General features: G+C 38.8%; 1 protein-coding gene across 2 annotated transcripts; it reads right to left on the reverse strand.

Moving 5' to 3' along the window:
* Positions 1 to 744: 744 nt before the first annotated feature.
* Positions 745 to 51,834, reverse strand: olfm2a (olfactomedin 2a). Of its 2 annotated transcripts, none has more exons than XM_044099602.1 (6): positions 51,351 to 51,834; positions 12,201 to 12,350; positions 7,214 to 7,369; positions 4,441 to 4,660; positions 3,401 to 3,507; positions 745 to 1,739 (listed from the first exon to the last, which is right to left on the reverse strand). In XM_044099602.1, the coding sequence occupies exons 1-6, from the start codon at positions 51,405 to 51,407 to the stop codon at positions 1,065 to 1,067; spliced, it is 1,365 nt and encodes a 454-aa protein (XP_043955537.1). In that variant the 5' UTR covers positions 51,408 to 51,834; the 3' UTR covers positions 745 to 1,064. The 2 variants fall into 2 exon arrangements, with proteins under 2 accessions (XP_043955537.1, XP_043955536.1); XM_044099601.1 differs by lacking the exon at positions 51,351 to 51,834 and adding an exon at positions 21,629 to 22,076.
* Between the last annotated feature and the right edge of the window lie 212 nt (positions 51,835 to 52,046).

A 52,046-nucleotide genomic window follows, 5' to 3' on the forward strand; every position in this document is an offset into this window, starting at 1 on the left:
CTTTGTGCCTAACAAGATTAAAGCAGATTGGAGCTTGACAAGGAACACTAACTGTGATGTGTCATTTCTCAGCTCTGCTGTAAACACCTTTTACATTTTGCCTCTTAACTCCCGGTGTTCTTCTCAGCCCATCGCACCGCCACCTGCACCTGCACCTGCACCTTTTACCAGATGTTCAGCTTTCACTTTGAGTTCACCTTGGTGAAATGAGATGTAAGTGGTGGCTGTTGCTGTTAAATTTAACAACATTTGTCAGTGGAACAGCACTTATACCCACAATTCCTGAAAAGCTTTGCCAAGGCTTTTTCAAATAAATTGTTATTGCTATGGTTCATGCTTATCTAGAGATAATCTTATCATTCATTAGCATAAAACATAAAAATTAGCATAGCTGCTGTTCAAGTGGAAACCATATTTTAGTCTTGTTAGTTTCTTTAGTCCTTCCATGAAATGTCCTACTTCCTTCTTTGTGACCTTGCTATCTTGTCTCCTTCCTACCCTTTTTTCTTAATGCTCTCACCATCCTTCTTTTCTTCCTATATGTGTTAACATTTTAAAAATCAGTTTTTATTTGTCACTAATCAACAAAATATGACATATCCCCTCAGTATACACAACATTTACCATAAGCTGAATGAATCTGCTAGTTAGCTGTTGTCTGATTTTTTTATGTCTTAGTTTGTTCATTTTGATCTTTAAAGTTTTCAGTCCTGCTTTGACACAAAGCAATAATAAAAATTCCACGTCATTAATGTTAAAGTGGATGTTTATTTGTCATCACAGATAAAAAGAACCATGCTTACTCATCACATAAAGAAAAACAGAAAGCCGCTCAGTCTTTAGGTCTTTACGAACCTTTTGTTGGACATTTTTTTTTGGAGAATGTGAATAATAGCACTCTATGAAGATTGAAATTCTTAAAAAAACACCCAAGCCTGTACCCACAGATTAAAACCTTATCCCCCAAACCCCCTTCTTCAGACAGTACCCATCTCTACCCTGCTCCTTTGTCCTTTTAGAACAATGATCACAGCATTTTTTGAGTGGGTCTTTTCTTTGAGCCCTCAGTCTCCAGAAGTCTTAATGACCTGGAAAAGTGTGACGTTATAGAGGACCTGGTGTCCATTGTTCCAGGTGTACAAGACCCTCTCTCTGGGGTTATAGTCCATCATGGAGATGTGGGAATACTGATTGTGGAAGGGGATATCTGTGTACTCATAACTTGATGTGTTGGTATAGTAGGCAAAGTAGATCTTGGCACCAGCGAGGTGAGAGTTTGTGACGTAGAGTGTGCCACAGATCATAAAAGACTCTCCAGCACTGCGTTTTGGGAAGCCTGTGTCCCAGGTTTGAAGAATCTCTAGACTCTGGGGCTCCAGGCGGCTGATGACAATGTTCCCAGCATTGTTTATGGTGGTGTAAACAGCCCAGAGACCATTCTCATCCGCCATGAGGTCAATATCAGAGGAGCCACCCCAGGAGTATGGGAAGGTGTTGTTATAGCCAGCTCCGCTGAGGCTACGTTGCACCAGCACGCTTCGAGACCGGAAATGGTATTTGATGATGATGTTGCTCTGGTATTTGTTGTAGTACAGCGAGCCGTTATAGACCACATGGCCAGTGCCGGCCCAAGGATGCGGCAGCAGGTGCTGAACAAAGTTTTGCCCCTTCATGAAATCGCTCATTGTGCGGTATTCTAGGACACGCCTTCCCTTGAAGTATCCATCCATGGACCACACCTGTCCAAAACAAAGAGCAAATCAAATAGAAAACATTGAACAAAAGTATCCCACTCTGAGGAGCTATTGAGTAAAGACACCCAAATGTAAATATCTAAGGGTTATCAGAGATTATTGATATGTTTTACCTGATGCACCTATCTGCAGGAACTCTCTTATGTTTCATTAGAGCTTGAGGCAATGCCTCAGGTAAAGTAAGAATGAGTGTGTGCTGTGGATCTACTTGTATGAGAGTAAGTGTATTTCTCCATGCAGTTGTGCATACAGAAATGTGTCTGTTCAAAACTATTGATCTTGCCTGCATGTGGGGGGGAGATGTTGCCTGTGCTTTGCAGGGAACCACTGCTGGCACTCTCTGCCCTTTCCAGTCCACATTTACAGAAAATCAATGCATTTAGCAGCTCTATTTTTTGCCTAAGCATCCTCAGCGGATCTCTCCACTGACACTGTGCTTCTGTGGTAGAATCCCCCTTTTCTTTCCCTCAAGAAGGAGCAACAGTCAAGTATATGATTGATCTAATTAAGTTATTACTGGATTAAATATTTTTTAATTATTCATTTTGTCCCTGATGGAACTAAGACACCTCTGGAAAGATGGAGCTATGTTCTGGTTGTATTCTCTGATTTTCTCTGGTCCTATTCTCCGTCTTTCTTATGTGCAGAATAGCCACATTTACTCTGCAGTAAAGGAGAGATGAATAGGAAGTAGCTGAGTTCGAGTGGTACATCAGATGAATTATGAAGCAGAGTTTATTATAAACCATTAAGCTTGGTTTCGTCTGTGTTTACTGAATATGTCCCTCGAGCTGAACAGCAGAAAGAGGCTGAGCCAGGCAAAAACTCTGGCACATTCTAACTACCGTTATACTTTTTGTTTATTTGCCTGCCTAACAAAATTTTTGCATAAGAGTAAAATTATTCCTATGAATGTTGATGCTTTTAATACACCAGACTGACTCATAGACACAGTGGGGTAACATCATCTCAGCAAATTAGGAGATTAAACACAAAGATAATCAACACATTCCATGTTGAAAATTGCCCTTTTCTGAAAGCATAACCTATTTATCCTGTTATGATTTATTGCAGTTAGCAGAAAGGCCAACATAATCTTCCCTATTAAATTTGATCAGTTTCTGTTTCCTGCTAAAAATAGCTAATAATCCACTGTTCCTGCTTTCATTTATTTTCTTTCTATCTTTTGCCTTGCTGCAAACATACCAGCTTTCCTAGTCATATATAACAACATGAAACACCATGACTTTTGGCTTACATTCCCAGCAGCCCTCTGAAAACGAGCTAGGTGATTTTCGAAAACTTTATCCCAAACAGATTTTGTGTTTGTTTTTTTGATTAATAAGCTGCAGTTTGAAATGAATGTGGAGGATGGGGGAGAGAGGAAAAATAGATGCACTTCATCAGTGGCTCAGCTTTGAATTCTCAATTCTCTTTGTGTTTGTCATATTGTGGTATTCATGAGAAGTGCAACTTGGACAAAACGATCAATCACTCACTGACAAACAACGACAGCGCCGCTGTGATGGATACTCTTTTATTCTGAGCAGCTGAAAGAGCTCAGATGACTCTGTTTATCCTCCGGGTTTGAGTATATCATCATGTGTTTCTTGAGCCTCAAACTAGAGGAGATCTGAGAGACTCACTCTGTTGTCTGAACTGGGTATCATGGTGTCTGTCATCCAGGAGCCGAATCTTGATCCAGATGCACGCACTGTGATTGGATTGCTGACACCGGTGAGCTTTCCACAACCTGAGTCCAAAAAAAGCAAAGGAAGTAAAAGCACAATCATTTATGAACTAAGACAGAGCACAGCAGCTCAAGAAAACCTTATACTAAAGAAAGTAGCAAATAACTAAACAAAACATTGTTCATTTTTAGTAATCGACTAATTTAGTAAATGTATTGATCAGTAAAATGATCAGGTTAATTTGTTACATAAAAACACAATCAATTATTCAGTTAGTCTCTTAAGAAAACTGTTTCCTCTCTTTAGGTTGATTATTGGAGCTCAACAGGAACAAAAATAAACTGTTGGCAGAATGCATAATGTAAACAACCTCAAGGCTTGAACCACTACTTTTAAAAATATTGTTTTCACACCGATGGAAGCTAAGAGCATTCATTAAAATATCAATATTTTTCAAAGGCTTGTTATAACTGAAAAATATCTAAAGCAGAAGAAGAAGAAAATGGCTTTTCCTTTCAGTATGTAAAGTGATAAAGTTTAAAATTTTAGAGATTTTGTGTTTTATTCAGTTTAATTCTTCAGTTTCTTTGTGTTTTATTGCCCCGGCAGAGCTGCCTGCAGCCGATGGAGCAGAATTCAAGTACCACTCATAAACTACATAATTCATACAAAATTGGGTTCAACAAAGTAATATTGTGTTATTACCTGGAAATGTTACTCTTGCCTTGCCGACAAACTCTCAACCGTTCCCAGTTGTTATTTTATGGTGAATTAATTGCTGGTAAAAATGATCGATAGTCAAATTGCACGTTGTTATTATGAGTAAACAACACAGTGTTTTTCTATGCAAGCAAATTGGGAAGAAAGCCCAGCACTTTTCTGGAAATGTAGCTTTCTTTTTCAGTATCGGACTTTATTTTGACAACTGCAATTAAGGTTTGTTTTATTTTGTAAAAGACACTTAATTAAAATTATGTAATGAGCATGTTTCATACCTAGTTTCTGCATGCAAGAGTGTAGTCTGGTCTCCAGTAGCAGGACTCTCTGTCTCAGCTCCTCATAGTCGTAGGCTCCCATCTCCTCCTGGATGGCCATAAGCACCAAGGAAAGGTTTCTCACCTCCTCTCGGAGACGCAGGATCATCTTAGCATCTGCCTTGTACTGTTCCAACACTGGCAGCAGGGGGAGCAGTTGGTTTACCTTGTCTTTTACCTCCTAAAAAAAAAAAACAAACAAGGAAGATGCGAAGGAAAATATTTGTCAAAGTTCAGTTTCTGGAAAACAACAGGAACTTGAGATTATACAGGGGAATTTCTTATTATTGGGAAACTTTGATGCATCCTGTGAAAGGAGGGAATAAAGTAGATGGAGCCTCATCAACAATCAAAGAGGAAACATTTGACAATTCAGCAACCTCATCAGACTTCCACAGATGAAATAAGACATTGGAGAAGCGAATGTTGCTTTATTGACTTTTGGTTCACAATGACTTGGTTAAATGGTTAGTACAAAGTAGTGCTAGAATGTAGTTTTATTATGGTTAAGTTAGGTTTAAAATTAGATTTAAAAAGTTAATGTATTATAGGAAATAAGATGAGAATCTTGATAAACATAATTTAATAATGTTATAGAAATATAATTTTTGGCAATGGAACAGAAATTGCTTTTTTTTGTTGTTCATTTTTCACTTGGCAGTTTTAAGAGTATCTCTTGTTTTATTGTTCACTTGTCTGGTTGTTTTTTGTTTCTTTTCACCCCTGTTGTAAGGCCTCTGTTTTTGTCCCAATATGTAAAAATTTGATTATGCGGATGGTCTTCTCTGATTGATGGATTCAGAAGATGTAGAATATGAATTAATGGCCTAAGCAGAAATGACACATAAGAAGATGCTGCTGCAGACTCCGTCATTCATCCTCTGCTTATCCCAACCAGCTTCAGCTTTGCTTCTGCTGTCTCTTATCAACACCTGCAAAGCTTATGAGATTGAGAAGTTTGTAGAGCTGAATTGCCTTTATTGTTTTATCCCACTTTTCTCCTTTTTATCTTTAATTAGGGATGTACGTTTTCATCATTTGGTTTATTTATTTTTAATAGTTAAGCTTGGCTAATATTCAGATTGTTTCTTTTTTGTTTATTGTTTTAGGCACAATGTTCACTCAGATGTTACAGCCAACTCTTCTTTCCGTGTTAAAATCTCATGTAAATTAAGGTCTTATCAAGAAGGAAACTGCATATTGTGGCTGCTTGAAGTCTGATGAGGATGAATCATCTTTATGTTATAGTGAGGTTATACCTAGTCAGGTCAAAACACCCTAATATTAGATTAATATTTATTGCAGACAGTTTTCGATTCCATTTTGCTCTTTTCTAATTGAACACTTTACTTAGTCAGCCAACATTCCTCTATCTCATGGAAACTCTCTAAAGCCCCTTTTATGTAAATTGTCAGGCTGACCTTATCTTTGAAGAGGATTTTTAATGATTGTTAACAATGGAGTCATTGTGTTTTATATATAAATGTATAAATTGGAAAGCTATTGCTTTTACTGTGTTAAAAATAGTTACACCCTGATTTATTTGCAGCTTACCTGAGTCTAGGAGCATGCACCGCTAGTGCTATAATAGGGTTTATAATTTTAGAAGTGAAAAGAAACAACTTGTCCTTAGGCAGGGGAGTAGAAAGCAGCAGGAGAGTCAGGCTGAATTCACACAAGGTGGATGGCTCAAGAGGGAAAAAGGCCTATCAATAAAGTGTGGCCACCACAGGAGGGGCTGTTTCCTCCTTGTTAGAGTTTATCGTAAATCTGGTGATGGAGCAGCTCTCAGCCTCATGGCGCCACATCATAAATCTAATTTTCACTTTTTCAAGCTGAGAAAATTCACTCTCGTTAATCTCCCATGCTCTGCCATTGGCAACTTTAAACTGCGCACATTTATCAGCCAACCCTTTTTGGTCAAAGCCCGTAATTTTTTTTTCTGTCTTTTAAGAATGAAAACATTGGGTTTGCATTTAGACAAACGCATATCTGAGTGGCAATCTCAAGCTTTCCTGATGAACAAATTAATTTCGTAAGCATCTTCATTTCCTTTGTTGGAATGGCTTTCAGAAAGCACACTGAAAGCTAAACACAGCCATTCATGCTTGCCTCTGTGCTAAGCCATCAACCCAGAGGCAAAATGCAGTTAGTGTTTATCAGAGCATCTTTTAATCAAACAATTTTATGGCCCATCTAATATCTGTAAGAGTGTGGGAAATATGGAGAATTCTGCTGGGCAAGACAACGTGCTGACAGAAAAATAAAAAGGCCTGCTGATAATGGTAGTTAACTTATCTTTGAGCAAGATATAGTGGAGACAAATGTGAATACATCTGCCTCAGATGCCAGAAAGTTAACTATATGGAGGCATAAGGGAGGTTGAGCTCAAAAATAGTGGAAGGGATGTTCAGTGAGTAAGATAGGAAAAAAAACTCCCCTAGTGGTTCACAAATTTAATCATCCTGGAGCATGTGATGCTCACGATGCACAGTAGATTAGCCTACCTTAGCCCATGACCCGATAACTCATTTAACACACTGTAATGGAATTACCATTTCCAATGTTTATATGCCACTCCACCAGAAGGCACATAAAAGTTTATTGTCTGTGAAGAGCTTCAAAGATTGCAATGGATCTTTCAATGTTTATCAAGCAATTTCATATCAAGTACATTCACATGATATATAATAAATCCAACTCTAGTCACAGAGGGTGACAAAAAGCCAATTACCTGAAAGCCCTTTGGATTGAGGCTCCGGGGATTTTCAGAGGCCACCTTCAGCTTTCCATCGACGACTTTCATTAGACCCTCAGTGTTCTTTACATACTGGAGATCTCGGAAGGTTCTCAGATCTAGCACCTCCATTGACTGGCTAATATTCTGAACCTGCAGAGCAAAAACAATCATTTATGGAGTTTGTAATGTGGACTTAAAATTTGATCATGATATATTATGGCATTTATTGGAATAATGGTATAATTGACAGTCACAGCCCTACAAACACATTATCAAATGGGCTACTCCTGCACACGAGTCACATTTGATATTCTAAATGTACTGCTAAAAGGCACACAAAGATCATTCTCACTTAAATTTTGAGCTATACAGATTTCTAATGATGCTGTCAATAAACCCACAGTGGTGAAATAATAAAGTAAGTCATTTTGGGCTTTGTAAAAATAATTATTTAAAGTTTATCATTATCTTGATAAATCATGGGAAAAAAAGACTATAAATCAACAAAATAACTGCTCATCACTAGTTGATATCATAATTTCAAATAAGGCAGTTAATTAGAGTTTGTGTGTACCTTCACACCATCAAATCGGCAGCCAGTGTTTGCAAATGTTTGCAAAACGTTCCCCATCACACATGGCTACCAGTCAACAGGAAATGCCAAGCACTTCAGAAATATCTCACAAGAGGTTATACAGTATGACACCCTTACAGAAAAACCATAGGTCACACCAATTATCAACTAACAACCAATATGATTGTTTAAAATGGTGAAGCATGCTGGGAGGAAATTATAATTTATCACCTATTCATGAGAATGATGCCTTCCTGCTTACATTTTACCAGAATGTTTTTCTGGTCAGATCACTTCAACAGCAGTAGGAATTCCTGTAGTAAAAATTATACATTATGGTTACTCTCAGATTTGCGTAACCAAGATAAAGTTTGGTTCAATTGATTACAGTAAGTTTCAGTTGCTTTTTATTTTGTAAGGCTGAAGTACAGTTTATCAAACAAAACCTGGCAAACACTGCATATTCAAAAATTGCATGGGGGGGGAAATGCCTGCATGGGATGAATACGACTGTAACTCTTATTAATAAACTAAAAATATACCCAACTGGACAACTTAATATCCACATTTATGGAGTTGGCAATTAAAGTAGTGTCAGACGGATTTGATCATCCATAAGTCCAATAATAAATGCACAACAAGTTATGGCTGTTGATGGGTTTAGAAATTTATCACACAGTTCTTAAGGTCTAAATGCAATATTTTTAAAATGACTGAAGCACAAGAAAAATTTTTTATGATGTTAGTGTTGAAATTAAAGAGTTAGTATTTTAAGTATATTCATGTCAAGCCATTAAAACAGATATTATGAAAACAGCACAGTTTATTTTGTAGAAGTTAATGGTTACATCCTAATTATAACTGAAAGCACCTTACACTGATGTAAACACTGCTAAGAAGGCATGTATTGACTCTAAGTTCTCAGAGGATTCGGTTTTGCACTAGGTTAATTTTTTTGCAAAGTACTGAGCTTATTCATACTTTGACAGCCCACTCTGCTTCTGCATAACCAGCCTACTGCTTCACGCACACCCCCTCATCTCCTGTACATTGCACAAAGTGGGCCAGAAATCATCCAAACACCACCAAATGTTGCAGGGTTGTCGTGCCTATAGGAGACTATCGTGTGCATATGTCCAGCAGCCCACTTGAACAGACGCACGCCCACGCAGACAGCCAGCAGCAAAAATCAAAATGAATTTCAGAAAAGCAAAATAGACCCAACATTCAAAGGTCGCAGTTTGGCATGAAAGTCTGTTTTGCACCACACTGCCTCGCCTGCCTGATCCATGACAGCCTACTCGATTACTTCATGTCCAGCCCACGGTTTCCTGCACCGTGTTGCTCCCACGTGCATTGTGAACTGGCTGAGGAGTATTTGGTTACACATTATTTCCCATAGCAATTAAACTTTTTTTTTTCTCCAATGTGGTACACAGGCCCTGTAATATTAAGGAACGAAATGTTCCAGCAACCTGGAGACTAAGCAAATTCTCTGTCAACTTCCTGCTGTAGCATTCGGGACTCCTCCATCCTCGCTCATAAAAAGACGAGCCTCATCGTCAGTGCCCCAGATTTACAGTCGCAGGTGTGTATGCTTCATGCCCAGTGTGATGACTCATTCTGCATCGGCTTGTTTGTGTGTATGTCTAACCACAGCTTCATATTTCTTCTGATTTAATCTCAATTCAGCCAGCCAGACAGTGAGGTCAAAAGGAGATGAGATGTTCAAAGATTTGCGGTGAGTATTGCCTTGCCGCCATCGTTCAGGGTCAGGCTCTTTATCTGGCTTTACTGAGAGCTGAATAAAGATTTTCAACAAGCCTACTTTACATTCTTTGAACAGAGGGCAGTTTTGACATTGCTAACATACCCTTGGCTCTCCATGTCAGGAAAAGCTTTTGGTGGATCTGAACTCAAACAATTCCCACTCATGCGCTGGGTTCAAATGAGGGTGTGTTGGTGGACGTTGCTCTGTTGGGACTGCACATTTGCGCAGACTCGCACAGAGCCTTTTAATTTGCAGCTTTCATTTGGGTGAAGCTGAAATAGTGCTGACCCTAGGTGTCCTCATTAAGTCTGCTTCAGGCAGCAGGGAACAGGGAAAGCATACAGACCCACACAGTAATAACACCTACATTTTATAACAAAATTTAATACAGTGATAAATAATACATCATAGAGCATATCATATCCTATATATAGCTGTGAAGGTTTTTTTTCTGAAGTTGCTTAAAATGGTTTATGGCGCAGTATTCAGAAGGGAGGCATTGCAGTAATTCTACATGTTGAGTAAATTTAAAACCTAATAACAAATAACATTCCATACACTCATAGAACGGGTAACAAACATAAGCAGAATGTACAGTCATGTTCAAAAAGTTAGAATATTATTAAAAGTTTCCTAAATACATAAAAATAGGTACAGTAAAAAAAAAAGATAGCAGTTTTAATGACCTGCACAGTATTTGAAAAGCATCTTCTATGGCAATTGTGCCATCCACCAACACTTTTGTTCCTCTTTAAAGGGACGTTGTGTATTTTTCTGAATCAATACTGCTATATTCCTTAGCTTTTCTCAACTAGGTTTACAGAAATTTACATTTTCCTGAGACTTTCACAAGCTGCAATGAGATTGGTTTCTCTAGTCAGTCTGTCTGTGCTATGATATGCTTTTTCAGTTTGAATATGTTGCTTGTGAAGTGTATTAGCGAGTGGATTTTGTCTCTGTAAACATGCTTCCAACATCAGCACATAGAGACAGTCAGAGGGGAAGAGGCAAACTTCACTGAGGATGAATGCATTATGTGAACGCACACACCTCATTGATCCATCAGGGAGCCTTGGGAACCTTTTCCGTGTCTCAGTTTACCTCCATCTTTTCTCACAGGATGGTATCAATGTCACTGGCAGCCCCTCACCTCCTCCTCCACTTCTCTGCTCTCTTTCTAGTTGTAAGTAACCTGTGGAGCCTCTCTTTTACAGGCGCACCTGTTGTAATTGTCCAAAATACCTGCACTCAGCGACAGGCAGAGTGAATCACGTCTTACCAATCCATTTGGATATATTTGGCATCTCAGGTTTCTATTATTTAGCTTCTAAAGAATGAAAAGACGTAGGTGTACAGCCTCCAGGTCTGGAGACGCAACAGTTCATGGCTGGATCTGTCAGTTTGTGAATGAGTGGATTCCTAACAGGCTGTTATATTTGCATACTCTGTTGTGTAGGTCAGAATGCATATATTAAACCACTCAGGCCTGCATAAATATATACACAAATATTTTTTGCAAAATTTATCATGCTGACTAATTTGTAAATTGCTGTTGTTAAATTGTGTCAAAATTAATTAACATTTATGAAAACAAAAATGCATACAAATTAGGGTCTTTGTTCCACATTGCATGTAAACATTCTGACATGCAATTTCTTTCAAAAGTATTCACTCTGAATTTCTTTCCTGTTTGTGGCATTTTAACTACATGCCTTAGGTATTTTATTTGAATTTTATGTGAAAGATCAATTTAAAATAGCAAAGAGTTGTGTAGGGAAATAACAATATTGGGTTTTCATTTTGTTTCTCTACAAAAAATTTAAATATACAGTCATTCCCCTTTATACTGACATTTGTCAATAAAGTGTAGTATAACCATTTGCCTCCAGAAATGATCTATTGAAGTCCACATGTGTTTAATTCTGTTCTAAAATATTTACAGCTGTTCTGTGAAGGAACATTTATGGACAATCAACATCATGAAGACCAAGAAACCTGGCTGACAGACAGGAAGCTGTGGAGACTTCAAAAGCAGACTTAAATAAAACAATATCTCAAGCTTTGAAGTCCTCAAAACACCATTCTACACATCATTCTAAAATGGAAAGAGTATGACACAACTTTTCAAACAAAATAAGACTGTGCTTGTACAGTATTTCTAAGAATATGAGGAACTATATATAATTTTCTTTTCACTTCACAATAATGTGAAGTGAGTTTCAATGACGTGAAACTCTAAGAAAATAAACCGAGATTTGTGGTGATAAAATGCGATAAAATTCAAGAGATGTTAAGATTTTTGTAAGACTTTATATCAGAACTTGCCTATGCAATTACATATAATGACCCTAAGTCTGAGGTTGTAATTAAAAGAACAAAACCGTTAAAAAGGGTATGAGAATCTTAGGAAGGCAATTTATATATTTCAGTGAAGTTATTCATTTGTCTTTCACTTGGAAAAGTTCTGTCTTCCAAATAATGGCTAATGAGTTACATGGTGAAGGAGGTGGCACAATCCAGCAGTCTGCATGTGACAGATGGCGTCAGATATTAAGTGCAGAGTGTCAGTTTGTGTGTCTGTGTCTTTGTGGGCAACAGTTGGGTCTTGGAGTGAGTGTGTTATTGACAGCTGTCACCTTCTCCATGAGCTGGCGGAGCTGCCGGCTGCGTGGGTCGCGGTTACACATGTTCTGGGCTGGTGCGACAACGGTGCAGATACACTTCCCATCTGCGTCCTGTGCTGAGCTGTAGATCTGCCAGCCTTCCTCTAGGCTGGGGTAAAGAGCCTGCAGAAACACACACATAAACATGAGACCAAGCAGAAGCAGACTGCAAAAAAGATTGCTTCTGTTGGTTTTTTTTTTCCTTTTTTTTTTTTTAAATCTATGCTGGCAGACATTTCAAAATGTATAAGGGTAGGCGAGATGATTTAATTCTGCCAGCATTGTTCAAAAGAAATCTGAAGTGTGCCCCCCTTATAAAATATTTCCAAGGCAATGGGTTTATTCATTACTTGAAAGTCTTGTAGAAGTCTTATGGGAAAAAAGAATACCTTTGATATGCATCATTTGTGCTCAATCTGTCACCATCTAAGCTGAGGTTCCATCTTGCCAGATGTGTTTTTTTCTTTGTAAAAATCAATAAAACAAACAATTTTTCCGAACATAAAATGAGCGAATAGCAATCGACTCTTCCTAAATATTTAAATTCACCTGGTATCAAATGTTAGTTTTTATCAAAAAGCAACAGAGAAGAAATGAATAAAGAAATTGACCGAGGTGCTGCTCACAGCAGTGAAACACCAGAGGAGAGTACTGGGGCCTGGACAAGTTACAAAGAAGATAAGAGAGAGAAAGAAAAGAGATTTGTGTGTAGATCAAGATAAGACAAGCAGATTCATAGAAAATGCCCAAAGGGATAAGAAAAACAGAAAAATATGGTAAGACTGAAACACAGGAATAAGAAAGAAGGATTAGGCCAGGCTGCTAAAGGCTGAGCATCTAATAGGTTTGGACAGAGAAGGGAAATGGAGCTGTTCAGGATCAATAATGCAGCCCCTTACCATGGGAGGAGGGTTGAGACTAAAAGGATGGATGTCTCTTTCAAACTAATCCAATCAAAAGTAGTGCATTGCGGTCACAAGCACACCAGCACATACATACAAGCTCGGCTCTGTCAATTGTTCATTCACAGTAAATTCCAACTCCATGACATGAAGTCAGCACATAGCTAAATGTAATAACAGAAAGCACAATGCGTTTTTTTTTTTTTTTTTTTTTGTAGGAAAATTAAAAACCTATCTGAATAAGTAAAACTAAAAGCCATTCTGTGGTTGTAGGCCACACTCTTCAAGCAGGATTGGACTGTTTTGGTCGGGCAGGTTCAGATTGAAATGTATTGGAGAACAGCTGTTGTGCGTGTGTGTGTGTGTGGGTGGGCGTGTGTGTGCGTGTGTGATTGGAGTTTAAAGTACCAACCACCCTGGAAGCAAATGTGCTGACTGACACATTGTGTCATTCCTACTAATCCCCTGACACCTCACCTTCTCTACCCGCCTTCTCCCTTCTTTGTTCTCGAAGAACTTAAATTTAACAAGCTCTAAAGTGAGCCATGGCTGCAGATATCAGAGTTACCTTTATCTTCTCCAAACCATGTAGCGATGGCATTTTGCTTGTACGTCCTTTCATTCTTTATTACTTTCAGAATACCCGGTGCATACTAAGTAGACTTATGACATTTCCAGATGAATGTTTCTAGTTTTAATCAATCAGGGAAAACATTCCATTCATATATCATTACAAATATATGCTGGTAATATTTGAGAGTGATTGAATGTCTAATTCCATGAGGGAAAACTCAATGTGAGACTTTTGGACCATAGGCTTAAATAAACCAATGCAATATTTTTCGGTATTGTTGCAGATTTGTGTCATCAGACGGACAATGAGTTATACAGATTTCTTTTCCCCCCATCAGTTCCAAATTTTCTTATTTCCTCTTCTTTGTTGTAAACAATGGGATGTCGCATGTAGAGGAAAATGGAGGCCTACAGAAGCCAGAGCTGAAGGGCAGCCAAGACAAAAGAGGCTGAATCTCACCCAGTTTGTTTCCTCTGGGTCTGATAGTCTATTTCATTCAGCTATTGTCAAGGGGATGGGATACAGTGTTTTCTCTTGTACCAGACTCCCTCTCCACATCATACTCAATCTGTCAGACATTTGGAAACATACACATTTGTTTCACTATATTTCTTGGGTCTGGAAAACAAATTAAACCAGAGTATAAGGTGGGAAGTGGTGGACATGTTAAAGCCCTCCTTTCTCTTCAGGTTATAGAGGTTACACTTCTTGATCTTTTTAAGAAATTATTAAAATATTATTACTTAATGCTTATCATGATCATAAGACCTTCTAGAAGATCCATTTCATATTGGTGTGAAAAAATAACTTGTAATCCATAAAAAAAATACTAATAAAATAGATATTACCATGCAATAAACGTTTTTCATGTTTGATCACAATAATAATAATTTATTAAGGTGACTGAGGTTTAAAATTTGGTGATATGGTAAAATCTTAGGTCAAAGGAGTAACTTTGGGTTATATTTTGAAAATGAAACTTATTGGATGATGGGGTTAAGATTCAAATATGTGTCAAAAGTCAATAAACTCAATGAGCACTTGGGAACATTTTTGAAACTTTTGATTTAAAATTTATTTCTGTAACAATTCCTGTTAGTGTCTGTGTGTAGATACACAGTAGATATCAATTTACATGCATTCCTGATTGGAGAGTAACACATATATTAAGAGATGCAGATGGAATTGCAGCTACATTAACAATCAAAACCCAGGAGCATTTGTTAGTAAATTCCTGCAGTTGTAATACGTTCCATTGCAGCTGCAGTCTGCCATTAATGGCTGCTAGACTGCTGTTCATGTGCCGCTGATTGTGAGGTGCAGTGAGCACAATGGCCTCTCATTATAGACTGTATCCTGCAGTGTTAACAGGTGGAGGCTAACCATACTCAAATTGCAGAAACCACTAAGGCAACTCATTCTGTCCACCTGTGCAGTCGTTAAGCAAACAATCCTATATCCAAACATGTAAAGGCCACCTATTCAAATATTCAGTTTCACTTCAAAAGAACCTGAATGGATGCAAAGGTGTACGCCACATTTTAATTTCTTTAAATCCCAGAGTGAAGAGACGTTTGTGTCAAAATGGCTTTGCTTTTAAAAATTGCACAACATAAATGGTTTGTAGTACTAATATCAACAGGAGGGATTTCAGCTTAAATTGTGATACTCTGCTTGCCAACATGTTTCTGCTCTTCTTACTTAAGGGAGATTTCACTGTAACTCATCTTTCCCCCCCTCATTATTAATATTTCATAAATGCTGGGCTGAAATTAAGAGCCTATTTGAATCACTTCCAATTTCATTACCACCCACCTATCCATTCTGCTCCGACTTTCTCATTCTCATTGCGGTTAGAAAGCAGGATGGAAGAGGTAATTCTAAAATGCAAATGTCCCTATATGCTTTGTATTTCATATAGTGATTTATATTTGAAAGTAGATCACTATATGAAATCTTATAAGCAGAAGATTTCTCAGGGTACAAATGAACTTGATTTTCAACACTCGCTTTGCATTTATGTAAATTTGATTAAGTTCTCTCTTTGCAACAGTGAATGGCTCATTGGCGTTTGTTCATTTAGGAGATTCATGCTCCCTACAGCCAGCAACATACCTCATTAATGTTGCAAAAGTAAATTTCCGATATCCACTGGCATTAGAAATATTTTCAGGATATGCAGAGTAAACTGGCGTGAAAATAATGTTACGAACCAAATGTTGAATACAATGATACCATTTAACTTGCCATTAAGTTGTAAATAGTTTGGTGGATAATCTCCTCATCAAAAAAAGACAATTTCAGCAGAGAATTGTCATCTAGTTCATTGTCCCAGAAATTCAACCACTACCTCTGAGAGATGATAAAGAACCTCTCACAGGTATAGGCAGTCTCTGTTATAGAGACTTTGTGACAACACATTAAAGAAGACAAGGAATGAAAACAAAATTTCAAAAATCACACAAGAAAAATAAATTAAAATGGCTCCTAAAATTTATGGCTTGGGATTCCCTTTTTGGACTTCAAATTAGACACGCTCTGGGATGAAGCCTTATCATCCATGGCTAGCAAACCTCAAACTCCCAAGAGAAAAACGAGTAAAGTAGGAGATACTGATCTAGTCAGAAAAGGAGGAGCTGGCAGGGAAGACAAAAAAGAGATCATATTTCGCCAGCTTTATTTAAGTGTTGCCAAGTTAAGATGCTGAGTGACAATTTAAGGGGAATTTCAGCTGACTTAGGTTAAAATGATGTCATGCATTTCGCCCTTGTTTTTCTTATGATCCAGAAAGAAGGCTCTAATTCCACATTGTCATTTGCTTTGGTAACAATCTAGTTTTAGAAGAAAACATCGAGAAATTCAGTTCCCATGTTACTTCCTAACCTGAGAAATAATTCCAGACAGAAATTTAAAAATCCCTATTTTGTTGCTGACTACAAAAGTTCAGAGAGATTATCCAATTAGACATTCAAGCCGCTGGTATCGCTGTCGACTTGCAATATAGACTTCCTCTGGCATTTCATTAAACCGACCCAGGAGCTAGCTGCTGCAAAGCCAGAGTTAAATGAGATCATAAATCTGTAGATACTGACTTTATGAGCATGACGGCAAGTCTATTATAACTTTCATGAGCACTAGGCTGAAGGGGCAAATGTTAGAAGCAAGTTCTGAGATATGAGAGAGAGCTGACCGTGATACTGAATGCATCACATCTGAAGAACTGCCGCAACAGAGAGGAGGGACATTGTTAGGAAAAGGGCGTTGGATCAGATGTTCAGCATGGAGAGGGACCGGAATAATGAGAATGCAAGAAGAATCAAAGAGACACTCTAAAGGCTAGGATACTCAGAAATACTAACAGGAGTGTGTAATCTCACTCCTTCTTTCATTTGCATTTTTCATTGCCAACATTTTTTTATCCGCGCTCTGCAGCTTCTATGTCTTTTACTCTTTACAAATTTCAGAAGCATTAACTTCTCTCAGCCCTTGTTGACAACAAAGCTGACTCATCTGTCTTTGCCACACACAGCTCAATTGCGTCTGTGCTGCAGCCAAGCAATCACATCTCATTTTTCTAATTTGCAGCTCACTGCTGAAACCACTATATATAAATAAACATGAAAATACACAGCCCCACTTGAAGCAAACAATATGCCAGTCTTCCGCGCACCAGCCAGCTGCCGGCCTTCAAATAAAACTCAATGAAGTTTCTCTTTGGAGTCCCTAGTCTCCTCTGCTTCCAAGGAAAACCGATTACCACAATCAGCGCAGCGTGGTTGCCAGTCAATAATATAACTCATAAACTCATCGTGCCCCCGCCTGCCTTACATTTACACCCACTCCATCAAGCCTGCGACTGCCATCCCTCTGAATGGCGTCCTGCTTTCTTCCCATCTGCTGAATCTGACTTGTTCCAGTCCAGATCACACCTGAAACGCAGCAGTGCTGGGCATCAAGTCCACCAAGTGTTTTGTTCTCCTAAGTTGGCAGCAGAGCTGGAGAGGTAGGAGAAAATGACACCGACAACTGCTCTGAAATTTCCAAAGAGTCGTAGCAACTTCAGCGTAGCATTCATGCTGGCATGCTCGATCCCAGCATGCCAGGTGTCCCGGTGAAAAGCGTTTGGCATCTGCTATGGTGTTACACGGGAACAAGACAGCTTTATCACATCTTTTGCTGAACTGGATGACAGAGGCGAGGGTTTGTGATAAAACACTGAATAAGCTGTTAAATTACAGTCACTGCTGTAAATATGGATTGCAGGATTGTGTAAACTGATAAATGGCTGCTCAATGGAGCAATAATCTTCATAGCTAATTTTAGAACGTTTTAATGATGTTAAATATTGATAATTAAATATTAACATAATGTTGCCATTACCCTAGTTGTTTCCACATAGTTAACATAGCCAATGTATTTAGAATGCTATCATACACATTGGCTTTAACCAATGTTCTGGCTCTACAACCTGCTTCCCAATAAATAGACATAAAATAAACATCTGTCAGAACCTGGACTTAAAAAAATACATGGCTAAAAGCATTAACATAAAAGTAATGTGCACAAATAAAACCCTTCAACCAGTGTTTAATCTTTAATCCATACCCAAGGATTACTCCTAACTATCTGCTTGATGAGACTGCTTGGTGGGTGTGATAAAGTTTATAGCTTTAACATGCAGGCAGACACTGTCTGACTGACCACAATCAGATTCAGAGTCCTGGCTCTTTATAAACTGACATTATTTGTTGCCTTCTCCCAGTTCATGGTGAGAATACTTAAGACAACCTTGTGTCTCAAAGAATTTTTACCCTGGATAGAAACAAACAAAGATGTACTGCTCCTCTGTCTGTCGTTACAGTGCTCTGGGGATCCAACCACAGCACAATGATGATTTATTCATCACTGCATTGCACACACATTCCTGAAGTTAGTTGAAAACAAACTATAATTGAGTGTTAAACATAGTCAGACCTAACTTTCTTCTCTGCTGAATATGTTTAGAGTATCAGTTGCTTGATTCTTGATCCTTAATGATGCAAAACTTTAACCCACATTTCTTAAGCTGGGTGACTGAGATCAAACAAAAATATATTTCTCTTCATTTGAGTCAATCATTCAATACTTGTAGCAATATTTAAACCCAAAACAGGAAAACAGGATGTAGGGAAGAATAGGGATAAAGTGAAAAGTCTAAAGATGAATGAGGGTGGAGTAGCAAAAACCAGAAGCATGGGTGAACTAGGTATAAATAAGCTGCTTGAGAAATTAGAGGTGTGATTTATGGTATGACCCTACCTCGGATTCTAAGTTAACATGTAAACTTCATTTCATGAGGAATTTAATATGATTTTTGAAGAGGTATCTACCCACACTCTGTTCTTACATTTTGTCAGACATGTTTCAGATCATCAGATTAAGTTAAGGTAATATGAGTAAATGTAAAAAATATGTTTAAAGTAAAGGTTTAATTTAAAGAGAAAAAAGCTAGCCAAATTAACCTGGTGAACTGAAAAAAGTAATTGCTCCTTAAACCTCGTAACTGCTTGAGTCACTGTAGATGGCAATAAGTGCAACCAAACATTTACAATAACTGGCAAGGTGTCTATTTAAAGTTCAAATTAATTTCTGAACTATGACTAGAGCCTCCATTTTGTGCTAGTTTTTTTTTTTTTTCAGTGATTCAAAGGTGTGCTTTGGTCACTTTGGGTCATTGGCTTGCTGCATATCTCTACCTATCACAAAGCATGTGCATAAGGTCACACGGACTGATTGCTGGGCCTTCTGATTCAGGATTGTCTAGTGGAGAGCAGACTTCATGGATCCATCAATTATAACAGGTTATTCACATTCGGAAGCAGAAAATTGGCCCAAGGTCATCATGCTACCACCACCATAATTGTGGTGGTGTGAGTGTGGATAATTACTTTCTCGTATAGAGCAGTATTAATTCAAATAGTCTTTATCTTAATGATTGAAACTTTTTTTTGGTTATCTTTATGCTCTCTTTGAAGAGAACAGAAGACATCTGAGGGCTTACACGATCCAAATGTGCATCTGGGCATCCAGACATTTGCTGCTCTCAGTGCCATTGCAGAAAGGCAAATAAATAATCAGTCAGCTGTGTTCTTGAATCAGCTGGTTCAAACACAGGCACAGCAAACAAGTGAAGCAGACTTTGAAAATAGCTCTTAGCAGGAATAGTGCAGAAAGACGTGAGCATGTGTGCCAGGGTGGGGAGTAGCCATGTAACAGCCACTGGCATGCCACGAAGAGAGCGTCATATGAAAGCAGCCCGATTATCTTTGATTGTAGCTCTACACATTTTGTGATTCATCCTGCTTCTTAGATCATCCCAGCCAAATGTCTCACTAATAGTAATGGAAATTTGAAACAACACTTTAAATTAATGTTTCATACAATGCCGTTGTATAGTGTCACAAAGCCAATACCATTTTCAGTCACAGCAATATTTTGCAATGCAATTGCATCAAACTAATGAAACTTTGAACTGCGTAGGAGCAATTTTATTCTGCTATTGGTTGTGTTGTGGATATCCTCCAAAGCAAAACTATGCATTGGTAATGATGTATGATAATTAATTCTATGTCTTTTGAAATGCAAATGGTAAGGCTTTTGAGCCTTGGTTGCAAAGCCTACATTATTTGCATTCTGTACGGAATATTATGCATAAAAAAAACCCTTAAATGATAGTTTGACTATAAAGATGCTGCAAGGAAAGGTGTGGGCTTAGCACCATTGTGGAAGATTTTTCCTTTTTTATTTTTTGCTAAAAAAAAACAACAACATCTGAGCTATGTCTACAACTAAGAAAAAATATGTCTGAGATTAACTTTTGTTTTCCAAAGATAGAAGGGAGATGTCAGATTTTTGGGGATGAAACCGTTCCACCTAATATTTCACGGCTGAATAAGGAGATATGAAAGTAGCAGATGGGTGTTTGGATAAAAATAAAAATCTCCTCAAACAGACGGACTTTCACCCTTGAGACACAAATGCCTCATCACAGAGATTATATATCTGAACACATACACATACACAAATGCACACTCTTCTACAAATGTGCACAATTGCCTGCATAGACATATATCCAGATGGTCATACACCTCTTGGGATGTTCAATTTCTGTCATTTCAACAGATCGGGGCATTTGCCTAATGGCTAAGATGCCATAAAAACTCACTCAGCATAGAGGAAAAAACATTCATTAACACCAGATGAGCCCTGGAATATTGTAGTCGTGAATTAGCAAAAACAGACATTTGGATGTTAAACCTGTGAGTAGAATCCTGAGAGACAAATCATATTTGTAAAAGTTCCTAAATTACTTGTAGGTCACAGATGCATTTACAAAAAGAGACAAAGTACAAAGTGAGGGAAGGCAGCACATTCAAATCTGTAAAATTGTCTCAAGTCTTTGCCACCCAACCCCTGAATATGAGCACCCTCTTTCCCACCCTGGAGCTGACTGACACACAGGATCAGCCTGAACATCAGTCAGGAGAGCTCTCCACCTCCCATCAGCCACACATAGCCATATGATTTACCACATGGTTGCATCCTAAATCACTCACAAGTACAAACCGAATTCAACCTCATGATATTTGTATATCGGTTGATCGCTCGGTTGAAACAATGCTCTAAAATTTTACGTCTAACTGCATCCTGTCTTACCTTTTAAATGACACACCTCTTTGAGTCAGACTCTTGATCTAAGCTCAGTCTGGAAAGTTCACCTCTAAAACCCTTCTTTAATTTCCTTCAGTTTAACATGCAAGTCTCTTTTTAACTTCTTTATCTGTTTGTTGTGTCACTCATTTATTTGTATAATCCTATCAATATTTTTTTTGGATTTCTCAGTGCATGCATATGCAGCTGCATGAAGGAATTTAAATCGTACTCACACTAACAATCCTTTCTGAAGTGCCCCCTCTGGAGACGGTTGTACCATTGAGTCCCACAAGAGAAGGCAGAGTCTGAGACATCCAGTTGGTCACCATGGCCATAGTGCTGAGCACCGCTCCGATCTTGAGCATGGGAACAGTCATTTTTTTCTTCCTGTGGGGCCCGGCACAAACAGCCTGACAGCCTGCCCTGCCCTAGCCTAGACCTCAGATCCAGTCAACCCACCCCCCCTCCACCTCTGCTGCAAACAGCTTGAGGACGGTAACAAGCCAGTCAGCCTCTGCCCAGGCTAATCGGCAGCACGTCCCTCAGAATAAGTTCAGCACTACTATCTTATTTACACATCCCGGCTCATTGAGGTGGATGAGGCAGACACCGGTCAGAGAAGAGCAGTTTACATCCAACACCATCACATTGAGAGCCTTTCCTCTCAGAGTGACTGCCTCAGCTTCCCTCCCACTTTCTCTCTCTCCACCCTCTCTCTTCCTCAAGATGCAGAGCTGCGCATTGGCTGCCTCTCCATCTCATCCCCTCCCAATCAGCCTCTGCTCTGTTTTGCATGCATGTATCCAGTCTTTCTCTTTATTCTCTTTTTCTCTGACATTTGGCTGTTGTTTTATGACTCACGTCTTGGTGTGTGCGTGTGCGCGTGTTTTTATGTGCATGCTTGCATATGCGTGTCTGTAGATTGGAGAGAGACTGATTTCAGAGCGCTGATCTGTTCTCTATGCTATGTGACATGTGGGCGCCCAGGGCATCTAAGTGCCATCCTTTTCACAGTAGACTGTCCTGCAGTCTAATTACCCTGTCTGTGCAGAATGAAGGATACAGAGTGATAGATATGAAAGTTGAACAGCTGGTTTGGCATGGTATTAAAAATGAGAGAGATCCAGGTGCTTCTGCCTACTGCTGCCTGTGACAGCTCATCTATCTTTTGTGCTTCATGACAGTCTAGAAGAGCCTGCAGTTCGCAAAATGACTGCCTGAACCATAATCATATTCTATCCATTCACTTTACGCCCTCTACGCCTATGTCATGAGAAAATTACATTGCCTTATTCACTCACTCACAGTATTTTTGGTGTGAAAGTGTACTTAAAGAATATTGATTTTCTTTTTTTTAATCAATGAAAAGGAATCAGATTGAAGTGTAAAATCTACCATAAAACCAAACTTATGGGTTGGGTTCAAAATGATATATGCACTCTGTTTTGACATCCAATTTAGTTTTTTATGGCAAAAAACAAACTTAGCATGACTTTGTTACAACCAGTTTCTCAGTTCTTGTGTTTAACGGTATAGATACAGTTTAGGCACATTATAAGTTATGTGATTACTTTGTATATGGTAAAGGCCACTTCTGAGGCTGACACTTAAAAGCTCCTTTTGGCTTATATAAGGAAAGAAATCAGATTTGTTTTGAAGTTCACACTGAGAGGAAATTTGAAATAAGAAGGCAAATGGGAAATGTGTGTTTCGAATATCTTGAGGTCTTTTCCTAACTAAGAAATTTGGACAGGAATCTTTCCCCTGGCTGTGTCATTTTATGCTACCAAGACATTGGCACATCATGATGACAAAATGCTAAGACAAAAGCAACAGGTCAGCTTGTTCTCTTGCTTTCTGCAGGGTCTGCTGACTTATTCACTTTGTCAGTGATGGGTGGGCAAAGGGCGTTGTGGAGTGACTGACATGGGTTCCTTTGAGCAGAGCAACGTTTTGGTGCTCAAACTGGAAACTTCAGCTCACTTGCTTGCTCCCACTGAATGCTTTTCTATTTTTGCTTCAACACTGCCCCCTAGTGGTTACCAGCAGTATTGCAAATAAAAACTCCACATTTGAGATGACTACTGCCTTTAGTTGAGCGAGAAATAATCTTTTTCAAGAGACATATCTGTGACTTTACAAAAATACTGCAGAAAAACTTGAAGGCGGAATATTTAGAGACTGTAAAAAATTCTAATAGAACTTCAAGTGAGAACAGAAGAGTTATAATTGTGTTGAAAATCACAACAAAATATCAAATTCATGCCAATTTGCACAAATTCCCAGTGAGTTGTTATTGTAACTGCACAGTTGTAACATTTTTGATGGGATTTGTTGAATTAAACCCATTTTCTGTATACACTGAGGTACAACCTCGCGACTTTGCATTTTTTCATCCTATATAGTTTTTCAGACTATCAGACAAGATTTCATATCAGACTAGGACAACATGTGGAAGTATTAACTCTTTTCTTTTTTTCTTTTCTTTTTTTTTTACCCCTCTACGGGATCCTCCGTGGGCTTCCGTGTCCCATACTTAAAAGCAGGCGGACAGGAAAGGGGGAAAGAGAAGTCCGGGAGTCGAACCCACGACAGCTGCGCCGAGGACCCAAGACCCCCAAACATGGCCACCACGACACACCTGAAATATTAACTCTTTTCAACTGAAGATTTTATTTATTAAGGTAAAAAACATCCTGACCAATGACAAAGTATAAACCTAAATCTAATCCTTGTTAAATCTGGAATTATATGTGATTACCTACAGTATTTATTTCAGTATCACTAACTGTACCCCAGTTTGATTGATACTTAAACAGCATTAAAAATTAGCTTAACCAGAACCTCTCTGACAGCAAGAGATAGCCTAAAAGATTTTAAAAACACCATGTTGTGGTCTAAATAAACTTAAATAGGCAAGAAATGTGTGTATGTGCGTTCCTTTTTGTCTGCCATAAAACTTGCATAGAATTTCAGTAAAGGTCAAATATAATCAAGCATAGGTCAGAACATAACTGATGGAACAATTAGTTCTGCTGTTTATCAGAAAATGCAGAAGGAAAAATATTCTGCAACCAGTTTGGGATCTAAAGCTCAGTTCAGTGTACCCAGAACAGTGTTGTTCCTGTCAATCCTCACAAAAGTCTTGAAGACCTAGCTTTTCAGAGAGTGTCTCCCACTGAATCCTACTGCCACCTCCTCTGCACTTCTGTCAATGCCAGCATGCTGGTTCATCTTTAAGAAATCAACAAGAAAATATTGCTAGATTTCAAGAAAAATAGCCTAAAAGTGTTGCAGGTCCTCACTGGTAGTCTTCCTGCTTTGTAGTTTATTTTTATTTGATTTGATTTTCAACTGCATTCCTATGCCGTCTTGAAAGTTGCTTTGGATAAAATATTCTACCAAATGCATAAACATAAACATAAGCTTGAAAGCAGATGTTGCAGCCAAGGGTCTCAAGGCCAACAATTAGATTTAAGGGGGGGGAAATAACTTTTTCACATAGATCAGGCTATGAGAAGTGAAGTCAGGATTTACTCAGGTTATCTAGGTCTAAGATGTAATTATCTGAATCATTTAAGGTTGATTTAAAAAAAAAAAAAGAAGAAGCAAAAATAGAAAGAAAACCTCTAGATTAATACTGTTTTCACTGCACTATATTTAAATTTACATTTAAGATGTCCTTGTATGTGGGGGAGGAGACGGGGGATTGGTTGTGAATATGTACAATAGTTACATTAAAAACATTTTTTTATTTTTTTATTACAACCTGCTATTGAGTGTTTTGGTTTACAAGGCTTGACTTCAATTACTTTTCCTAGCCCAGCACATAAAAAGAATGTAGTACCGTAATAGTCTTTTAATTTCACTGGGTGGCAGCAAAGATTTAAATATGGATGAAAACTTCCTTAAACATCAAACTGGTGTTTTGACAAACTTGGTTGGCTTTGACCATAGAAACTCAGTCTGATTGCTGCTCACTATTGATCAGTGACCTTCAACAGTGTCTAGACTTATGCTTATATTCATTGATTTACAGCAGGAAATTTCTTTTTATAGTTACCATTTAGTAGAATCTTAAACAGTAATCTGTTCTTTACATAAAAAAGGAAAGTACTGAAATTAATTATTCATCAGTTTTCAGACAATTTGCTGTTTGACGTAAGCAGAGGAGCTTTCCCAATTTCTTAGTAAAAAGTTAGTACTGAGATTTTCATAGTCAGAATAAACCAAATTGCATGATTACATTCAGACTTTAAAACAAATTAATCATATTTGAACGTTCTTGATATTTAGACAAATGGGGCAAAAGGGAAAAAGAAAAGAAACTTCATTATAAGGGATGCTTTCACAAGTAATACTTTATTGTCATTTTAATGTCAACGACTCTTTTCTTTCTGTCTAGGGCTGCTGGACTCTTTAAAATTCCCTTCACACAGTGCAGGTCAGATGTCATCTCCTTCAGACTGATAGACAAAAGAAAGGATGAGCGTAATGAAAGTATGATGAGGACAATCTGTCATAACTCAAGGAAGTCAAGGCTCTGCCCATCGACTGACTAATCACTGAGTCTGCTGGCAGAACACACCATCATTAGATACCAGCCATAGAAGGAGCTAGCCATTTAACCTGAATTCAGTTAATACATTTTGATTAATCTTCCCAGCCAATCCATTTTTCAGTCTCACTTTAATAACCGGCCATCTAAATTTTCTCTGCTACATTGCATTTTCTATGAGCTCCATCTTTACTTTTTTGCTTTGTTCTCCTCAATTATTATTATTTTTTTTACATTACTTTCCCTTTCTGCGTACATAAAAAATTTTTTGACATGGTTCCTGTAGAAATGACTATATCACCAGCATTTTGCATTCTTTCTATTAGCATCTTTGTTGATAATTTTTGCTCATATTTCTCTATACCTTACTTAACTTTATAGCCTCATGCTTATACAGGAATTTGCATCACACATAATTTTACATACATCTTTATATTTCCGTGTAACACAGCTGCTTAGTGCTTCGACGCTCTGCAAGCAAGCATTGTTGTTTCACTATACATAAATCTAAAAATGTGTGATTTGCTCATTGCCTGGGGTGTGCTCTGTAAAGGACATTTTTAATCAGTTCAAATGGTGAAAATGCCCACCAACCACAGAAAAGGCAGCATTTGTGCACACCCATGGATGGCAGTAGAGCACTGCAGAGCCCTGAGGCCACAGGAACTAGCTCTGGGTGAGAAAGCAATACTCTGTATCAGATAATACCAAGCACTCACCACATTGTCACTGGACACAGAGGCACAACCATCTACAAATTTAAAGCTATAATAAAGAAACAAATTACACCTCAGCTAATAACACAAGTTAGCCTGACACTGATTTTATTACAATAGATGAAGCAATGCCATAAAAATACAAGGAGTGTGTCGGTGCTGAAAGAAGCTGCAGTCGTCTTGTTGAAGGAACACCGGCTATTTTTCTGAGTCATGATTAATTAATTAGCTGATGGACAAGGAAGCCCACGGCCTTCTAAATGCATTAAGATCAAAACAGTCCTAAACAAAGTGTGACCTCATTTCCATGGCAACTATTTAAATGGCATAAATAAACTGCGTTCTCAGGTTCAGATCAGAAGACACAATGGCGCTTTGAACATTGAGTGTTGAATCTATTAATGGCTCCTGTGGGCCTTATACTGAAGAAACTCATTTGAACCTTATAGTGCACAGCCAGTAAGGCCACAGAAGGACTATAATGTAATCAATGAAAGCATGAATAATGAAGGGAGAACACATCCCTGCTAGATTATTCAGCTGTGTGCAATTACCACGTATGAAGTGCGTCTTTCACACTCGGAGCTCAGAGGTGACTGACAGTATTTGAAACACGACATTGTGAATGAGGCTCGCAGATTAAATGTTAGAATTTCTTTATGTAAGGTTAAATACTGTCAAATATTTTAAACGTTTCTGTGACAGAAAAAGTCATTGGGCTTAAAAAAAGAAGTGATGTTTATGTGCCTACGTTTGTGTGTGTAACATCGATACTTGGAAATCATTGCTCTCTCTCCCTCCACTGAGCTGTGAAATGTCTACAGCAGTCTCTAATGGTGGCAACCACAGTGTTGTGTGAGTGACCTGAGTTGGACCGAGCTATGCATGTCATGGCGCCTTGATCAATATGGAAAAACAACAAAAAAGGAACTGGAAAGCTTGAAGCAAACAATGCTTATCTGCTGTTAGTGTTTCACATGTAAAACTTGTTCTTTCCAATTAGAAGGGGCTGTAAAAGAATCGATCCTTAAGAATGCATCAGCTATAATGACTGCAGCACATTGTATCCTGAACACAATAAGACACATTCACAGCATGCCATAAATGTCCAGATCCAACTCTTTTGTTCTCTCGTGAAATGTTTAAATGCAGTTTGCGTTTAAAATTTCTTTGCATAAAGATTAACAATAAGTTTTATTATGAATAAATAATATTTTCCTCCAGGGAGCCTTTACACCAAAAAATAATGTCTTGCAGCAGTCTGTTGGCAAATGACATTTTATATTAAAAACGCAAAACTGCAAAACATTCACATTCATTGAGTGTATTTACCCAACAGAATAGATATGAAAAGTCACTTCAGTCCATAGAACAAGCATATTGAGTATATTCACTGTAACCCGCATTCATACAAAAACTGATTGCTCTTGATTGCTCCCTTGATTACAATCTCATCACTCCATGGCAACTTATACAGTATTATTTGTGGCATATTTTGCATGACACACTGCACATGTTTCAATCTCGAATAGCTCAATCAGACATGAAGCGAGGCACCACATCAAGCCTCAGGCTCGCCATAGAAAAAAAACCCCGATCAAAGCAATACAAAAGTTCTGCATGCACCAATCAGCTGCCATGCATTCTGCAGCACAGCACGGCTTCACATTCTGCTCCCTTTTCGTGCCAGAAGCGCCAGCTAAATACAACTCGCTGCAGCTCCTCTTGAGACAAATATGCATGGCTCAATTGCCATCACAATGGGAGATAAAGGCATGCAGAGATGTATTTGGCTCCACACACATAATTACCATAATCTCTCTCTGTCTTCATGATGACCTGAAAAAGTCACCAATTTCTGTACACAAAAAAATAAGCCAGTGCCACTTTGTGACCTTTTGTTCCCGCCCAGCTAATCAAACGTTCTCTTTACTATGCTGGCAAAGCTATTTTTGTAAATGTAATAATTATTGATAGGGAGAAAAAAAGCGGGTAAGGTCTCCAGGACAGATTTTTCTTTAAAATGCTGAATTTTAGGGTGCTGGTCAGAGTAAGTTGATTTTCATCCAAATTCTTCCTTCATCATTTACTGTTTTGACAACATCCTTAATACACACTGGGGCTTCAGTCTCAGACAGCACACTCAATAAAACACACAAAGCTGAGGTGAAAGGCTCCACTTTTCACATAAAGCTGGGAACAGTTTTACAGAAAAGTCTTTACTGTTATTTTAATGCCTGATTATTGCTGCTCAGAAACTGCTTTGGTTCAGTCTATAACACTGCGTCTGGATTGTTAAGTGTATTGATACATGATGGCTGGGTAAAAAAAGTCACTGTTGACTGTGACAGTCTGATCATGGTGGCAGGTCACTCAAGAAAAACAAGCGAAAAAATAACACTATTTATGAGTAAAGATTCTGAAGGAGACTACAATGTTCATGAGAGGCAGAGAGATAGACAGCGAGGGCATCTAAAAAAAGCATGAACGTTGTATTTGAAACTCCCCGAGGTGATGAGTTTACATCTTGTCTGTTTTCTGCCATGTCTGCAACAGCAATACTAACAGGAGCGGAGAGGAGTGGTGAGATCCTGCCAATTACAGTCTGCTGCACAAAGGGTTTTCAGCATAATGCCATTTGCTGCAAATGGTCAGGGGATAACAATGACAAGAAGCCATCAGCTACAAGCCGAACATCAGTAATGAGGGGACAGAACCAGCCTGCAGTGTCCAGCCTCGCCACCGTGGCTTACACTGTAACCTCCATTTGCATCCTCTGTCTGCAGGTCATTAATGCTCAGAGAAGCAGGAACATTTAATTAGGGAGACATTATTAGTGCAACACAAGCACAGTGTGTAGTGTAAAGAAATCCCAAAACAGCCCCTAACTGAATATTATATTTACAGCTGTTAGAGAATTTTCGGAATTATCATTTTGTTTTTACTTTAGGTGAAATTCAGTCTAATTAAAGTGTTCTCTTTCCTTATGTGTATTTTCTGACGTGGAGGTCAGGATGTCTGTTTATCTTCATGTGAGCAGTTGAGTAGTTTTCTAGTTGATTAGGTTACATGTTGATTAGGCTACACGTTTACAACCTCTGTTCTTTTTACGACCTCTGCCCCTTTGACTGTTTTGACTGTTTTTCTTTGACAATAAAACAGGAGCTCGCGTAAAAGGAAATCAGAACTCTCTTTGTAAACAGCTTGGAGAAGCTGCTTCAGAGATTTCTCCTTTTGCAAAAGCTTTGTCATAAAATTCATTTATGTTGTCTGTGATTCTTTATTTAGGTATATAGGAAAAAGTACCTATCATTTTGGTGCCGAAACCCGGGATCTCTCCTCCCCCGCTGCCAGGCAGAGGAAGACGCGCTGAATCCGTGCACGGCCAGAGTCAACTGGACCTGGAAAGAAAGACCCAGGAAGCAAATTCTTCGCTGGGCCAGCTACGCATGTCCGACTTTGTCTGCCAACGGCGGAGTGACGAGATCCGACTGGACAACCAGACAACTACAGAAACGTAGGTGAATTTTAAAACAAAAGGACGGCGGAGTCCTGCGAGATACAGTCGCTTAAGTTCCGTAACAAAAGGATGTCGGAGTCCTGCTAGAAGCTTAAATTCCGTAATAGGTTTGAGTCCTTGTCAAATATCAATTTGACTAAATGAAGGTTTGAGTCCTTGTCAACTTTTAGTTTGACTAAATGAAGGTTTGAGTCCTTGTCAAATACCAACTTGACTAAATGAAGGTTTGAGTCCTTGTCAAATACCAACTTGACTAAAGAAGTTATAAAAAGGGTTAGAGTCCCAGTTGACTGAGTTTCAACTAAAGGCAAAAGTAACGGCTTTTAGAGCCTCCGTATTTACAGGACACTCTTTAAGAGTAAGTCCTCGCGTAGATAGGAAGTTGTAATACTGTTTTGTTATTGCTGTGTTGATATTGGTGTTTTTGTCTGCTGCTTTGTTGATGTGTGTGTATGAAGGAGTGAATGGTGTTTCTCTCTCTGGGAGTAAAACTCTCTGCCTTCGGAATTAGGATCCAAAGTGAAAAACCGCTTGGAAGCTAGGCTCCAAGTAGAAGCCTGTTTTCAGAAGGCACTGGCTGATTTACAGCACTTTCTCTGAGAAAGCACAAAATACCAAAATTTTCAAGCTAAAATTGCAAGTGATTTAAATAATGGGAAAGTATAAAAAAGCACACATGAAGGAGAAAAGGCTTAAAGGGGATGGAAAGTTTATGTGTCAGATGGAGCCAGGAAACGTAATGCACCTGACTAAATGGAAGAGGAAGTACGGTATAGATGGCGTGTTGAAAGTTAAACACATGGTGTGTAGGTCTGAAATAAGCGCTAGGTTAAAAACTGGTACCAGACAACAGGAAATTATTGGTTATTGCTAGATCCTAATATAAATTTGAGATATCTCTTTTTAAATGTGCACAAGTTATTTAAACAGGTTCCTGAAGACTAGAGTTTAAAATTAATTAAATTATAACATGACAAATAAAAAAAAAAAAAAAAAAAAAATTGGAAAATTCCTGAAGCTTCAGTAAAATATGATAAATAATTGGAGAAAAGAAAATGATTATGAGGACAGACCGAAAATTGGAGACTGATTAAATTTTGACTGACTACAAATCTGACTAATTGTTTTGTGTTTTGTGTTTCTGTTTGTGTTACAATTCATGTTGCTGTGAAAGATTGTGTGTGATTGGAGGTATAAATACCACTTGGTATTTTATCTAATATAAAACAGTAGGATTTCGTAAAAGGGCAAATTATAGTCATCTGTCAGGAATTAAACAAAAAGGTGGTGAAGATGTGGACAACTTTCGTCTACGATTTGAAAAGGAGTTATGACTTTCCTATAGAGGGAAGTTTAAGTGTAAATGAATTTTGACAGGTGCAAAAACAACTTGATGAGAAATTAAATGAAACAATAAAAAAAAAAAGGGAAAAACATTTCTTCTCAGAGAACAATGTTTTATACTGCATAGATTACTGGGTAGCATAATTACAAAAGGTTAAAACACCAACTTGGTGCTATGATCCTTTGGCTGTATGTCTGGAGGGGTCAGCGATCAGAGTTTGGTACCGACCTGGACTTTATCCAGCCTCATATCTCGCTTAAATTCCAAAATGAGAGGAGGGCTGCTCTCTGGCTTCACAGCTTCAGCATTAAGGATCAATAAACTTAAAGTAATTCACTGGTCTCTGATAAGATGTTCACTCAAACTAAGTTAATTAAATTAACTTACATTCTACATTTTAAAATCTAACATGGCAAAGAATATAAAGAGATTACAGGTTTAACATGTTTCATGTTTATATGCGTTCTAAATGACTTAGAATTATAAAATATAAATAATGTTGGGTAATAAGTGGCTAAAACTATAAAATCAAAAGAGAGAAAAGATATACATGAGATATTTAGAAATAAAAAACACAAAAAGAAAGATAAACCCTAATTGACTCCTATTTGCTTCTTTCCTTTTCCTTTGTCTGAGCCTCGCTGCGGTGCATCTGACCTCTGACCTCAACTCGAAGCTGTCCTGCAATGGATCAAATGAAGTCCCTCCCTCATCACCAGTTTCTGACAGCAATCAAGAAGACAAAGAAGAGTTCCATCACATCCAGACACTAAAATGCAACTGAACTCTTACAATCTCCGCTGATCTACTCCCTGATATCAGCGTGGAGAAGGAAAAGATAATGTGCTTCAGAGACGAAGACAACAAACTGAACTATTCGATGCTTGTTTCATTTGTGAAATGTTTGGACATTGACAGAGGGACAGTCTGGACAACTCAAGATCCAACACCAGAAACTGCAGAGTGAGTTAAAGGGGGAGGGAGGATTGCACCCCAGCGACGCCAGAACCAAGAGGAGGAGGGAGAAATGAGACAGAAAGGAGACATCAAAAGATAAGTGTATCACACACACAGCTGTTATACACTGCTATTGCAATGAAAACTTGCTTTCTTACTAACCCTTTTCACATATTATCTAGCCAGGAAAGAAAGTCTTAGAGGCTTTTATGTTCAATATTAGACAAATTCTCTCAGTTTGTCCCTGTTAACTCTGAATCCTGTACAGCAGGACCACTGCTAAGGATCCTCTTAGGGTCCACGAGCCATAGGTTGGGAAACCTAAAGGGAAAACTGCAATTACTAAAAGGTCAGCAAAGACCTAACAAAAAACTTATGCCACTAAATTACACCAACTAAAAATCATGAAAGAGTCTAAGCCAAAAATTATTTGCAAAAGTTTTTTTTTTCTTTTTAAAGAAATATCCTGGTAATACATGCTTTTTGGAATTACATTAAATCTCTTTAAGCATTGAAAATAAGTAATACTGAAGTGTTAATATACCATAAAGTATTTGTTGGATTTAAATTTGAACAGTTAATTTAGAATTTTATTCTATGAATGAATCTGCATAGGTGAAGTGTTCCAGCAACAGGAAGTTGCTGGATTCTACCACATGTCTGAGATAGCTCTTTTAAAATGTGCACGATACCTAAAACAGGATCCTGACAACTAAAGATAATTATTAACACATTAAAAATGTTAACACATATTGAACATTTCTTGAAGTTTCCGTAAATTTAATAATAATAAATTGCCAGCTGTTTTAAAATACAAGGTTGAAAGAAACTTTGATTTTAAGTAATTGGTTACTCCAAACTGATGATTGTGAATAAGAGCAATATTTTCTAGACTAAAGTTTAAAACCTTTAGTCTAGGTTTGTTTGATTGATGATAATCAAATTTATTTAAAGCTGCAGCAATTGTGACACACGGGCAATGCCATGTGTCAACAGGGGGGATGGAAACCATAATACAACAGCATTTCACAACATATGGTTTAAATTCATACTTAAAAAATTTTTGTACTGCATGTCCAGTTTGTGTGAAATATAATTCTCAGGGAAACATAAGGCCAAAACGAGGCAGGTTCCCGAAACCATCTTATCCATTTCAAACTATGCATATGGATTTTGCGTCCAGTGCAAGTTTACTGCCTTCTGATTCTCTTCCTGTACAGGAGGCCACTCCAATCGAGCAAGGTGATTGGTGATTGGGTCTACATAAAGGTCATCAAACGAAAGAACTGGGCGAGTCCACGGTGGGAAGGACCGTTCCAGGTGCTGATGACCACACCAACAGCTGTAACGATTGCTGAAAGACCCACATGGATTCATCTCAGTCACTGTAAGGTACAGAGAGTGTTAGACCCCTAAATCAGAGTGACGGGGAAGTCTGATTTACAAAGGGGTTCTGTCGTTTAGGACAGTTCGTCTCAAGGTCAGCAGAAGAATTCAACAGATCCTCACTCTGCTAGGCTGGGGGTCCTGACATCTCTGTATTCTGAGCAGAAATGGGGTCTCCACATGCCAGGTGGATCCTCTAATGTGTTGTGACTGCAGCATGTCAACTGTTTTGCAGAGGGAGTGGTCTCACTCTCAATAGGATAAGGAGAAGAGCAGACACAACCTCCCTCCAGTTTCATCCGCATGACTGTGGTGGAAACTGATGAATAGAACCGCTTATGAGGGACATGCTGTGAACTGCTACGTGTGTGCGCAGATGCCGGTTTCCATACATAACTCAGGTCTACGACCAGGTAACATTACTGACGACAAACAGATGTGTCTCTACGTTCTAAGCACCAGACCACGGCGTATCCCACCCCTAAGAGGAGACAGACCACGTGAGGAGGACTATTCAGTTGACCTCCGGATGGGAGAGGCTGTGCAAAGCCTCTTTCAATCTTTAAATTGTTCACTTGCAGATGATGTACTTCCTTTTTCGTCATCTCAACAAACTGTATGGAAAATACCAGAGATCATTTCGTTAGCAGGAGCTAAACCAGGATCTCTAGGGAACTGTGTTTATAATAATGGACATGTTGTTCTAGGGACGGTGCCCTGGAATTTGTGTAACAGAGTTTACACCTACTGCGAACCGACACAGGATTTCATCACCTGTACAGCATGCAGGGGTCAAGAGACGACTCCACACTGCAAAGTCTGGAAGGACAACCCAGACTGTGACAACTTGCTTCAGGAGAGGAGTTTCAACATCACGCATAAAACAAAGAGGAGACAGGAGACAACACTGTGTAGCGCCATAGTGCCAGGAGATTATGGCTCCCAAAGGCAGACTGGTACTTCATATGTGGAAATGAAGCATACATGTTCTTGCCGAAAAATTGGGGAGGACTGTGTGCTGTGGTTCCTTTGATCAACCCGATTGCATTCATCAGGAAAGCACAGAATGATCTACACACCCGCTCCAAATGAACAGTTACGTCAGAGGTCAAAAAATGGGGAGGCCTCACAACACATACTGGAGTTCCATGGGAATTCCGGATTTGGAACGGTGGAGAAAAATTTATGCAAAGCCTTTTTCCGTGGGTTGGTCTAGGAGAGATTCGCGACCACGTTGAGATAAACAGGTACGGATTACTGCGACTAATCAACATCACATACCAGCTGGCCAATGGCACCATGAAAGAACTAGCTGAACTGAGAAACATGGTTATGCAAAATCGTGTTGTCCTGGACTTCCTCACTGCCCCTCAAGGAGGTGTCTGTAAAATCGTTGGCCCAACGTGCTGTACTTATGTACCTGACGAAACAGGAACTGGAGGAACTATTTCTGACGCTCTATACGGGCTGGAAGATTCAAAGGCATCTTATGAGTCGACTGAAGATGACTTGTTCCAAGTTTCAGATGATTTTCTGAAAAATGATGAATTTCTGTAATCAATAAACAGATGATTTCATTTGCTGAATGACTCCTACACCGAAAATGTGAAAACAAGTGGTATTTTGGATGAAAGAAAAACTGCATTTGATTTTTGCTGTTTCTTTTATTTTTCATTTATTACTTTATATTTCATTTATTCATTGTATTTTCTGTTTAGGTTAGAAAAAAAAAATCTTGCATTTATTGGTCTTTTTCTTCTTTTTCTTTTTTCTTTTCTATGCTTTTGCATAAAGTTTATACATGTCGTAAAATGATAAAAAGGGGGGAATGTTAGAGAATTTTCGGAATTATCATTTTGTTTTTACTTTAGGTGAAATTCAGTCTAATTAAAGTGTTCTCTTTCCTTATGTGTATTTTCTGACGTGGAGGTCAGGATGTCTGTTTATCTTCATGTGAGCAGTTGAGTAGTTTTCTAGTTGATTAGGTTACATGTTGATTAGGCTACACGTTTACAACCTCTGTTCTTTTTACGACCTCTGCCCCTTTGACTGTTTTGACTGTTTTTCTTTGACAATAAAACAGGAGCTCACAGTAAAGGAAATCAGAACTCTCTTTGTAAACAGCTTGGAGAAGCTGCTTCAGAGATTTCTCCTTTTGCAAAAGCTTTGTCATAAAATTCATTTATGTTGTCTGTGATTCTTTATTTAGGTATATAGGAAAAAGTACCTATCAACAGCCAAATGGAGTTTTGGGCGAAATTATTAGCAGAAACTTTTAGATAGACAAATGAGCATGTCACTGTGTGCTTTTCTCAGGTCTTGCAACATTTGCAAGAAGGGAAGGTTATTTGGAACAAATCAACAGCCTCGTATTACTGTGTCTTTTTCTACATTCTCCCAACAAGCTGCTGATTTAAGCACCGTAATCTGCCAAGTCTGTATCAGAAATGAGGAGCGACTGATCCATTCAGTCATTATGGAGACAAACGGAGAGAAAAGTATTAACAAACTGGAGCAAATTGGTATAGAGAGAAGAAATGAGAGGTTTCATATGAATGTTGGCTGGTGTGGAATCAGCCAAGTGTGAGATGAGAAGTGTTCTGATTGAGAAACTGGTAGTGGGAGGCAGGTAGAGAGGCTGTTTAAAGAGTAAAGTGTGGGAAAGAGTGGACCTTAGAGTCATTTTTTACATTAATGGGAGTTGTGCTGGATAACAAAAAGGAATTTGTTATGAATTAATGTAGCATTAAGCAGGTGCAAAGTATTGAATTGTAAAATGTAAACATACTTTTCTGCAATAATCTTTATTCAGTTTTCCAATAAACATGCAAACAGATTGCTCTGTTTATTTATTTATTTTTTTTTTTATGTGGCAACGGCAACATGCCTGTAACACACTCGACAATACACATACCTACAGTGCTTAATGATGATGTTTGGGACTGCATGGATCTGAAGGCAGCCACAATATCAGAAAGGTCATTCCTCATATTAATATTCCATTCAGTAAAGAGAAGGATGGAGGATCTTGTACCTTTCATAGGCACGTTTTGCTATAGACACTCATATTAAAGTGCTTACTTTCAGATTTTCACATCCGTTTCCTCTGGGAAACGGCAACTGTGCCAGCTATTGCCGTGCCTTTCATAAAACAGTTCAACAATCTATATGAAAATATTCAACCTGTTTGTGTGAAAAATAATTATAATAGAAAATTCATACCACTGGAGATAAGCACAAGCTCCTCTGCAGGAAAAAGTGGATATGGATGAAGGATGAGTGGATGAAATAATGTCATAATGAGCCAACGGGAAAATTTCTGAAACCCACAATTTTTTTTACTAACACCTGCAAGCTGCAGTCCCAAACAACTGTGTTGAATTAACAAGGAAATACTGTGAATCTTGAAGTGTCAACATTTTATTGGTCTCTATTTGGCAATAAAAAAATCCACAAAGAATTTCGCTGTATGTACATACACAAATCAGTTTTGTTTTAAAATGAAATCCTAAACTACACTTTTAATTGTCTTGGTGTGGGTTGTTTTGATGAGATCAGGACAGATTTAGGGATGGCAAGAGATGTTGATCTATTCTATATCGTTCAGAGGAGAAAAATGTGTCTGACAAGTAAGAGGTGCTCGTTTCTAAAGGATCCCGCAACAACTTATTGCAGAGCTGCTCCTCTCATTGAGAAGAGCAGGAATTGAAAACAGGGAAGGAGAGGGCCCATTGCCAAAGGCAATGAGGCTCAAGGAGAGCAAGTAATCCTGAATACCTACTCATCACTTTGTCCATAGTGTAGCTGAAACACGCAGATCTGATACTCAAAAATACAACATGTACAATAAAACGGTGTAGAAGCAAAGTCTCCAACCTGTTCACCTTGTTATGCAGCATGGAATATACACATAAATAACTCATTCTTCATCCTCAAACACACAAAGTCAATAAACAAGTGAAGATTCAAGTCGTCATAGCGGGAGGTTTTTATCAGAGCATGACGTCTTGCTTAGTCGCCCCCCCCAACCTTACCTCCGCCTCCTTCTCCTCTGACGAAGATGCCACTCTAGATCATTTCCCTCTCACGTCGCGTCTGTCAACACTAGTCCTTTATTCCTGCTGCTTCCAGTGTCTCTGTCGGCCGAGCGACAGGATGCACATGCCACTGTTTTGTCATGGTCGCATTGATTAAGTGATGTAGAGCTAATTAAAGACAATCTGCAAGGAGTGTCGCTGCCAGTGAGCGGAACAAAATCAGTGACGGAGTGATGGGCCTCTAATTATTATTCTCCTTCTGGTTTGGATAGGGCAGATAATTTCCCTGCAGGCACAGATGTGAAGCTTTTTCTTAGCATTTCTCCCCTTTTATGCCTTCCTGCTATCTCCAGTTTTCATTTCCACAAACTCTATACCACCTCTTCGTCTGTCTCTCTCCCACGCACTCCCGGATATGCTGTCATCTTCAGCCACTCCAATAACCACTAATTTGAACCCAGTTCATATCCTCTCACTTTATCCTGTCACTGCCCACCTACACTGAACACCACAGAGAGGAACGCTCATAGCATCTGTCAGCACGGTGTCTGATACGTCCTGGAATGTGCTGTTGATGTGTGACTAAATAAGTTTAACCATAAAGTGTTCCTATTTCCACATCTTAGTGATACATTTAAACTCTTTTAACGTTCAAAGCTGTGTTTGATCCTGGACATAGAGCAGAATTAGCATTTTTTGCTGTAAAATGATGCAACTCTGCACATGTAATTTCATTTGCTTCTCATTTAAAATAGAAATAATGAGTTCCCCCGTAGTTACATTTGAACTAAACACTATCATTTCAAAATGTGATATTCACTCCAGTTGTATACTTGTGAAATGCAGACATTGAGGAATCCCAACAGGGCAGAATTGGGTAAAATCGTGTCATGAAAGCAGGAGTTGCTGCCACTGGAACGTCTTGTTATCGCCCTGTCCTACATGTAGTGTCTCTATCAAAGGACCTCTCTACCTTGCTCACCGTGGTGCTGCAGAGAGCTGCTCTGCCAGCCTGCTTGATATGCAGCAGTGTCTGATGGCTGCTGGGCTCCCACGCCTCCCTGACTGGAGCCTTTAAGCTTTGGCGGAGTCAGTGAGAGCCTCCCTCATCAATAGGCCTACTGAGTGGCTAAGACAGCGCCATGTGGAAAACACCATCGATTAAATGGCTCCTCTTCCTTTCTGCATCCGTTTCTACTGTGCCGCTTTGCTCTCTTCTTTTATTATCCAAATCCAAAGTCAGGCAATTGGGTCTCATTTCAACACGGGAGGAAGCACTGCCACACACACATTGTCAGGGATATGGGATGTCTGTGTGTGCGGTTGGGTTTTTCTGTGAGGTTTCTCAAATCTCCACTGGAGGGCACCATGGGAGGGTGGAGTCCTGCAGGTATGCAAACCAGTTAGTCATCTATTCATCAACTGGAGTATAGTGGGAACTAGCTACCAGTCTTTTGACCTTTGTGGTAAAACCTAAGTCCCCCATTCATTCCTTGCACATTTTTCTGAACCTTCTTGTAAAACCTTTAGTTAATTATCTTCTGTTCTCTTTTCGAAGAGACCCTCGAGCTGAATTTTCCTGAGCTCCTGAATCTCCCTTGTCAACACTTCTCGAGTGGCTTCTCCTGCTGAATAAAGCTCTGAACAACCTTTCTGTGAATCATCAGATTACCATCCAACAAACTTTCATCAAGACCAGTAACCTCTGGATTATTGCTTTCACAGCTGACAGCTTCAAAGTTCCTGCTATCCACCTCCTCTGTGTACCTTGTCCGCCCTCTGTGTCCACCTTTGACTCGATTCCAAATAACATCTACACCCTCTTTCTCCAACAACGGCAACCCACCACTCGGATCATTCACCCCAGATTTCATTTGCGTCCCCCTGGCAATTCATACTCGCCCAAAGCAGTTCTTAATCACATTCTCTCCTCAACTCCCTCTATCTCTTTCAGTGAACCTGATGAGGACCTGTGTCCTCAAGATCAAGATCACATTCATGCCGCTTTGTTGTTTTTAAAATAAACTTTTTAAATATGACAATTTTCCGGAAAGCATTTGTGCATATGGGTCAGACATCTCAATCATGATATGACATACATATGGAAACAAATGAGATAAAGGACATCAATGGAAGGAAATGAGTTTATAGGGGAAAATGAGAGCTCATCCGTCACTTTTGTCGTCATTTTTATTATGTGCCAGAGTGCTGGCCAGAGGTTTGCATACACTTGTCAGAAATGGTAGAACTTTTAGTTTAGTTTTCTGACTTACAGCAGCTTTTATAAGCATAGTTGATACATTTTCATTAAGGCTGATATTGTGACAATTCCAGAAGTTGGGTATAGGCTTGTTTTATCCACTACACTAGTTTTGTCAGACCCAAACTTTATCCCTGAGTTGAAAGCAAACTGGTTATCCAAGAACAACCTGGAAAACCAAAACTAAAGCCTGACAATGTTTGTTTGAACACCAGTGACACTGTCAAGGTAAAGGCAATTTAGTATCAAAATGGATCCGATGGATTTCTGACCTAAAAATAAGTTCCTGTTCCAAAATAAACAATTTCAAGTATGACTGAAATCTACAACTCTCCACATGGACAAGCCAAATGTCTGCTGCAGAAAACATTCATGATCAGAGAAGACAAAGATTTGAGGCATCTATCCTTAATGACAAGGAGTGTGGTTAATTAAGTTAAAGTGAGGATTTTAAGCCTGTCGAGAAAATCTGCAAAAAATTCTAACTTGTTCACACAGTTATTATTTTTAAAATTATTTTAACCTGTAAAATTATACCATGTCCCAAAAATGATTGCATTATTACATCCCCAAATTCATGTGAAATGTATTGTCTACAGTGAGAGTATGTAAACATCTGGCTGATATTGTACATCATTTAACTCATTAAGTTCTTGCATAACCTCTCGCTGAGCCTTTCATAAAATATAATCCTATCATATTTATGGAAACATTTGGGACCTTTCCAAAGGACATGACATGCTGTTTGGGAAGGCGAATGAGACAGAGGAAGCTCCATTGATGTCTGGTGTTAGCAGAGCCATATCGCACCTTAAAGTGTTTCATCTGATAAAGGTGGAGAGACGTGAAGAGCGTCGTTCGTGCAGCAGCTTGCCCAGTGTGCTCAGTCTCATGAAAGCTTTTGTATCAGAGCAGGAAGAGGAGCTCTAGGCGTAACAGCCATATTTATATTCCAATCTTCTACACAGAAACCCACATCGCCAGACTCATAAAAGATTCATCAAGCGGGGGAAAGCAAGGTCGTACAGAAAACTGGTCCGGAGGTGTCTACCGCAATGCAAAAAAAACAAAACAAAAAAACAAAACGCACACACACACGCCCCTTCGCCAATGTATACCAGATTTGTCTACTGGTTGTAGCAAATTGTGCAACATGGGTTGTTGACAGCATGACTGGTCAGAGTCTGGTCAGCAGAAGATCAAGCATGTCTAATTTCCCTCTGTCACTCCCATCATATCTGTAATGGCCTCTGCCATGCTTGTTAAAATCAATTCCATACATTGTTTGATTCTTTGTGTGCAGTGGATCCAGTCACTGACATGTTTGCGAACTATAGAGTACAGGAGACAAAGACAATGTGTGCGTGTGAGTGTGTGTGTACGTTCTGGGTGTTGTCAGAGAAATGTCACTCTTGCTTAGAGTCACCGACATAAACCTCTGGGAGTCCTGTACCCTGCAGCACACGCTCACAGAAGGAGAATGAGAAAGTCAGGGAGAGAATGCGATATAGGGATGATATTCATTCCACCAGTCAAGCTGATTGCTCTATGCAACCTTTGACAGTAAGCATACAAATAATATACCATGCATTAAACAAGAAATGAAGGATTTAAAGAAATTGTGTGCATTCTAACTTTTATAAAACATGGAAGAAACATATTAATGGTTAACAGTTACTCCCCTCTGGATATGGAAAAAATTATCACCAAAGTGGACAGCTGGCTTCTGCTTAGCTGTCATGTTAACAATGCTTGTAGAAGAAAAATCTCTAACAATCATGTTTTGTTCTCAGCCCCAAAAGACCTCAAAGACCTTTCTAATGGCGATTGCCAGCTGCCCTGGAGTCAGAGAGCTTGCTTCATGGGAACACCACCAGCCATTTTAGGACAGTAGGCTGCTGGCTTTTCATCAAGACAGAAAACAGCAACAGAGGTCATTTGGAGACCACAGCCGCCTGCAGCACGAATATCGGCCAGTGTGTGATTTAGAATGAGTAAGTGGGCTTTTAAAGGATGAGCTAAAAACACAAGTACCAGATTCTGGGTAATTCTGAAAATTAGGATTCAAAAGAAAAACTGCTGAATTATATAAGAATCCCCTGTTCATAGCAAATCCATCCATTAGAACAGCTGTGTTTGGTACACATAATCATTATCATCCACCATGAAAAATCTGTGGAATGTAATGTTTTTTTTTTATCTTTTTTTGATTTCTTAATCTTTTATGAAAAGTTACAATCTTTTTGCTCCTACTTACATGTGGGAGAGACTTTCCTCCCTGCAGTCTCTATCAAACAAAGCAACTAAACAAACATGTTGGATAAAGCCTCTAATTACTCCCTAATGATTCTAGTTCTGAAAGAGGAGATTATTGCACCTCCATCCATTGGCTTGAGAATCAGAGGAGCTGAGTCTCATAAAAGATGGATGTACCAAATATTTTAATGCTTTGGTTTGCCATTTGGCTCACCATCTTTAGTTTCTTCAGACAGATAAAAGAGGTACAATTGTAAACCTCAATAACATTTTGTCTGCCCACCTTTTAACCAAACCCTACAGGAAATTTTGAGTGTCATATAAATCCTTCAAGAAAAAGGCATCAGCATTACTTTAGTGTATAGTCAAAAAATACCACTGCCATGTCATGCCCACACAGGAACCTTTTATTAACCAACACATATAATTGTAATTGTTTTGGTGGTTCACTATTTTGATGAGTCACTGAAAGAAATCTGAAAACATGCTTAAATGTCTCCTAAAGTTTAATTACATTGTTTATTCTTGGATGATTACTTACATTATTATTTTGTTCATTTTCTCTGAGTCGGGTTCTTCCGACTCTGTGTGAGCCAGAAGAAGAACTATCATACCAGATCAATAGGTACTTATTAATTTGCACATTTCCTTAGGGAGTAGGTTTTGCAAAATGTCCCCAAAAGAAAACAATGACTATTGAGCCCGTACAAAAGGTTCTGTGGCTGAAAGCTCTGTTTCATGACTGAAAATCAGGTTATAAGCATCTGAAACCAAAAAAGAGAAAAATTGTGAACTAGGTCAAAATTATCAACACCTATTCTCTTGAAAAAGATATTTTCAAGCAATTTAAAAGAAGGTCACATTTGATTTGTTTACAAGGAATATATCAGACATACCCATCTTCAGCAACACTATCTGATTCATTCGTCTGCATCCCAAGAGAGGATATAAAGTCCCTCCAGCAGGCTCATCCCAATTGGGATGTGACCCAAAACCATCCAAATGAAAGTGTCCAGTATACATGCGAACCAGAGGCTATAATCTGAGCCATCGCTGCACTCCATAGTTATACTACACAGCAAAAAGAATTAGGTCATTGGAATTCAATGATTTAAATTCCAAATCACTAAAGTCATTGCATGACAAAGGCGATATAAAATCTAGCATGTAGTGAAATTATAACCAAGACTGGGAATACCAGTAACTCATTCGCATCGTGTTGGGCCACAAACCACAGAACAGGTTCAGCACATGCTAATGCAAACAGTTTCCAAAGTCTGCCAACTTTCTCCAGAATCAATATCTACAGACCTCCAAAGTTGACCTTCAGATTAGCTGAAGAAAAAGTGTGCAGAGAGATTCATAGAAAGGGTTTCTGCAGCTATATCCAAGTCTTACATCACAAAGGGCAATGTAAAGTGGTGGAGTCAGGGGTGTAAAACATGTCCCTGTTGCACCCTAGTGCATAAGTGTATTTTGGTTTGTGGAGTAAAATTATGGAATAGTTTGGATGAAGAGTTGAAAAAAAAATTCTCTACTTTAAATCAATTCAACACTTTATAAGAAAAATAATTATTAAATCTTGTACTCTTTTCAGTTAACAATGAGGAGAATGATATACTGTTTTGCAATTTATATTGTTAATTTCATATATGTGGCAATGAGAGGAGGTCAGGATTCTACAAGACTTCCTTCTTCCTGCTCCCTTTTCACTTGTATTGTACGAGAATGTTTCTAAATTGATCATGCTATGATTGATTGATGCGAGACATGCTCTCTGGAACGAACAATTACACTTCTCTACTTGGCAAACCTAGTTTGGGTTTTGCAGTTGTGTGACTGCTTTGTACCGGGTGTAAAGTTTGGTGCTTGGGACATTAAGGTGTGGCACTCAGGACATGGGCTTGACTACAAGGAACAATTTAGACAATTTTATATTACTAACTTTAAGCTGAAAGTCTCTGACCTTCCTTCCAAAGGGACCAGGTGCCAGATCTTAAATGTCATAAAAATGTATGTATCTAAAGGCAAAAGACCCAATAATTTTGGCAGTATAGTGCCAAAGCAATAAAGCACTTCTATTTGCCACTAAGGTGCATTTTAAAAAGATTGCTAACATCATGCTGAACTCGGTCCAGGATGAAAGATGAAAAAAATATGGCAAGGGTAATGATAAAAGGGGATTTGTATATTTATTTTCATCAAAATCCAAGCAGCTTGCAAGAATATGTAGTTCATGCATGATCATACATGCCAACCTCTTGCTTCACAATTACTTTTACTTTGAAGCAAATTAAGAAAAAAAACATTGTTCTGTTTTAGTTCTCAGATCACAGATATGTCCCCATTATGTGAGCCTCCTGCATGTTTAGAGGGTTATTTGTTCCTAAAAACACACACAAATATACAAGCACCTCTCCAGATGCAGCGGCGGGCGACATGAAAGCACATCAAACATTAAAGAGGAGGGAGCGAACAGTGAACAGCACAAAGGCTCAGTAGCTCTCCCTCTGCAGCCTCTTTCTTAAGCAGCCACTCTTCTATAAAACAAATCTTCACAACAGTGGCTCATTCACACAACGGAGTGTCATTATCGTGCATTTGTACAAGCCCCACTCTAATCTGCCATGACACTAGCACATACTATTCAATCTCTCCAAGCAGTAGAGAATCAAACATAACGCAACCTCATTATCTGTGGCTGATTGTGAAGCGGCACCTTTGTATATTGATGGGGAATGCATGAAGGTGGATGGAGGCATTGTGTCTCATCTCCCCCTGCCTCATCACTTACTTGCCCACATGCCGTAGAGCTCCAGGATTGTTACTAAATGAGACGTAACAGAATTGAGTATTTGAGTGTCTATGTGGAACTGTATTTACAAGGACAAGATGCACAAACTTTACAGTGAGATTACATGAGATGGATTTTTATTTGTACTTTTTTTTGTATAAGAAAACATTCTCTTTATTCATGCAGAAATAACTAATTCTGTGTTTACTTCATGCAGAATGATCTTCTGCAAAGGTCTAAAGAAGCCTCGTTGTGGCAACTTGACCTTCCTTCTGCATGTGTTTATAATTTATACAAGTGCTGACATTGTACGGTATGGCAAGGTGATTTTAGGAGCTGTGCGTTTGTCCCTCACAGACAGATTTACAGCCATGCTCATGCACCTTTTCATTTGTCTAATTCTCTGAGTAGAGTTAGGCACGTTGATTGAAAGACCACACTGCTGAGTCTACTGTCTTGTTTTTTTTTTTTTTTTTTTGGTTTTTTTGGTAAACATAGCTTCACAGTATTAAACTACAAAGTCTCCTTCCTTAGCTGCCAGGTAGGACTTTAACTATTTTTTTATTCATTTTACTCACTGGCAATCCCAACAGAAGGAGTATATTTTGGCATTGTACTGTCAAAAATGAGGGGGTTTGGTTTCACTCATGTTTGAGGCAAGATTGCTACTTAAATTGTACTCCTTTGCTTCTAGAAGCTGGCACCCAGAGAAGACATTTCTTGGCCAAAGGGTCACAGCAGTGGACAGTTTAAAGCTGTGTCAGCTGTACATGAATCTTTCCAGCCGTTTGTCCAGTAACATCAAATGTCTCCTCTATTCTCGTTTCTGAATGTATAACTTTACATCACTGATCGAGCTTGTAAAAGCGCACGTACACTTTTGATTCTGCAGTTGGAACACAATATTTTTCGCCTCCCCTCATGAAAAGTTTGTGACAATGTGTTTTATTCTTAAGGAATAAATTGCATGTGTTCTGAAAACAATATCGATCAATCTTTTCCAAACAGCTCACAGTGAAAAGTCCACATTTATGGACAACGGTAGGTGTAAGAAATGTCCTTCGAAAAAGAAAATCAATTCAGTTATTTTCTAAGTTTGTGTTCAGCTGCATGTGGCGGTTAGAGCTTATCCCAGCTGCTGTTTAGCACCTTGCACAGGCCAAGTGTCAGAATTAATTTTACTCAAGTTAAAATTTAGAATAACTTCATCTGTGACTTTTGGACTACAAATTAAGAAAACCAAGTTTGAGTGAAATGTCTAAAATTAATTAGAAGGAGAAAATGTTTCTGAAACAGGAATCTTTCCAAATATTTTAAAGCAGGAATGAAGAGATTTTCTTTATTTAGAAAAAAAAGCATCTTAGGATCATATTTATTCACAATAACACTGAGGTTTAATTGCTAATGATTTATTAAATAAAAAGAAGCATAAGTGAACACACAAAGCAGAATTACTAATACTAAATTAACTTACTACCACTTCTGAGAAGGGAGAAATTACTGATTAAAAGCAACAATTACAAATATCTAAGCAGATTAAAGACACAGCTGTTAATCTTTACACCATTCTCTGGAAATTCAAGAAAGGTCTCACACCTGAATTGTAAGTTATGGCATCCAACTGAAATTGTGGGGAAAAGTTTGTTTGAAAAAAAATGAAGAGGGATTTTAAATCCTCCTCGACACATCAGTTTGTCAGCTCCAGACTACCTCCTCAGGAAAATGTAATCTTGTTGCATTACCTCTCATCACGCTGTACTTTGACCCGTGGTTCTTGCCACCCTGCTCCTCTGATCAGCTAAAAGTGGTATATCTTCAGAACAGATATTGTATGGGCCTGAGGACCATCCTGCGGCAGCACACTTAAAAGTCCCAGGTTATTGCATCACTCCAAATCGGATGAAAACAAAATTCTTAAAAAAGTCACTGAGCAATGTTGAGCACATCAAGACGTGTGGGAAACTTTAGACAATACTAAAGTAACAAAACATTCAGCGCCTCAAAAATATTGCAGCAGAAATCTGCCAAGATGATCAGACTTGCTGCAAATCGATAGGGGTTTTCTTGCTTCTGTCTTTCTATCTGTTTTTCTTATCCCTCTAGTTTCAATAAACTCACCTAAACCAGATGTAGACTTTGAGAAACTTGTGAAAAACCAGGTGATTATTATGTCTAAAGTTGTTGAGCATCTGAAGTATCATTAAATGCTCAAAGGCCCATCTCACTTCTCTTTTTTGCTAACTGATAATTCAGAAAGAAACATTTTTAATATATTTCTGGATTTCTGAGGACAAGATTCAGGACAAGAGCAGCCAACAAAACTCAGTCTTGTTGTTTAACCCTTTCATAAATCATGATTTTTAGTTATTGCATTAAATTCCCAGTTTTCAAAAAGTGAATAAACTCTCTATCCTTAAGATAAATCTGCTCAAAACTCTCCGTCTATATTGCCAACAGGGGATGGATGTATAAAGTGCAGGCAAACTTTAGAGCAACTTTTGTAATTTTCCAAGGGATATGTTACTTGATAACGGAACCACATAGGTAATATAAAAGACCAAAACACTGGGAAGCAGAGTCTGGAGCCTGGCAGAGATAGTCTAAATCAAAATACTTTCATAGATATCACTTTGATATCTGAAAAAAAAGAAGTTCTGGTGTTTGATGTGAAAATATCTCTATTCTTTCACAAGTTCCTTCAAACAGTGCATTGTAAGTAAACCTGAACAAATAAACGCAAACAATTAAAGTCCCTTGTGCCATTGCATCCGGTTTGCATGGACTGATGAATATAAAACACATTTAATGCCAGAATAAAGCAGGTACCCTCTGTGTCACCAACAACCCAGGGCTTCATGGTTACTTAACAAAAACATGCTGTTAATGAACAAGTGCCTCATTAAAGGCCTCTACATAATTTCACGGTGGCATTTGCTAAAACCGTGACTTAAAAATGTATGTGGATATCGCAGCTACTCTCACAGGCTGATTTACGAGAATTCATTAATTCTTTATGTTTGCATGCAGCCTTAGAAAGACGGATGGTGTCATATTTTCTTTCAGACCTTTCAATATTTAATGGCAAACACTTACAACAAATTGTCCCCTAAGGCCAGTTACTGCATGAAATCACAGAAGCTGTGGTTAAGATACTGTTCGGTAGTACATCACCAGCTACATTGCTGGAGCACGTCCGTGGTGGATTTGGATTTGGTTTATGGATGAATTTACAATTGGGCATCGGAGAACCTGAGTGACTTAATGCAACACAGATCTAAGAGGCTGTGAGCGTGTCCTACGCCGTGTTTTGTTCAAGTTACTAAAACTCAGCAGATTTTTCTCTACAATAGAGCCTGGATTTGGTTCAGTAAAACAAACATCTTATACTCCTTTTAAAGGTCACCAACCATGTTTACCCATGTTGTAGCCGTGACCTCAAAGGCACGGATGTTTGCAGTGACACGTGACCTTTCCTATTAATACATGTTGGACATAAGAGAATTTCCTTTTAAGCAACACATTTGCACCAAGTAATCTCTTCCTATTTTATCAAATATTGTATGATGGTTTTGAGTATTTTCTATCTGTCATTTACTCCTGCTTTAACTGTGCAACCAAATTAACAGTGGCGCACTTATTGGTAATTTTAGCAATTCTTTTTAAATAAATGTACAGCAATTTATGCCTTTTTTTCTCAGGTTTATGCTTTACTTTTAAAGTTGATCGGAGTTTTTAGAAATGGTTAATTGATCCAAGACCTTCTGATTTCCTGGAGTATAAACACGTTGTAGCACAGAGGCCCTGTTATTGTTTCCCTTAGGCAACCAAGTAGACAAGCACCATTATTCAGCAAACACAGCGAACTGATGGTAGAGCCCAAAAAGTAATGCCATGCTTTATTACATAAGTTTAGTGAGATGCTTCTTGTAGTTCTCTACCAGTCTCGGAAATCAGTCTGAGAAAATGTATACAATTTGTAAAGACTTAGCCTGTTCTTGGTGGATTTGCCTGTATGTGTGACTCACTGGCTTGTAGCAAAGTCTAGTTTTACTTCTGCTTTATTTAGATTACGGTAGATTTTTGTAGAGCACACTATTATACAAAGTAACATTTACGAGGAAGTCTAAGAAGGCAAACCGGTCAAATCCGGATTTCTAAATCATTTGAGATCACATGGAAGTCTTTATGAGGCTTTTATGATGCTAGAATCTTCTTTCCGAGTGCCTCAGTATGTTTGTTAAAATTAATTTAAAATATTCCAAATATAATGTCCAAATAACCACAATTCATTATGAAAATGGAATGTTTTAACTAAAACTATAGTGGATGTAGCCAGCAAATTTAAATGAGGCATTAGAGTATCTTTCAAAGGTGATCATATGGTTCACCAAACTCCAAATCAACCTTCTTCCATAGTTTTCTCAGTTCTTGGTGTCGTAAACAAAACCTATGTGGTTCATCAACGATAAACTCAGAACCTAAAAATATTTTGTCAAACGAATTAGTCAACGATGTCTCTCGGTATGTAGGGAAATATTTCACAAGAAGAGTATGACATGGCCTCTTTCCTACTGGGGGTTTATAAATTATTGAAATTGGGCACAAAACTTTAATGCAAAAGGATGTTTGTTAAAAGCAATTATTACCTAACATGTGATGAGTTTTTCCTGATTGGAAAAATATTCACGAGGTAAGGTTTGGTTTGTTCAGTATTTTCTTATCATTCCCCTGCTATACAAAAAACTACTTTTGTAAGGCCTTTGATGTATCTTTACCCAGGGTTCCAATAAATTCGTCCAAGTCTCCATGAAACCACCAGTGTGTGAAAAGTCTACCAGGCTCATTAGCTGTGACAAATTGCTTTGTTCAGGGTCTTCAGGGGAACATCCTAAAAGAAAAATAAATAATATATCTTGATGTGATTTTATTGCTCGTTAGAGGCCACGCTACATCTCCCTGGCGTTTGTTTTCATATTTAATGTTTTTAACGTGGAAAGTGTCATAATACAGTGCGCTGTGCTTTTCAAAGATGTTGCTGCAGAGTTTTTAAAGCCCCACGGCCGGTGGGCAATACAACATAGTGATGCCGCCTCCGTAAAAGGAGGCGCTGTCTGTGGTGCTAAATAAAATCGGATTGGTGCTTTTAACCAAAAGGCGCGACACGGCGCTCTCCATGGTGCTGGATGAATTACGGCATGGATCTAAAAGTGCCACATGTTTTTTGTTTTTTTCCCTGCAAACTGTTAAATAACAGACGAATTTCCGAGGCTTTCTGACACCTTCTAGTCCGCCATTAGTTATGCTCAACAGTGGGAATTTGCTGACCAGCTGAACTCTCTGCAAATCCAAATGCTCCTGCCCTGACTAAAAGCTTTTCTGGGTCAAATAATTTACCGTCCTTCACTTCAATTTACAACTGTCACATCAAAACTCGTCAGCTTTCACCAAACGGACACGGCTTTTCCTGGAGTGTCATGCACAGGAGCACGCCACCCATGCAGAGACACATCACACGTCGCCGGGACCCGCTGCCGTTTCATTGGCGCTGGTCTGCCACTCCACACTAATTACTCACGGTTTCTATTCACAGCTATAAATCCCACATGGTTGCCAGCTTCTTTCATCAATTAGCACAAGCAGTTGCAGTGATTCTCCGCGATGCCTCCGGGACCTCTCTGTCGGTGAGGTTCAGCAGGTAGACAGGACGTTCTCGACGACAACAACAATAACTACAGGTCACAGAAGCCACCAAACATCTTAAAACATTTACCGTAGTTTATCTCATACATTATCGAAAAAGTTATTCTACTTTTCTGAACATACAATGTGCCTTTAATGTCACGTCTATCTATTTAGAGTGGTCTATTCCGCATGCAGTTTTTTGTTGTTGTTTGTTTAAGTTCTTACTTTCTTCCCAGTGAATGGCGATAATCATGATACAATACCGTAGTACCTATTTTATAACGCGCCAAGCGATACAAAGCACCACGACTTTCTTTCTTCTAAATGATTACAATTGTTATAAAACCTTCGCCTCCACTTTATGTTTTCTCAAAGAATGTACACGCAGTTACCACTACAGTAACTTTTACGCGGTGCCGTTTCAACGCATGCAGGCGTCCTTACCTCGCTGGGCATGCCAGCTAACATCACAAGTAGAAACATGGCACTGAAGAGATGCATTGTCGGAGAAATGATAGCGTCCCAACGTACAGTAGTTCCGGCAGCTCTTCCCGTCTTTTGTCGTCCCTTATTGGGGCGGTTTCTCCAGACCCAACGGGTTTCCTTCAAAGCTGTGTCGGCTGTGCGCCACTTGCCTCATCACCAGGACGCCGAGGCAGCCCTCCGTGGCTTGGTAAAGCGATCAGCCGCGGGTTTACTGTGGAGCAAATAGGCGAAATACAAAAAGCTCCTGTCTCTGAGTATTGAGGGTGGAGGGAAGGGAACTCATTAAAATGGTGTAATCTGTGCAGAGACAGCCGTCCCCTCCGACCCGCAGAATAACTGCGACTGAGAAAGGAGAAGATAGAAAAGGAGAGGAGGGGAGAGTCGCAGAGGTTGGAAGGTGACTGCTGTGCTTTCAAGGTGCGGACGCTAGGAGCAGCACGTCTATGTGCCAGGAGCCGATTCAAACAAGTCCTGGTGTTTGATGCAGGTGAGATTTGTAGGGCACGCGCGCAACTGAAACAAGAGAGTTAGAGAAAAGAGAAAGAAGGATACACTTTCATAGATAGATAGAGACTTAGATAGATAGACGTTTTTTGCTCCATAAAATGGAATACACCTCAAGAATGGATTATACCAATTCAAAAGCGTCCTGAC

This window comes from Gambusia affinis, linkage group LG19 (assembly GCF_019740435.1).
Source record: "Gambusia affinis linkage group LG19, SWU_Gaff_1.0, whole genome shotgun sequence".
NCBI lineage: Eukaryota > Metazoa > Chordata > Actinopteri > Cyprinodontiformes > Poeciliidae > Gambusia > Gambusia affinis.

Bases quoted from the DNA above. Each gene is read 5' to 3' on its own strand.
- olfm2a (XM_044099601.1), bottom strand. From the start codon at position 21,772: ATGACTGTTCCCATGCTCAAGATCGGAGCGGTGCTCAGCACTATGGCC. The intron at 3,508-4,440 runs GTATGAAACATG...TTTTGGACTCAG, and splicing joins CTCTTGCATGCAGAAACTAG to GTTGTGGAAAGCTCACCGGT. The intron at 1,740-3,400 runs GTGAGTCTCTCA...TGTTTTGGACAG, and splicing joins TACCCAGTTCAGACAACAGA to GTGTGGTCCATGGATGGATA.